This window comes from Ostrea edulis, chromosome 6, assembly GCF_947568905.1.
Source record: "Ostrea edulis chromosome 6, xbOstEdul1.1, whole genome shotgun sequence".
Lineage (NCBI taxonomy): Eukaryota > Metazoa > Mollusca > Bivalvia > Ostreida > Ostreidae > Ostrea > Ostrea edulis.
Window position 1 is genome coordinate 83,971,618 of NC_079169.1, and position 72,089 is coordinate 84,043,706.

Consider the following 72,089-nt stretch of genomic DNA (forward strand, 5'->3'; position numbering starts at 1 on the left):
TAACGAATTAGAACATAAAACGCTTTGTAAAAGCGTATACCAACGTTTAAATGAAAGGTAACCTAATCAATTCATGGAGCAAAATTTTAAGATAAAATTGTTTTATTGCTTGTAAACAAATTATTTAAAAAAATTATTTTAATCATAATTAAGCACATTTCCCGATTTTCCTTTGTGTGTTATCTTAGTTACATTAATCATTCTAATTCTTACATTCTGTTCTGATTTCCGTTCCGCGTTTTAGCAATACCCGTTTACAAACAAGATTTTGGAAACCGGAATTTAGGTACATGTAACTAAAAATGTACCCAGCGTAAAAATACTTTAATACACTCATTTCAAACACGATCTTTATTTCTATAATAGAACACTGCTAATTTAATCCATCCTCGGAATCATATATATAGCTAATATATATATATACTACTCAAAATTTGATAAGGATCACTAGGTTATATGTGTGTAATTTTCTACTAACATAACAAAAGACATAAATTTGACTCAGAAACGTGTTTACTCAGGTTATGAATGAAAATTCATGAACGGCATGAACTTTTATCAATACGGAATGCTTGAAATCTGATAACAACACCAAAAGGCATTTCATTACAAAAAGTTAACAGCAAACCAGATAAAGAATTACACAGTTTTTGGGGATAGTCCATCATTACACTTAGTCGATGAAGTGTCAATACCGGGTATGGCCTCCCCTTGCATCAATGACGGCTTGACAACGTCGAACCATGCTGTCAATAAGCACCCGGATGTTTCCAATGGGAAGGCTGTTCCACCCTTCCACGAGGGCGTTTCCGAGCTCTGCCAAAGTCGTGGGTTGTGCTCTACGGCGTGAAAGTACAACCTGCAGCATGTTCCATACATGCTCAATCGGGTTCAAGTCCGGCGAGCGCGCTGGCCAGTCCATACGGACAATTGTCTCCTGCTGAAGGTACTGCTCCACCACCCTGGCTCGATGAGGACGGGCGTTATCATCCATCAGGATGAACTCAGGGCCAACAGCACCAGCGTAGGGTCTGACGTAAACATCGAGGATCTCATCCCGGTACCGCATCCCCGTCATTGTTTTTCTCTCCAGGACATGAAGATCTGTTCTTCCATCCCTGCTGATTCCATCCCAGACCATGATGGAACCACCACCATAACGGTCATGTTCACTGATGTTGACATCATGGAAACGTTCACGTTGTCGTCGCCACACTCGGTGCCTCCTGTCTGTAAAGTCCAAACAATACCTGGACTCATCGGTGAACAGAGCTTGAACCCAATCCTTCCATGTCCAAGTGACATGATCTTCAGCCCAGTCCAATCGCTCCCGCCGGTGTCGAACAGTCAGAGGGACTCGAACACATGCCCTCCTCGAGTTGAGACCTGCATTGTGAAGCCGATTCCGTATCGTCTGAGTGGACACATTCACCCCCGAGGCATTCAGGAGGTCGTTACGTAGGCTGGTTGCTGTCCAGAAGGGATGGCGTAATGCCTGAAGAGCCACGAAATGGTTTTGGCGTTGGGTTGTCGACCTCTGACGACCACCCCCATGTCGGTGTGCTGCTGTACCAAAAGTTTGCTGTCGGTTCCAGGCCCTGTTTACAACGCTCTGGCTGACGTTTAGTGCATTTGCAACGTCACGTTGTGAATAGCCAGCGTCAAGCATTCCAATACATCTGCCCAGTTGTTCTGTCGTCAGGCGACGCCTTACACGTCGAGGGGGCATTGTGTTGATAAACGTAGTGTAAACACTCAAGTGAGATTGAAATTTTAAAAAAAATCAGACACCGATGCCTGAGTGAAAATCGTGCAATGGTAGCAAAAGCATAAACTGTGATGAGAAACGCATTTCCCATGGCATGAAATGCACGTGCAAGTTTGTTGAAGACGTTTTTGATTTCACTTGGACACAATATTGCCAGTTATGCAGTTATTAATTTTTTAAACAGAAAAATATCTATGATCCTTATCAAAGTTTGAGTAGTATATATATAATGTAATAGGAGTGACACCTATAAATCCTGAATTGAAAAGTCGCCAATTCCTGTATTATATCAACTATCCTTATTTGACCTTTTGCGCAAGGAAACTTATGATAATGACTCTCTATAACTTAAACGATCAATATCAAAAATAGGATCCAAAGGTCAATGGTAAATATCATAAATCCTTTTTTCTATCTTTCTGTTCTTAAGCGGGTGGGCTAAATTGTCTGAATTGTTTCTTAACAATGCTGAAAAAATATTTTAGCTACCTACATGTAAAAATCTACAAACGAATTAATGTCCTGAAATTCGGTTTAAGTTTACTGTATGACTTATTGTTAAATAACAAGCTAGGATTGCCTTATTTGCAATTTAATAATTACAAATTAGATATAATTATTTGATTTTCTGACAAAAGCCTATGTGATGATAATGTACATGCACCTTTTGACTAAACGCTGTTGTGGGAGAATATCATTTTATTACCAAAATTGTTCAGAAAACATTTCAACTTCAATATTCTAAAATTTTAGTTACTCACAGGATTTTGCAAGAAGATGCCAACCAGAAATTTTGTTTGGATAATAAAGATAGAAACATTAAATTTTGATTGTTTGATTGTTTTTGTTCTGTCGAGGACTTTTCACTCAAATTGAGACACATAGAAACATTTTAAAATGTTTGCTGGAGCTCTTCAATTGAAATTATATCAACTTCACCATTCCATTGCCTGACGACAAATTACTACATATATATCAGATCTGACTAACATATTCAGTGACTTTTTTGTGCAGAAAATTACACGAATTCACAGCTCCATTACATGTGACAATCACAATCCACTTGTTGACCCACCAGCACTCGGCAATGAAACTAAGTTTAGCCATTTCCAACATGTTACTGTGGATGAGGTTACAGAGTTGATTAGGTCATCTGTCAAAAAGAGCTGTGAACTGGACCCTATTCCTACATCCCTTGTGAAGCAAGAAGTCACAGCTCTTGCTCCCATCATCACTTTTATTATAAATTAGTCACTTGAGAGTGGTTCCTTCCCAACATCTTTCAAAAGAGCTATTGTGACACCACTTCTAAAAAAGGCTTCACTGGACCCTGATATACCAAAGAACCACCGGCTAGTGTCCAACCTTGCATATCTATCCAAGTTGATTGCGAAGGTTGTAGCAGCACAGATTCAAACCTACCTCAGTGAGAACAATCTACTGGAACCATTCCAAAGTGCTTACCGTCAAGGACATAAGACTGAGACGGCACTTCTGCGAGTTCACAACGATGTGGTGTGTGCCGTTAGAGAGCAGAAGACTGTCTTGCTAGTGCAATTGGACCTATCGGCTGCCTTCGACACTGTAGATCATTCACACTTGCTGCAAATAATCAAGGACCTTGGAATTAAGGACACTATGCTCATGTGGTTCGCGTCCTTTATTACCAATCGGACCCATATTGTCAAAGTGAATGGAGCGAAATCTCGTGCCACTGAGTTGGGCTGCGGTGTACCCCAGGGATCGGTCGTCGGGCCCGTTCTGTTCAACATCTACACAGCATCCCTGGGTGCCCTTCTCAGAAAGAACAATGTCTTGTACCACATGTATGCTGACAATAATGAACTGTATATCAGCTTTAACGTTCAAAATACCACTCTTGTAGTCAGTCAGATGGAGTCTTGCTTCAGGGCAGTTCAAACCTGGATGGTTCAAAATCACTTCAATATCAACACAGACAAGACTGAGGTGTTAGTGATATCCTCCAAACAAATGGCCTCTAAGCTGCACATACCATCACTGCAAGTAGGAGACGACTCTATCACTCCTGTTACTAAGGCCAATGGCGCTGGTGGAACCATTGACTGTCACATGACCATGGAGGCATATATATTATCAGTGTGCAGTGTCCTTAAGAACCTAAGCCAGCTGATGAGATATCTGGACAGGAAAGTGCTGGAATGTGTTGTCCATGCCTTCATAACAACAAAGCTGGACTACTGCAACTCTCTCTACTACGGCTTACTATCAAAGCAGATCCAGCAGCTCCAATCCATCCAAAACGCTGCAACCAGAATAATCTCAGGCATCAGCAAATATGACAGCATTACACCAGTACTACGCTCCCTCTATTGGCTGCCAGTTCAGCAAAGAGTCATCTTCAAGACATTGGTGTGCAAAACAGTCAATATCATGACTCCATCCTATCTGCAGAAACTCATAATACCATATGCTCCCTCCAGAACTCTGCAGTCCAGTGATCAGAGCCTACTACAAGTGCCATTTACCACCTCATCTGTGATTCAAACTCGAGCTTTTAGTGTGGCTGGCCCTAAACTGTGGAATGCTCTACCATATGATATCAGAACTGCTGCTAGTCGCTGTATCTTTAAATCTAAACTAAAGACTCATCTGTTTACAATTTATTACAACTAGTCTGTGCAGATGAAATCTAAGTCAAGATTACTATGTTGTACAATCATAACGGGCTCCTTATCTTCACCTACTAGTGATTTGTTCTTATACAACTTATTTTGCTTATTTTATTGTTATTTAAATAGCGTTTAGAGCAATATGGATTTTATGCTTTACAAAATAAATTTATTATTATCATTATTATTCAATGATTGCCCACAGTAATTAAGTTATTGTCAGCCTCAATTTAGCAAAGAGATATAGTATAACTTTAATTCAACGTTCAGAATTTAAGATATCGCCAATTTTAAAACCTATCTTAAAATGAATTATTGTGCACTTTTAATAAATGAAATATATTTTCAAATAATCAGTATCTTCATTTTTGTTATAGTTCGTGTTATTTTGACGTTCCATAGATTCCCTCATGTCTACCGACAAAATACATTAGACAAGCAGGTGCCCAGTAGAGGAGTCATTTCCTTTTCACCCAAGTAATCTAAAGAACTTTTAAATCTACCACCCATCGTAAACGGCCACTTCCTTTATAAAGGCAACATCTATTTAGCATAAATGACAATGAACAAACATGAATAAACACAGCTGCCTGTTGCATGACAATTACACAATATGTAAACATACAATTATTTATTCAGGCAAACACTGCCAGTAATAAAAACGATTGTCTTAGTTAGGTGAATGGTGTACATATACAACAAGTTTATTTAAAGTTTTATAGCTATAATCACTTCGGAAAAACATGTCAAGGATGAATACGTTGCAACCTGTAATATTTTGTTTTACTTTAAGAACGTATGCTACACCATAGAGGCTATGTACAACAAAATTCTGAAATTGAAAACTTTCCAATCTTTATTTAGTGTGAAAAAACCAGTTTTAATTAAAAGTAATTTGAAAAAAACATTTAAAACTCTGCTGGACTCGAATCCGCGATCTACAGTTCAGCAGTCGATGTGCCAACCACCTGAGCTACTCAGCTAGGTGATAACTTTTTTAATGAATAGTTAAATATTGCTGATATTCATATTTTCATCCATGTTTTAAAAGGAAGTCAGTCATTGCGACGATGTAGAGCACCTCCTTAATGATGAATATACCCCCATTAGCATTTTTTCTGCTCGAATTCTGCGATGCATAGAGTTCGTCACACGATTTATTCATGCCTCGGGAACGTTCTGCCACTCTTTCACAAGTGTCTGATACAAAGTGGATAGAGCCTCTAATAGAATTTGGTGCGTTCAAATTAGTCGATCAAACACGTTCACAGACGGGCTACATTGGCGAAAGTTCGACAAGAATGGATGTCAAAGTAACGTGATTTTGTTTTTCCTTTGATTGCTTTTTTTTTTTTGTTCGAGATAGTCCATTGCACACCTTGTCGCATGAAACCTGTCATTGTCTTGTTGGACAATTAAATTGTGCTGACAAACAAACGACACGACGACATGTTGCATAATAATGCAGTGTATCGTTTACCTTTCAATTTGCCTTCAATAATGACCAAGCGGGCTGTGTGGCCACTACAGATCCCGCTCCACACCACTAAACCTGTTACATTACATGACACAGTTATCGGTATGACGTTCACGGCGATGTCGAAAAACACGCTGACGTCCGTCTGATTTTGCAAAGGAAACACATTTTGGATGGTGTCGTTGCAACCAGTCTGTTGTATAATGTATATGAAATATGTTTTTCATGTTATTTCATGGCTTTTAACAAACAAAACAACAACAATGAAAACACAGACTAGAACATTGAATGCACTTAAGTGGGACAGATGTTACTTTCTTATCTCCGGTACACAAATGTGTATATACCTGTATTTAAACATTATGTAGAACGGTGTATTTCATCAATTATGACTTCAAAATGTTTATATACAAAAAATCAACATTATTAAACTTCATCATCTGACACGTGGTTAGTCAAGGTTCTTCACACAGATTGGTACGTAGGTTCTCAACCAAAAATACATACATTTCAGACAGTTATCACTATATATTATATGAAAGTGAGTTACTGTGTTAGGGAAGTATTTTAAAAAGAATCCGCCGATCCATTTCTCACTTTCTGTCAAATTATTAAAAACGTATATAATCCGGAATCAACAAAATCAGACTTTGTAACGGACACGAAAACTCCAATCTACTTAAAATTAGATGTTAGATCCACTCACACACTCGCTGTAGCGAGTATGTGAGCGGATCTAACATCTAGTTTTAAGTAGATTGCGAAAACACAAGTTTCAAATCCAGACCCCAATCCTCCAAATAATAATTTATATGTTCCATGTGTTGGCAAAGATTTTTAAGTGCCCTCCAAGTTGACTCTATCGTATTTGTGTGAGCACCGGAATTTGAATTTACAAAATTAATGCTGTGGTTCAGTTAAATGATTAAATTCTTCTTCACTGAGGGAAATATGTGATCTCCAACAATCGCTTATAATAGTGGTGTCTGTCTTTATGTGTTTCTTAATTATAGTCACCAGGGTATCTACAGTCCTGTCTTCTACACTGACCAAAAACATTTTTGGCGCCAACTAGTCATCCTTTGTGATATTTTCTTTTCCCAAATTTGGATTCATCAATTTCAACATTTTTTCCTGCAACACCCCCCCCCCCCCCGATGATGTTACTGCCGTATTTTTCCAAATAAATTTCACACACTTTTCGTCCAATATCATACCAATCTATTTAGTTTTTGAGAAATATCCAGTTCATAAATTACAGGATCTTGAGCACACTTATAAACCCAAAGTACATGATAAGAATGATTTTTTCCAATATCATATTGTGATTTTCGAACCAAGATAACTTTCTAATCGATACTTTCCTGTTGCATTTTTTTGTTGCAACGTCTCCAAAAGTCGTCATCGTTACTGTAAGAGGCTAGGACTACTTTCGCAATCCAAACACTCCAAAACCTCAAGATTTACAAATACAGTCACGAAGATTCAGAATAAGACCTACTTGTATCAACCAATGAATTATGCTCTCCAAAGAATCACATATTTTCACAAGATTTTTTTTAATTCCATTGGTATATTTATTTACATTGATCAGATGTTGAACTGTCAAAGTCGTAAATATTCGCTCTGCGCAGAATCGGCGCTTGCAAAATTTATAACGGATGCTATTTTTAAGAACCCTGAAAAAATCCCACTTATTTTTCAAACGTGGTAATCGCTAACACGATCGCATATTATAAAGAAGACGGCTTCGACGTACTATGTTTTAGTGCGTTTTTATGGGGACCGGCAAAGTACATTCGTTCCGAAAATAAATATCGATCTGGACGGAACCCGAAGTTCACTGTGTGCGATGAAGTGCAACTTTTGAGGATATTGAAAAATAACAGACGAGGGACATTGGATGATATTACCAATGAAATCAATGAAGCAAAGGAATTTGCTTTTTGTTCCAAGACTGTAAGAAGAAAATTATTTCAAATGGGTTACAATAGACGGGTACAGAAGAAGATGGTCGTCAGAGTGTGTAACAGAAAAAACGCGAGTTTCCTGGTGTAAAGAAAGAAAAAACTGGACAGTTGATAATCAGTGGAGAAACTAGATATTTAGTAATGAGTGTCAGGTAGATATTGGTAGCAATAACCGAGTGTACATCTGGCGAACGTCCGACAAAGTTGACAACCCCCATCTTGTGTGCGCGCCATCGAAGAGCCAACTGTCTGTTATGATATGGTGATGTATTTGCTACGAAGGTGTTGGAACATTAACGGTAATATCAACTCTTAAAAATATATTAAAATATTAGAAAACAATTTATGGCCCGTTATTGTGAGACATTTTCCACATGAAAATTATGTTTTTCAAGATGACAATGCCCCGTCCATATATCACGATTTCTCAGTACCTATATGAATGAAAATTATACAAACACTACATCACTTGTATGCGCAGTTCATCAAAAAACTCAATCAATTTACGAGATCAGCTGATCACAAAAGTAACACGTTTTTGGCAAAACCTACCGGTAAATCATATGCTATAATTCCACCACGGCTACAAGAAAGTATTAGAATGAAAGGTCATCTCACTAAATATTAAGGTAAGACAAACAATATAATCATTAGGAGAGTAGTTTTATTGAGTAGTTAATGTAAACAAACCGTCGCCGTTTTGACGTCAGCGGCGATGACTGGAGATCATACGCTGATAGATTTCTAAGATTTATCTCTCGGTGTCATTTGTCTTTTTGTACGTATCCATGGGTGTTACATGTAAGTTTCTTTTATTTAAAAAAAAAACCTTTCTGGCCCGACATGACCTTCATTGATGTTTCGATTTGATTATAACGCCTCAGCATGTAGGCGGTATTACATGTCGTTAACACTCATATCGCATTACTGTATCGTATTCTTAAAAACTACCAGGAATTAAGAATTACCAAGGGGACGAGGAATGCAGAATTCGAGTGTTTTAAAATATTTGAATTTCCCAAAATGTGTAACACGTGCCTAGATTAAAATTCTCTGACTGCATGTAAAAACCATGTGTTTGTTCCAAATGTAGATCTGACGACAACATTTTATTTCTTTCATCTATTGTGACGTTATGTCAGTATTCATGTGACATAGTCTATGGATTAGCCTGATATTTTGAGTATATGATCACTATGTGATTTATCATTTCACAATGCGAAACAGGAATTCATCATATATACCATCGGTCATATTTGAAGTTTCTTTCTCATAGCCTGAGGCACGGCATTGTCTTTGCATGTTTTAGTAAGTTCCACAGTACAGTTATGATTTTGCAAATTTCAAGCCCGATCACTAAAGCTTACGGCAATCAATGGATGTGGTTTTAGTATGTTTTAAACTGTGTTTCAAAAACCACCATGTAATATTTCTTGAAATGGTAATTTAGTAATGTAAATGATGAATTAAACATGTTTGCATGGATAGGAATTTTAGACACCGTTTTCCAATATGCATTTTTTCAAGGATTTTAACATAGGGCTCTTATATTGTTCGCTAACCCGTTTACTTTTTATGTCAAATGATTGCTGGAGTGTAAAGGTAAAACATATCAAAATGTTTCAAAACTTGGTAGGTTTTTTAAAAGTCACAATTTCCCGGATATGATATGCTATGAAGTCAAAATTTGGACTACTATACTTGCATTTTCCTCACTTTGAAACCAACAGCATGGTTCAGAAGATGAAAAAGTATTGAAAACAGTAACATTCAATGCAAAATATGTAATATATATTTCCATTGTTTAAATAAAGACAATGCCTTAGAACCTGTATATTAACACTGCCTGTTTTAAAGTGATTTGTTCTATTTTTAGAAGCGGCTGTACCTTCAGCGATTTTGCCGGAAATTAAGAAATCGACATGATCAACGGCAGAAACCTGTCACAATCAGCCGTGTTGAGAAGATGCAGATAGATCAGGCCTTTGTACTGAAACAAGTACGAGAAGAAAACTTAATGGCTAGCAGTCCCTTGTCTATGTGTAACAGTGTGTTGATTGCGAATTAGTAAGGTGAAGATAACGAACAGTGATCAATCTCATAACTCCTATAAGCAATACAAAATAGATAGTTGGACAAACACGGACCCCTGGACACACCAGAGGTGGGATCAGGTGTCTAGGAGGAGTAAACATCCCCTGTCGACCGGTCACAACCGCCGTGAGCCTTATGTCCTAATCAGGTAAACGGAGTTATCTGCAGTCAAAATCAGTGTGCCAAGAACGGCTTAATCGGTATGAAACACATCAGACAGCATTTGACCCAATGACAGGTTGTATTGACGAACTAGATCGTTATAACGACCATAGAATTTGCGAAATGCTGACTTCAATCGAGACTGTTGAAACCCCTGTACTATCAACTTGTTTGTCAGTAGCTTACCTCGATTTAAAAACTTACTATACATGTACATAAGGATGACCAACTCCTGTTGAGGATCTGAACAAGGCGTTTATTCAGCAAAGTATATATTTAAGGTTGTTTATAAAGTTGCTTGAAAAGAAAATCCTGTAACAATTATATAACAATAATCAAACATATGTATAAATCATAAAATACAATATTACTTTTACAGTCTAACTGATATACAATTAATGCTAGCAATATTTACATAATTCAAGGGATATAACGTTGTCTTATACAAAGTGCTATACATGTAACATTAAATACACAAATGCATCTCCCAATATTTACTCTTGCCTATAGATAAAATCTTTACTGTGCACTTATGCTTATCATAATATAAACATCACAGTTATTACTTTGATATCAAATACCCACTATGAGAAATATTTAAGTCAGTAACTCAAAATACTCAAACATACCATTCTATGGGAATAGGCCAATATATACAATGGTGAACTGCCAATGTGATCAATGAATGTCACCATATAAAGTTCAAATCTGCAAGTTAATCAAATAACTTACAACTTGCTGCTCATGCAATTATCATAAAAATATGGCCATTAATTAAGATACATCATAGTGAGACAATTGAACTACATGTATTTACACTTTATAGTTAAAATAAACGATTCTCTCTCACTATATACTTTTATTCAGGATGAAGTGCATAGGAAATTAATCTTAATGCAAAATTATAGGATTTACCATTTTAGATATATCGATGACGTTTTGTCTATTAACAATGATAGCTTTCATTCATATGTCAATTTGATATATCCCTATGAGCTGGAAATAAAGGTAACCACAGAGTCGTCCACTTCTGCTTCATACTTAGATATTTTATTGAAAGTAGACATTAACGGCAAACTAACAACTCAACTGTATGACAAACGGGATGATTTCAGCTTCTCCATCGTCAACTTCCCACATTTATGTAGCAATATTCCATTATCACCTGCATATGGTGTTTATATATCTCAACTGATTCGATATGCAAGAGCTTGTTCTGGGTATAGTCAGTTTTTAAATCGAGGTAAGCTACTGACAAACAAGTTGATGGTACAAGGATTTCAACAGTCTCGATTGAAGTCAGCATTTCGCAAATTCTATGGTCGTTATAACGATCTAGTTCGTCAATACAATCTCGCATTGGGTCAAATGCTGTCTGACGTGTTTCATACCGATTGTTAAGCCGTTCTTGGCACACTGATTTTGACTGCGGATAACTCCGTTTACCTGATCAGGATATAGGGCTCACGGCGGGTGTGACCGGTCAACAGGGGATGCTTACTCCTCCTAGGCACCTGATCCCACCTCTGGTGTGTCCAGGGGTCCGTGTTTGCCCAACTATCTATTTTGTATTGCTTGTAGGAGTTATGAGATTGATCACTGTTCGTTATCTTCACCTTGCATTAGAAGTATATTATCATTAGTAATAAACTTGGTAACCTACCGATTGAGAGGAAAAGTCAGTCTCAGGTAGTACTATAAGGTCTATGTAAAGTCAAAACTAATGTACTGATCTATGGACTGGTCACTTCAAATTTCAGACCAAGAATGAACTGACACAAAGAACTTTTGGAGGGAAAAAAAATCCCAAAACCAATAAAACGCAAGACACAAAACTAAAACACCAATGAAATTAAAAGAATTATGGACAACTTGGCCAAGACATGATTAGGCACCTCAGGCACTCTATACCAAAGAACCCACTAAAGTGGTATGCTTGACCGGATATTGAATTGCAGATCCATTAAAGGATTATATAATTCAATACACATAATATTGATGTTAAGTTGAAATAAAATAAAAGAATAACAATTCATACATGCATATGTGAATGCATTATATGCATATTAGATAAGAAATTACTTTGCCACATATGGATAGTAAAATAGCAACACTTTCACCTTTTCTGGATAACAAAGGACTTCTTTGAGTAGGAGGGCGGAGTAACAAAGCTACTGGTATACTATCTGCAAAGGAAATAAACACAATCATCCTTCCTAAAAACAGCCATGATTCCTTACTTTTGATTCGTCATGTTCACGATCAAGTAAAACATCAAGGAAGACTATTTACAGAAGGGGCTCTTCGCACTGAAGGTTATAGGGTAATTGGAGCTAAACGCATGATTGCTTCTATAGGCTTCTATAGGCCAATCCGAAAACATGAGTTATTTTTCCTTGATCCGGAACGTAGTGCGCTTGCGTAACAGTAGTGTAAGACTTCCGGGGTGTATATTCGGAAAGCGTCATTATCAACAGTGCAGAAGGCCGCAAAGATATTGCTGTATAATTTTACAGCAATCACGCCAACAAATATTGTTAATGTTAATAAAAAATGACAATACATAGGTTTCCTTCATACAAGTGAAAATAACCAACTTTGCATGTAAAAATAATAGAAAATCAATGTTGTAAATAGAGGTGGAACCCCCCCCCCCCCTCCGATACAATGTTCTATCGTTAAAGTGATGTAATTTCCTACGGAGGGCCTGTCCCGAGACACAGTTAGATTATTCTAACTAACCCATGATTTCACGTGTTTTATGACTGAAATTAGTATATATCATATATTGCATAAATTTCCCCAGGGTCTTTACTCTGAACCCCAAGTTTTAACACAGTCAGATTTATAATAAAGTGTCAGAGGTTGCTTGTTCAATATCAATGTAGTACATTCAGCGACAAAAGTTCTGAAACGATGTACGTCTAGGTATCACTGGATTCTGAAAATGTCCATCTCATTCGATTGGCGAGTAAAATTTAACCCAGCCTGTACTTGTAAATGAGAGGCCAATGACAGATTTCCCGCTGTCTACTCACAAATACAGTTTCAAATACATATACAACCATAAAGAAATTTATCAGCACATACCATCTTTAAACTGACATTTACACATGCAATGTTTTGAGAATAAAATAGTTGTAATTGAACCCCCTGAATTTATAGTAATACATTAGATAAGTCGGCAAGAGTATGTACCTGTAAATACAGCCATTTTGGGTAAAATATTCACATCATTTTGTATATTTGTGGCGAAAGGAGGGGGGTGTCCCCCTGAATCTCTCAGTGCAAATTCTGTTATGGCACGATACACGTATGTGCCTATACGTGCCTACATAATCAAACATCTCAAAGTGGCTAAAAGGAACAAAAGAGGGAAGATACAAAGACGTCAAAAGCATTCTATCACTCGATCAAGAAATTCTTTTTGTTTCCATGAACATTTTCTTACCCTCTCGTAGAAATGATTTCAACTGTTTTCGATTTTTAACAGCATGCATCCATTCCATACTCAACATAACACTTCAAATATTGTGCAGTCTGATTGTCTTACTATCCGGAAATTGTCATATTCACACTAAATGTTAGAATACAAGTAGAGATAACACGTTTGTGGACAGGCCTAAGATACACAAGTGTGTCACTTGTCGCAAACTTCGACACAGTCTCGAATCACTGAAGATGGCGGATGTTCCCATTGACAGAGTTACTCCTAGACCCTTGCTTACATCCGTGGGGATTGATGTTTTTGTACCCTGGGATGTTTCCACACGTAAAACTCGTGGAGGGACAGCAAACGGTAAAAGATGGGGCTTATTGTTCACCTGTCTATTAGTCAGAGCAGTACATATCGAGGTTCTCGAACAAATGACAAGTTCTTCTTTCATATGTGTTTTACGTAGTTCATGGCAGTCCGTGGCCCTGCGAAGTTTATACGATCAGACCGTGACTCAAATTTTATTGGAGCAACAGAGGAAATGAAAGTCAATACGGTAAAGGTGGAAGAGGAACCAGTACAGCAGTTTCTGAACAAATCTGGGATTATTTGGATTTTCAACGTACCTCATTCCTCACACATCGGTGGTATATGGGATCGAATGATAGGAATGACTCGGAAAATCCTTGACTCCATACTTTTTTAATCGAGTAGCAAACATCTTATTCATGAAACGTTGGTGACATTCTTATGTGAAGTTTCTGCTATCATAAAATAGCGTCCACTTACTCCCATATCCAGATCCAGATGAACCTTTGATTCTGACACCATTGATGCTTCTCACTTGGAAAGTAGAATTCTTACCCGTCGTGTCGGACTCACTTAGACCACAAGATGTTTACTGTTCTCCGTGGAAACATGTTCAAATTCTTACTGATATATTCTGGCAGCAATGGCGTAAACAATATTTGAACATTTTACAGAATAGAAGAAAATGGAATAGTGAACAGAGAAACCTCAAAGTGGACGATGTTGTGTTGTTGAGAGATCCTGCAGAACATAGAAATCGTTGGCCAATTGGTGTTATTGATCGTGTGTTTCACAATGATGATGACCTTGTGCGGAAAGTAGTCGTGCGAATCATTCGAGGAGACAAACCAACTTTTTATATCCGTCCTGTACATGAACTGGTGCTCCTGCTCGAGTCTCAGTGATATTTAGAGACTGTGTGTTGAGTCTCAGTGATATTTAGAGACTTTGTGTTAAGTCTCGGTGATATTTAAATACTTTGTGTTGAGTCTCAGTGATATTTAGAGACTGTGTGTTGAATCTCAGTGATATTTAGAGACTGTGTGTTGAATCTCAGTGATATTTAGAGACTTTGTGTTGAATCTCAGTGATATTTAGAGACTTTGTGTTGAGTCTCAGTGATATTTAGAGACTTTGTGTTGAGTCTCAGTGATATTTAGAGACTGTGTGTTGAGTCTCAGTGATATTTAGAGACCGTATGTTAAGTCTCAGTGATATTTAGAGACTGTGTATTAAGTCTCAATGATATTTAGAGACTATGTGTTGAATCTCAGTGATATTTAGAGACTGTTTGTTGAGTCTCAGTGATATTTAGAGACTGTGTATTAAGTCTCAGTGATATTTAGAGACTGTGTGTTAAGTCTCAGTGATATTTAGAGACTTTGTGTTGAGTCTCAGTGATATTTAGAGACTGTGTGTTGAATCTCAGTGATATTTAGAGACTTTGTGTTGAATCTCAGTGATATTTAGAGACTATGTGTTGAGTCTCAGTGATATTTAGAGACCGTGTGTTGAATCTCAGTGATATTTAGAGACTATGTGTTGAGTGTCAGTGATATTTAGAGACCGTGTGTTGAATCTCATTGATATTTAGAGACTGTGTGTTGAATCTCGGTGACATTATCTCTGCGACACTTAAAGACTGCTGCTTTGTCAAACAAACCTTTATTAGAGATATACATGTATGTATGAACATGTGTATTTGACAATTTTTCATACTACACTTTACGTTTGCTATATTGTTTTGTATTTTTTCAAACATGTAAGTAGTGGTATTTACTGATGGCAGGCGGGGAGTGTGGTGGAATGTAAGAGTTATCCATCTTTTAACATATTTTTATTAGAGTTATTTGCTCTTGTCTTGGAACTCTTTGGAAGTTATTATTATGCCCATTGCTCCAACGTAACAATGTGATCCCGCCACACGCCAGTGTACATTTTTAGCTACAGTCATCGTCTCCCTGTCCTTGCAAAATGTAAGTTGTTTTTCCTGCATTTATATATATATTATAGAATGTAGAAGTGTATTTTGCGTGGTGTTATTCGTGCCCATGTTTATTTCATCCTGTAAATTGTTATCCAGGCTGGTCTATGTTAGACGCCATTTTTTTCTTGTTTACGTTCTAAGTTGTAAATTCTCGAGTGTTTTCCTTTACATTTGCATACAGCGAAATGGCAATATTGCAACACTTCATTCATATTAAATTTATTTCTCACTACATGTTTCACACCTCAAACAGAAATTTTTTGCGTCTACCAAATAACTTTGTACACCCCAAGTCCAAGCGTCATTGTTGGGTAGCCGTGCCTTTGTATTTCTAATCATTAGACCAATGATTATCAATGATTTGTAACAATCAAGGAAGGGAATCGCACTTTCTGAATACGATATGTCAGTTACCAAATTTGGTAGGGAGCAATGAATATTAAAACAAAAAACACAAAAAGGGTGGCTAGGGCGACAACAGAAACAAGAAAACAGACACGCTCTATTTAAGATATTCTCTCTCTCTCTTTTTTTTTCTCTCTCTCTCTCTCTATCTATCTATCTCGTATCTGTTATGCCCCATCACTAACACTTTATGAAAATAGCATAAGGTGTGTACTCACCATATTGTGTTCGGGCTTCGGTTACAAAGCGATACATCCAGCAATCTATCATTTGAAACAAGTCTATAAGTTAAGAGACACGGGGATAGTTTTATATCACTCTATCAGCATATCTGATTCGTTTTAGTTGATCACCTAAATAGTTTGTTTTCAAGATCATTTTCATAAATTATATCTATGAATTGCATAGAAGTATTTTCTGCCGTGCCCGAAAATGTCCAAAACAATAGTTTTAGTAAGTTCTTAGCTTAAATCCATTTGAAAAGATATGGCAGACACTCTTGAAACATGGATGAAGATATATTGAATATGTACGAAAAACTTAATAATACTTGAAAACTATTCACTGTGCACCCTCACTTAGCTGCTGAATACAGGTAAACTTCCCTTGAGGGCACACATTAGCAAATCCAGCCACCACAAATTTGCACCAATTAAGATAAATGCTGATGATCTTGATTAAAGGATAAAAAATACGGAAGGGTTTTAAAGTAATAACACCCTCCTGTGATGTCATCAGATTTTGCAAAATCAATGATTTATTTACATCTATGCATGATAGGAACATAAATTTTGTTGGAGTCTTTTCCTATAGTTTTTGTACAAAATCTTGTTAAAAATAAAATATTATAAAATAGATGAATAATCAATGATACGTTTCAAAATATTGAAACCAAGGGCAATGATTCTGTTTCTATTGATTTCGTTATCAAGTCTATAATGCGATAGATTTCCTTTATTTTTTACAGACATTTTGTATATTTTTATGAAGATACAGTTTCATGAAATTGTTATGAATACTACTATATCGTAATAACCAGTTTGTATGGAATTTTGATAACGCTCTTTAAGGAAAATTGCAATTTTATGACGGTGATGTATGATTCTGTTTATGTACGTCTCACATCTTAAAAAGTGTGATGACCTATGTATTTTATTTGATAATTTGTTAGTATTTCAAACTCTAATGAATGGAGATAAATACACGTTTTAAACTTGTATCAGATAAAAGTGCTAGTATGGAGGTACCTGAACAAATTAAATAGAGACCACAAAGAGTTTTCATTTCTGTTGTGAAACGTGTACTAAGTATGTTGTTAAACTTTTCTCTTGTCACGCAATTTGGCACCAGCTCTCTTGGTACTTGAGAAAAGTTTACCAACATATACTTATTGTTTAAATATTGAATATATACACCTGCTAATTATAAATTGATATCTAGGACGAAATGCAGCATTATTTACATTTTTCATTATCCTTCTAAGTAATGTTTATTTTCTGTAATTTATGATTATTCATTTACTGATATTTTGCTTTGTGGAACTGTAGAAATTGATTTGTTATATATTGTATGTCAGCTCTTTACCACACATTCACACGTTCTGAATAAATGGCTTCGTCTATAAACATCAGATCGTGTCTGATTATACTTACTGGCATCCAGCCAGTACAAGTCCTCTTGGTATCGCGTTTTGATGTTTGCCTAAGCATACTTTACGTAATATAAAAACGAATTCTAATACCCCATACAGTGTAATTCTTACCATAGGTATGGGATGCATGAAATGTTATCTTATGTATTCGTGGAGGTGTTATTCAGGGTAGGTATCGATGGCTCACGGACACAATCTACCGTGAATGGCCTGGAAATGTGTATATCACGCAATTCACAATTTCTCTAGCATTGAATCATTTTAAAATAGGAAAAATATTGCCATTTTATTTGAGTTGGGTTTGTTTTTCGTGTCAGTATATGTGAGACATATGTATAGTGTATATGAAACATGTTTTTCATATTGTTTTATAAATTCAAAGCGAAACAACAATTACGAAAACGAAGGAAAATGGACACGTTTATGTCGGACATATATTAAATTATTATCTCCAGTGTACATACACACCTCTCGTATGCCCATGGGTCCACGTTTACTCAACTCTTAATTTTGTATTCCTTATAGGAGTTATTAGATTGATGACTGTTCGATATCTTCACTTTTTCATGTATTTAAACAATTTTTATCCAGCACGATGTATTTCATAAATTATTACTTCAAATTATTTCGTGCGAATGAAACTTACAAAGTAGATATTGATTTCTTTTGCAGCGCGTGATACATGTAAGATGGAAGCAAGGTAATATCAAAACTAGATCATTACTGTACATGAACAGATTGCAAATAATCACGTGCACATTCAATCGGTTTCTATTTCAGCAAATGAAATAAAAAGTAGGAGGTAAAATTACTTTTGATGTTTTCATTCAAAATTGAAAGTTTTTATAGAATGACGCACTTGGGTGAAAGTTGTACTTCTCAGGATGCCAAAGCATCGTTCCGACCTTAAAATGTTGTTAAGTGTATAATACCGACAAATGATATCAACAAATTTTGCTTTTCGACTTATAGTGACAACCCAAAATTAAATTCGAAACTAGTATGTCTACCATTGTAGTACAATGGATAAAAACATGCTATATGGTTAGATAAGATTTATTTTCATTTGGAATGAATAAGTAGCTCCCTTTTGCTATATATTGATTGATTGTATATTGTTTAACGCTCTTTGCGACAATCTTTAACTCAAATAGAGACGTCACCATTGCCAGTGAACTTGAAATAAAACACACCACAGAGTGTTCAACATTTCCTTCATACTTGGATATATTATTGAACGTAGACGTCAACGGCAAACTAACAATTCAGCTTTATGACAAACGGGATAACTTCAGCGTCTCCATCATTAATTTTCCGTATTTATGTCACAATATCCCATGACCACCTGCATCTGATGTTTATCTCCCAACTGATTCGGTTTTCGAGAAAGTGTTCTTCGTACGATATTTTTTTATATCGAGGGAGGTTATCAATAAATAAGGCAATGTTACAGGTGTTTTAAAGCATTATTCAAATTCTATGGTTGTTATAATGCTATAACTTGTCGTTGGATCTAATACGGTCTAATTTCATACCAATTGTTAGACCATTCTTTATATACCGATTTTGACTACGAATTATTTGCACCTGATCCTACCTTTGGTGTTTCTATGGCTCCATGCTTCTCCTATTCTCCATTTTTATTCTTTATAGGTTTTATGATATTGGTAACCGTTCTCATTATCTTCACTTTTCACTCATATTTGATCACCACACCAGATTTTGTGTGTTGCAGGGTTTGTGAGGCAGTCCTTAATAAACATCCTGACCAACAGCCCCATGTTCAGTAAAATAAATGAAATAAAAGAAAATAAATTTTCGCCTTTCTCTCAAAAATATCGTGCACATGTATACATTCGTGCAAATTCTAGAAAGGCACTGTTTATTCCATTCCATTTGCTAAAGTATTTGCATATAAATTGTAACATATTCAGTTTTTTAAATATCTGTTTATCAAAAGGCTTTGAGACTGTATAAGGATCAGTGTAAAGGTGGTCTCAAGTAAAGTAGTTTCAGTCGATTGAGCGAGGGGAAAAACATCAGATTTTTGTAATGATTATCCACTTTACCCAAATCATCATTTTCTTATTCATTACCATATGTAACCTTTTCTACTTGTTAGAATGCACTCAATTATTTATTTATTTTAGTTATATCACTTCCTTTTCTTATATATAGACATATCCATGTTTCTTCAATTCATTCAATACGTTATGGTATGAAATTTCTTATTATATGCTGATTGTGGAAAATGTTACTTTTGTCGGAGAACAAAACGAACTTCGTACGGCTGAGGCTGTAAAACGATACCAGGAAGCATTTCTCTCTGTCGAAGATCCGGTAACGATTTTCCATCGGGCTCGAAAATCGTTGTCTGTTGCATTAAAGTTGACAGAAATAGAAATATGCGCGATTTCGCATACACTTCACCAATACAATTTCTCTTCCCTGTTCCAAAAGCAAGAAACCTGAAAATACAAAACAAATTTACGCATTCATATGAATGCATGGTACGTGGGAACAGTTATAGGTACTTCAGCAAAATAATGATACTTTTTCCTGATGGGACCATTGGCTGGCAATAAAAATCCATCCGCGTCTAAGAAGCGCTCCGGCTTAAAAGTAAATGGTTCATCCCACTCTTTCTCGCTAAGATGCATTGTCCACACGTTTGGTATGATCTTGAATCAGAAACTCCAAAATAGATACCACAAAGTCATGAATCGAAAACAAATTGATAGATGTAAAGTTAGCTTACTATTGTATTCTTCTCTATAGTGTAACCAGCGATTGTGGTTTCCTGGGACGTTACATGAAAGACGGACAGTGGAAGGTGTGAAATGTAACGAAGTGTTTCTAGAATGACGGCATCGGTAAGCGGGCATTTATGCCTGTCAGAGAGGCAAGGTTCTCTGTCAAATCCTATCACATCATCCACTTCTCTTTGTAAGGCTTTCTGAAGTTCTGGTCTTTTAGCAAGGATTTGTATCATAGACATCACTGTCCCTCGTGTTGTCAGGTAACCTGTTAAAGCAAAAGGGAACTTTTTGAAAAGTTGTTTTTCAATAATCTAGTATCCTGGTTCTCGAAATTATGCTAAAATTGATCCAAGATAAAAAAAAATTCAATTTAATTCGGAAAGTAATGAACACTTATCAATATGTTTATATTAATTAATCTAAAAGCACAGATGTACATTCTGGAAACCAAATGGTTTGATAGATAAATTCATAAAAGTACCTATAGGTGTGTCTGATTGTACATATTATAATGTGTGTCTGTATGTTTGTATATATGTGTGTGTTTCTGTGTGTATATGTACGTGTATGTCTGGCCTCATCCTCTTCATTCGGTATCCTCCCCCCCCCCCCTTGTTCCCATTTCATTCTTCTTTTATTTGACTTGATCTTTTTGGTTCTTTTGTTTATCTTTCTTTTATCTCATTAACCCCCGCCTTTCAGAATTTTTCTTTTTTCAATTTCTGTTATGTTAGTTTATTATGTATTGGAATAATTTATGCCCTATATAATTATTTTCATTGCAGTTTAAATGATATATATTCTCTTTTTACATCAAACATATTGAGATATTATAAATTATCATATACGTTGTAATCTCTCACGTTTATCACAATGTGGACATTACAAGTACCTTATATAGGCTGCCTAATCCTATTATGTTATACATAGTGAAATACTGTTTAAATTAATTATCTTAAAAGATGAATTTCATTTCATTTCATTCAGGAATAAAATATCACAGAATTTCATGATTATAAATTTAAAATAGCAAATTAAAATTTGACATTTACAAACTTTTAAAAATCCATCAACTTTAATTACATGGTATTATAAAAATGGCCAATTGTTATATGAGATGTAAAGTGAAAATCAATGATTGTCTAAGACATTTTTGTTCTATACAATGTGAATTGAGAAGTAAGACAAACAATATTTTCAACTAAAATAAAAATGAATATACCACTATAGTTTGTTAATAATTGCTCAGCACTTTTATTTGCTCGTTTACATGTGATTAAAGACGCGCATGATTGGAATATACATGTGTATTGTTATATTAAGGACAAGTAATGGGCAATGTTTCAAAAATAAGCAACGAAGATTAGTTGTTTGTTTTTTTTAATTCATGCGGCGAAATCCAAACTTCATGTCTGGTGAGCTGCGGATGTTGCTATATGACGTATAAGAGAATAGGACTTTATTCTCTAGACGTCTCACTAACATCGTAACAAACGCCGCTAAAAAGAGAGAATGGAGGATAAACGCTGTCAACGACACAGAAAATGTTAGGACGGTGAACGAACTCAGATACTAGTATCATTAACATATCTTTTGTGACAATCTTAAGATCACCCTAAGACATGTTGCTCGACGTCCTAAGATTGAATCCGATCTTAGCACCAATCCTAACGTAGGACACAATCGAAAACATATCTTGTGATGTAAGCATGTCCGAAGACCATTCTAAGACAAGTCTCATTCCTAAGACACTTTCGAAAATCAGGGCCCAGTTTTTTTACTGCCTAAATTAAGTGCATTCAGAGATATGACGAGTTTATTTTTACAACATTAAAATGACTACCGTCTGACAAACATAAAGTTAAATGTAAAAGGGACATTGAGACCGTGTCTGCATTTATTATATACAGCAAAAAGTAAAAATAAAACTGAAAACAGGTGGTTCTTAAGTCATCACATCAACCTAATTGTCGATGTTGTGAGATTATAGATAATATATACCACCGGCTACTACATTCACTAAGAGATTCGACAGATTTTCTTTTGTAAACCACTGATTGCCGTGTTCATCCCTTTGTCTCATAACGTCTTTCAGTGTGTGATAGAGAGGTTATTCTGCATATGATTAGTTTTCAAAGCGAAGCAGGCTATTAACAAATAATTATTAGCAAATATAACCTGTCATTAAAACGAATGCTGTCTTGACATGTTTCATATCAGATGTTAGGCCGTTCTTTATATGCCAATTTTGACTACGGTTTACTCCGTTCTCCTGATCAAGATAAAAGGTTCAAGGCGAGTCTGACCGGTCAACAGATTATGCTTACTTTTCCTAGGTACTTGGTCCCACATATGGTGTTTCAAGGGGTTGGTGTTTGCCCTACTCTAAATTTTGTATTTATTGATATTGTCAGATTGTTTTATTCTTACTTTTATCAATCTAGCATTTCCTAACAATTCGTGATAAAATGAAACGTGATAAATTGACAGAAGAATTACTTTACCGACAAAGTTTCCAGATAGTCCATCATAATTTCTTTTGTCTTACGAAACTCATTCATCTTCAAGGACATCGGGAGAGGAAGAAATCGTAGAAACGGAAAGAACCCATACAAAATATCATATCCAGGATTGGTAGTTATGTTGAGAAGGTGGTCAAGTTTCTTTAAGATGTTTTGCAGTTCTCCCTTTTTGCCAAAGCTTCGTCCTATGGTCTAAAGAAAATTTGGTTATTAAGAATGTATTCATACACACACTATATATATATATATATATATATATATATATATATATATATATGGCAGGCATTTATGAAATTTCAACTTTACCAGAATTTTGTTCATTGGTCCATAAAATATATTTCTGATTATTAGTATTTCATACATAGTAACATAGTTAATAACATGCAGGAATTTCTGAAATTTTAACCTTACCAGAATTTCAACTGTATTAAGTATGAATTCGTCCACAATGCTGCTGGGATCCACATTTTTGTTTTCTTTGGATCGAATGGCGTTTTGCATGAATTGGAGGTTCTCTTTGACTTGGGATTCAATGATAGATAACCCTTCTCCGTAGGCGCGGAGCAATTTGTAAGTAAGTTTTCTGCGTTTTGTCCACAATGGATCTGGGGGTGCAAATGCAACATCTGCATAATTATCAAACTGATACTCTCCTGTAAATGTCGGCGGTTGAAACGAGGTAATGGTTGCATTTGGTTCTTCGTTTTACTTCAGAAGAATTTAGACTGACGAATTTTTTGCCTAGTAATTCGAATTGAAAAATGTCTCCATATTTCTCAGTCCAATCATAAAGTTTTAAATGTAAAGTCGGAAGTTCAGACTCCAAGAAAATCTGGAAGACGGGCCAGCCTTTAGGTCCAGGTGGCGTTTTTCCTTTCTGTCGACCAGTCTTTCGAACGACATACAACAGCGACAAAATAATCAAAATCGCAATGAAAATGAAATTCAACATATCAGACGACACTAAAACATATGACTTGTTATAAAAAAAAAAAAAAAAAAAAACCGGCACTTTGTTTCTCCCAGTAAATGATCAGCTCTACCTGTCTCAAGGAAAGACCTACATTCAAAGTTACCTATACATTGTGCACTTCTGAGGCGTCATAGTATGAATTTATTACCTGCTGCCGTTTGACATCTACGGAAACACTTTAGTGTATTTAGTTGTTGCATAACAGAAAATGACTTGATGAGACGGATTGATATGCATCAGGTAATTTAGTTTTTTGAAGCTGCCAAGTCCAGTGAAATCGCGATGATTTCGGTCGAAATATTCTTTATCGACATCTTGAAGTTACCAATTTGCGATTGGTGCATTATTGTAGCCATATGTATGTACACTTAAGTGTGAATTCCATTTACATCTTAACAGGAGTGATACTCTTTCCAAAATGGCGGCGTGTTCGGAGGAAAAGTAGTGTGAAGATTGCTTTTGTCATACATTTTATATCAGAAATGCACAACATCAATAACATCACAGTGCAAAATATGATTTCGACAAACAATCGTGATTTTTCAAATCGAACTGGAAACATTACACAGCACTTACGATTCCACATGCAGTCAAAATGATAAATTCACCTGAGCTTGTGCAAATTTAACTCTAGTTTTACAAGGGTTATAATCGAATTCACTCTCAAATTTAACCACTTGTAGAACTTGTAGAACTTTCAGAATCATGTCCAATTTTTGTCCAGAAATATATTAATGAAAAGTTAAGATAACGAACAGTGATCAATCTCATAACTCCTTTAAGCAATACAAAATAAAGAGGTAAGCAAACACGGACCCCTGGATATACCAGAGGTGAGATCAGGTGCCTAGGAGGAGAAATCACCCCCTGTCGACCGGTCACACCTGCCGTGGGCCCTTTATCTTGATCAGGTAAACGGAGTTATCCGTCATCAAAATCAGTGTGCCAAGAACGGCCTAACAATATTATGGACACTCTTATTTGTGATAATTGTCTTCAATACACCAGTGCTGAATTCAAAGCGTTTGTTGCTATATATGATATTGAACACATAACTTCTTCACCTTTGTATTCACAATCTAACGGACTTGCGGAAAAGGTTGTAGAGACAGTCAAGAACCTATTCAAGAAATGCAGTGCATCCGGTTATGATGAGTACTTGAGCCTCTAGGATCTTAAGAACACTCCTCGAGACGAACAGATTGAAATAGCCAATGTAGAGAATAATAATCGACGTGCGAAGACTCTACTTTGGAAACCAGTGGTTGTTGAATCTGAAACGGTTTCTTCCAAGTTGATGGAATATCAACAAACAAAAATATTACTATGATCGCAGTGCAATAGAGTGTGATCAATGTCAACCTGGCGACACCAATCGTATTCATACTTCAGAAGGATGGAAACCTGCAGAGTTTGTGAAGGACGCTGATCAACCTCGTCCCCACATTGTCAAAGTAGGGAGTGGCAGATTTTATCGTAGAAACAACATAATGCTTCTCAAGACAAAAGAAGAACCACACGTGATTTTGTCAAGTCAGTGTGCTTTTCCAGTAGTGGTGAATTCAGGGAATCCAGTAATTGTACCCCAAAAGACAGAAACTACTAAAGTATAAGTTTTACATTATGACCCCTGGGTCGAAGCCTCTGCTGGTGTACTCTAAGTCTCCGAGGGTCTCTACAGCCCAATAGCTAAGTAATTCGTTACTAGCTTGAAAATACGGATATATATTTAATTTGCTGTGATAAAATTTAGAAATTCATTTCAAAATTAAGGATTATCTCCCTCATGCATAGCTCTTATCCTTAGACGAATTTGACTCCATTTTTTGTCACTCTGCATTTCCCTAAAATAGCTCTTAAAGTTTATTGTTATTTCGGATTTCAAAAATTTCGGTTGAGCATCACTGAAGAGACATTATTTGTCGAAATGCGCATCTGGTGCATCAAAATTGGTACCACATAAGTTTTACATCACAATAAAATTATCTCCTCCTCCCTCAAATAAATCAGTTCCGAACACTAAACCGTTGTTGGATGATGATTCGACGAAACGCACTAAGTCAGGACGCGAAATACGGAAATCCAACTATCTGGAGAACTATTCCACTGAAGTTGTGTTTACATGTAGTCGGTTAATCTGTATTTTATTTATCTACACATGAATAAAGTTAGATAGGATGTGTAAGTTAAATTTGATTAATGTGTAATTTTCCATTGCAATTTAAGCCTTTAATAAATTATTATCATCAATACAGTTTGCCATTGTTTGTTATTTTCCAGAATTCAATAATCAAACTAGTCTTATGAGAAATTGTATCAATGATTTGATTTGATTTGTCAATGAGCTAACCTTATGATGTTGACAATTTTCTTTTGATTGTTAAAAAAAGAAAGGATGTGGTGTATGTTACTAATATATGTATAAGTTAACTATTATGTTGGAACATTCTAGCTAAGGGAGATAATAAAATTGTAAACTAATGGCTGAGTCCTGTATCTCCTACAAAGTGTAGAATTTAAGTTCAATTATCTTATTCGGAGATGACTGTTGTGTTGATGTTCATCACGTCCATATACTAGGATATCGTCCTTAACATTCTCCACTCCATCTATATTTCCAAAGTGGTTAATCCATTTCTCGTTGAAATACTTCTGCCGCACACTTGAGCCCCATAGGCATGTGCAAATAACGGTAACATCCAAAGGGTGTGTTGAACATACTAAGAAGTGAACTCTTCTTGCAAAATTTGATCTGGAAATAGCCCATGTTTGCGTCTAAAGTTGAAAATATCTTGCTTCCATGAACTCTTGTGACTATATCTTTTATAGTGTTCATAGGAAAATGTTCACAGGTTTGTTGAGATCAGTAGGGTCGAAACAGATTCTAAGGCGTCAGTTTGTCTTGCGTACACATTCCTTGCTGCTTACCCTATTGGCTGACTCTGATACATGTTCAATAATGTTACATTTCACTAGATAGTCAAGTCCTTTTTTCCCATTATCACGCATTGCCACTGGCAACTGCCTCGGTGCATGAATCACAGCTTCCACAGAATCATCTGTCTTGATATCATACTATCCAAACAAGCAACCAATACTGTTTCTGACCACATCAAAAAATTCCTGACTATGACTTATTGGTAAATAACAAGCTAGGATTACCTTATTTGCAACTGAATAATTACAAATTAGATATAATTATTTGATTTTCTGACAAAAGCCTATGTGATAATAATGTACATGCGTCTTTTGACTAAACGCTGTTGTGAATGAAAATCATTTTATCACCAACATCGTTCAGTGACGGAACATCTCGAACATTTCAACTTCAATAAATCTAAAATTTTACTTACTCCGAGGTTTTTTGCAAGAAGATGCCCACCAGAAATTCTATTTGGATAATAAAGATAGAAACATTAATTTTTGATTTATTGATTGTTTGATTGTCTTTGTGCCGACGAGGACTTTTCACTCAAATTGAGACACATAGAAGCAAATTAAAATGTTATCTGGAGCTCTTCAGTTGAATATATCAATAATGAATGCCCACAATAATTACGTTATTGTCAATTTAGCAAAGAGACGTGTGGTAACTAAATATCCGAAAATTAGTTTTAGCATAACTAATTTATTACTTTAGTATTATAATATTTTTGCATAAAGATGAACACTGCAATATGTTTAAAAAAATCAACGAAAACATATGTATCAACATGCAGGCAGACTTCAGCTAACTTCTCATTGTGACGTCACTGTACCATCTTTACGCCTCAATTGAGCAAAAGGATATAGTTTAACTTTCATTCAAAGTTCAGAATTTAAGATATTGCCAATTTTAAAACATATCTTGGAATGAATTATTGTGCACTTTTGATGAATGAAGGATATTTTCAAATAATCAATGATATCTTCATTTTTGTTATAGTTTGTGTTATTTTGGCGCTCCATAGATTCGTTCATGTCTACTGCCAAAATATAATAGAGATGCAGGTGCCCGGTGGATGATTCATTTCTTTTCACCCAAGTAATCTAAGGAATTTTTAAATCCACCATCCATCATAAAAGACCACTTCCTTTATAAAGGCAACATCTATTTAGCATAAATAACAATGAACAAGCATAAATAAAACACAGCTGCCTGGTGCATGACAATTACACAATATGTAAACATAGAATAACACTACCAGTAATAAAAACGATTGTCCTAGTTAGGTGAATTGTGTACATATACAACAAGTTTATTTAAAGTTTTATAGCTATCATCACTTCGGGAAAATATGTCAATGATGAATGCGTTGCAACCTTCAATATCCTTTTACTTTAATAACGAATATACCCCCGTTAGCATTTTTTGCTGCTCGAATTCTGCAATACATAGGGTTTGTCACACGTTTTATTTATGCCTTGGGGGTGCTCTGCCCCTCTTCCACAACTGTCTGATACAAAGCGGATAGGGCCTCTGATAGAATTTGGCGCGTTCAAATTAGTCGATCAAACACGTTCACAGACAGGTTACATTGGCGAAAGTTCGACAAGAATGGATGTCAAAGTAACGTGACATTTTGGTGGGTTTTTTTTTTTTTTTGGTGGAGATAGTCCATTGCACACCTTGTCGCATGAAATCGGTCATTGTCTTGTTGAACAATTAAGTTGTGCTGACAAACAAACGACGCGACAACAGGTAGCGTAATAATGCAGTGTACAGTTTAGCTTTCAATTTGCCTTCAATAACGACCAAGCGGGCTGTGTGGCCTCTACAGATCCTGCTCCACACCATAATACTACCCCAGTAAACCTTTCACATTACATGACACAGTTATCGGTATGACGTTCACGGCGATGTCAAAAAACATTCTGACGTCCATCTAATTTTGCAAAGGAAACACATTTGGATGGTGTCGTTGCAACCAGTCTGTTGTATAATGTATATGAAATATGTTTTTCATGTTATTTCATGGCTTTTAACAAACAAAACAACAACAATGAAAACACAGACTAGAACATTGAATGCACTTAAGTGGGACATATGTTACTTTCTTATCTCCGGTACACAAATGTGTATATACCTGTATTTAAACATTATCTAGTATGGTGTAAAGTGTAAAACTTATACGGTACCAATTTTGATGCACCAGATGCGCATTTCGACAAATAATGTCTCTTCAGTGATGCTCAACCGAAATGTTTGAAATCCGAAATAACTATGAAGTTTTAGAGCTAAATATAGCCAAAAACAGCGTGCCGTGTATTTCATCAATTATGCTACTAGATATTTTGCTACAAATATTTCTAAAGATGTCTATATGCAAAAAATCAACATTAGTAAACTTCATCATCTGACACGTGTATTAGTCAAGATTCTTAATACAGATTGGTACGTAGGTTCTCAACAAAAAATACATACATTTCAGACAGATATCACCTTAAATAGTTTTCGAATTGCTAGGTAAAATTCTGGATAAGGCAATTCCACACACCACGTCAAATAGCGTTTGATGCTTTATTCACGAGTCACAAACGTTATCACACGTTCAACGAACCCGATGACATTTCAATGGTAATGGTTATACACAAAATAAAATGATGATCATGTCAGGGGTCAAATTTGCATTAAAAAAAAAAGCCAATTGCTATAAAGGCGGAAGGGTCATCGGCATCCAATGAGAATCCTTATTATATACGGTATTTGATTACTTATTGAAGATAGCGACCGATGAAGAAATAGAAACGATTAAAACTGCTTCGAAGATATTTGAAAAATGAACAAGAACAGATACTTAAATGTCTTCTTTGTTGAGGTAAACATGAAAATATCCCCTGATATCGCCATAGTTTAAGATTTACACAAAAACACACGATAAAGTAGTCACAATCGTGGGTGTCACCATTTTTGCTCCTCCTTACGCAAACAACTCACGGAATTATGGGATAATACCCTATCGATATGAAGCAGGAAATTTGATTGTCTGTTGTAAATTTGGTTAATTTTTCATGTAAATTTGACCTCTGACGTGACCCTCTATGGCATGTTGTTAGATGTTTGTGTAGCGAGTGTGTGAGCGGATCTAACATCTAATTTTAATTAGATTAGTGTGTTTGTGTCCGTTACTAAGTTTGATTCCGGATTTTAAACGTCTTTAAGGATTTGACAGAAAGTGAGAAATCGATCGGCAAATTCTTTTTAAAATACTTTACGAACACAGTAAGTCACTTTCATATAATACTTTCTGTATTCCGTGTGTTGGCAAAGAATTTTAAGTGCCCTCCAAGTTGATTCTATCGTATTTGTGTGGGCACCGGAATTTGGATTTACAAAATTAATGCTGTGATTCAGGTAAATTATTAACTCCTTCTTTACTGAGGGAACTATGCGATCTCAAACAATCGCTTATAATAGTGGTGTCCGTCTTTATGTGTTTCTTGATTATAGTCACCAGGGTATTTACAGTCCTGTCTGAATACTGATAAAAAGCAACAATTTTGGCGCTTACACGTCTTCCTTTGTGATATTTCCTTTTCCCAAATTTGGATTCATCAATTACAACAATTTTCCCTGATCCCCCCCCTCCCTCGATGATGTTACTGCCATATTTTTGCAAATAAATTTCTCACACTTCTCGTCCAATATCATTCCAATCTGTTTAGTTTTTGAAATCTATCCAGTTCATGAATTACAAAATCTGAAGCACATTTATAAACCCAAAAATATGTGATAAGAATTATTTTTTTCCAAAACATTGTGACTTTCGAACCAGGATGACTTTCTAATCGATACTTTCCTGTCGCTTTTTTTTTTTTTTTTTTTTTTTTTGCTCCTACATCTTCAAAAGTGGATATCGCTACTGTAAGAGGACTGCTTTCGCAATCCAAATACTCAAACCATACGATTTACAAATACAGACACGAAGATTCAGAATAAGGCCTACTTGTATTAACCAATTAATTATGCTCTCCAAAGAATCACATATTTTCACAATATTATTTAGTTTCATTGGCATATTCATTTACATCAAATATATGTTGAACTGTCAAAGTCGTAAATATTCGCAGAATCGGCGCGTGCAAAATTAACAGCGGGTGCCATTTTGAAGAATCGTGTAAATATCATTGTCTATTGATCGCATTTAGAATTTCAGTTTAAAAAATATCACTTAAAACGAAGGTTTTAACATGAAAAAATGGCTTCGAATTAAAAATGTTGGTCAAAACCCCTGAAAACGCTTATTTTTCAAATGTGGCAATAGTTAACGCGATCGCATATTATAAAGAAGACGCCTTCGGCGTACTACGTTTTAGCGCATTTTCATGGGGACCGGCAAAGTAAATTCGATCCGAAAATAAACATCGATCTGCACAGAAGCCAAAGTTCACTGTTCTCGATAAAGTGCAATTTTTGAGGATATATAAAATTAACAGATGAGGGACATTGGATGATATTACCAATGAAATCAATAAAGGAATCTACTTTTTGTTACAAGACTTTTAGAAGAAAGTTATTTCAAATGGGTTACAATAGACGAGTACAGAAAAAGAAGATGGTCGTCAGAATGTGTAACAGAAAGAAAGCGACTTTCTTGGTGTAAAGAAAGAAAAACTGGACAGTTGATAATCAGTGGAAGAACTGGATATTTAGTGATGAGTGTCAGGTAGAAATTGGTAACAATTAACTCGTGTACATCTGGCGAAAGTCCTTGCGCGCGCGCCATCGAAGAGTAAGCTGTTTGTTATGATATGTGGATGTATTTGCTACATAGGTTTTGGGACATTGACGAGTGTTAACGGTAATATCAACTATCAAATTTATTGAAATATTAGAAAACAATTGATGGCCTGTCATTGTCAGACATTTCCTACATGGAAATTATGTTTTTCAAAATGATAATGCCCCCGTCCAAAGATCAGGATTACTCAGTACCTGTATGAATGAAAATGTTATAAACACTACATCATGGCCAGCTCAGTCCTTTCATATCAGTATCATTAAAAATATTTGGTTACATGTTACAACCTAAAAGATTTTGCACAATTCATCAAAACGAATTCCATCCATACACGAGATCAGCTAATCACAAAAGTTACACGTTTTTGGCACAACCTTCCGGTAGATTATATGCTATGATTCCAACACGGCTACAAGAAAGTATTAGAATGAAAGGTCATCTCACTAAATATTAAGGTAAGACAAACAACATAAACAGTAGTAGAGTAGTTTTTATTGAGTAGTTAATGTAAACAAACCGTCGCCATTTTGACGTCAGCGGCGATTATGTATGTCCAGTGACTGGAGATCATACGCTGATAGATATCTAACATTTATCTCTCGATGTCATTTGTGTTTTTGTAAGTAGCCATGGGTGTTACATGTAAGTTTCTTTTATCTAAAGAAAACTTTTCTGGCCGGACATGACCTTCATTGATGTTTTAGTCGAACCTGTTTGATTAGAACACATCGGCATGTACGTGGTTCTACATGTCGTTAACACTCATTTCGCATGACTGTATTGTATTCTTGAAAACTACCAAGAATTAAAAATTACCATGGGGACGAGGAATGCAGAATTCCGGTATTTTAAAATATGTGTAACATGTGCCTAGGTTAAAATTCTTTGACTGCATGAGCGTTAACAAATGTAAAAATCTAATCTACATAACTTTATGTTTATTCCATCTACGGTACAGATCTGACGACATAATTTTATTTTTTCATCAATTGTGACGTCATGTCAGTATTCATGTGACATAGTCTATGGATTAGTCTGATATTTTGAGTATATGGAAAGTGAATCACTATGTGATTTATTATTTCACAATGTGAAATAGGAATTCATCATATCATCGGTCATATTTGAAGTTTATTTCTCATAGCCTGAGGCACGGCAATTTCTTTGCATGTTTTAGTAAGCTCCACAGTACAGTTATGATTTTCCAAACTTCAAGCCTGATCACTATAACTTACGGCAATCAATGGAAGTAGATATTTAAAGCTTTAATGTTTTAAACTGTGTTTCAAAAACCACCATGTAATATTTCTTGAAATGGTAATTTAGTAATGTAAATGATGAATTAAACATGTTTGTAGGGAAAGGAATTTTAGACACCGTTTTCCAATATGCATTTTTTTTTTCAAGGATTTTAACATAGAGGGGATCATTGGGCTCTCAAATTGCCCGCTACACCATTTACTTTTTATATCAAATTATTGCTAGAGGGTAAAAGTAAAACATATCAAAATGTTTCAAAACTTTGTAGGTTTTAGAAGTCACAATTTTCCGGATATAATATGGTGTGAAGTCAAACTTTGGACCACTATACGTGCATTTTCATCACTGCAACCAACAACCTGGTTCAGTAGATGAAATATTATTGAAAACAGTCAAATTAATACATTTTCTTCAATTTATATAAAAGAAACATATTTCCATTGTTTTAATAAAGACAATGCCTCAAAACCTATGTATATTAACACTGCCTGTTTTAAAGTGATTTGTTCTATTTCTTGAAGCGGGTGTACTCTGGGAAAGGTCGCTAAACATATTTTTTTCATAAATTTGGTTAATATATACATCCTCAACAAAATACATGCAAATTTTGATAGAAATATGTCGGGTTTTCAATATCAAGATGTGGTATGGGAATTACCATATGATATTGTAGACGATTGTCTCTTTAGGCAGGTTTTGAAGTTCATAACTTTATATATATGTAAGACTCCAAAGTGCGATGGGACTCCAAAGTGCGATGGTCACGCCAAACCCCGATGGTGTGACACGCCAAAGTGCGATGACCCACACTCATGCGCCAAAGTGCGATGGTCTGACACGCCAAAGTGCGATGGTGTGACACGCCGAAATCCATTGGTTTGTAAACGACACGGTGTTTTGGTACAGACGGTACCAACCGAGTGATATTTCACTAAAATATCAGTGCAAAATTCATGCATAAAAATAAGAAGTTCAACTTAATTCATTACCATCTAGTTGTCGTGTTATTAAACACAAAATTTTCCAACGCGAAATCGTATGGAATGTTTTGCATTATAGCATATCCCCAGCATTTTATTACGTATACGTCACAAGTAATAAATGATCATGAATTAAAGAATGTTTGAGCAAAGTAGATAGTTCGACAACAAATGTACTTTGCCCTTCTCACTATCCTCAACCTTGTATACCTTGCCGTTGCTGTCGTCCGTGTTGCATTTCTTTGGTTCTATTTTGAAAGACGTTAAGCATGACGTCATAATGACGTGACGTCACAAACGTTACTGAACTCCGCACAATCGGACTTTGGCGTGGCCATCACACTTTGGCGTCCGTAACGTTAACAAACCATTGCACTTTGGAGCAGACCATCGTACTTTGACTTGACCATCGCACTTTGGAGCGACCATCGCACTTTAGAGTCTTACATATTAATATATATATATATGATTATATATATATATATATATATATATATATATATATATATATATATATATATATGATTATTACTTTTTAATCATTTTCTGCTTCAAGCTTCAATATGAACATTTCAATTCAACTTTATTTTTTTCATCATCATATTTTGTAATCATTGGTCATGTTTTAGTAGAACTGAAGTTATTTTCCTCGAATACCAAAACGAACTTCATAGGGCTGCGGCTGTAGAACGATGCCAGGAATCATGCGTCTCGGTAGAAGATCCGGTAAAGATTTTCCATCGGGTTCGAAAATCATTGTCTGCTGCATTAAAGTCGACAGAAATAGAAATATGCGTGATTTTGCAAACACTTCGCCGATACAGTTTCTTTTCCCTGATCCGAAAGCAAACACCCTGTAAATACAAAGGTATATCTTTGTCTAGAAGTTTAATGCCTAGATACGATAGGAACAGTTTGAAATAATGAAGCAAAATAATAGCACTTTTTCCTGACGGGGTCATTGGCAGGCAATAAAAGGCCATCAGCGTCTAAAAAGCGTTCTGGTTTAAAAGTAAATGGTTCTTCCCACTCTTTTTGGCTGAGATGAATTGTCCACACGTTTGGTACAATCTAGAACCAGAAGTAGCATATCATATACAAAGTACACTACCACCTAGTCTAGAATCAGAAGTAAGTTTAGAAATGTCACGTTATCTTACTACTGTGTTCTTCTCTATAGTGTAACCAGCTATTGTGGTTTCTTTTGAGGTCGCATGGAAGATGGCCAAAGGAACATGTGAAATGTAGCGTAGAGTTTCTATGACCACAGCCTCGGCAAGCGGACATTTCTCTCTGTCAGAGAGGCAAGGTTCTCTGTCAGATCCTATCACATCGTCCACTTCTTTTTGTAAAGCTTTCTGAAGCTCTGGTCTTTTAGCAAGAATTTGTATCAAGGCCATTATTGTTCCTCGTGTTGTCAAGTAAGCTGTTAAAACGAGATACAGCTTTGTAAAAATTGTTCATCACCAATCCAGCTTTATATCTGTCGGTAGAGAGATGAATATCATATATCAAATGTATGTTGGGTCATTAGCAACATTTAAATGACACGATAATCATACATTCGATTGTGATTATGAAAGGGGCATCAAGGATAGCATTTCATAATTTCTGTTGCAGTTAAATGTAGAAAGATATAATTTTAGTTTTTAAATCAAGACAAGCTACTGACAAACAAATTGATGGTAATGGGATTTCAACAGTCTCGTTTAAAGTCAGCATTTCGCAAATTCTATGGTCGTTATAACGATCAAGTTTGCCAATACAACCTATCATTGGGTCAAATGCTATCTGACGTGTTTCACACTGATTGTTAGACCATTCATGGCACACTGATTTTGGCTACGGATGACTCCGTTTACCTGATCAAGATTTAGGGCTCACGGCAGGTGTGGCCGGTCAACGGGGGATACTTGCTCCTTCTGGGCACCTGGTCCCACTTTGGTGTGTCCAGGGGTCCGTGTTTGCCCAACTCTATTTTGTGTTGCTTATGGGATTTATGAGATCGATCACTGTTCGTTATCTTCACTTTTCATGAAAGAGTGATGCTAAAATCCCTATATCGACTTAGAAGTCAGTGTAGTGGGATTAGATTATATATACCTGCAGCGACTAGATTCATTAGGAGAGCCGTGGCGTTTTCTTTTGTAAACCACTGATTGCCGTGTTCATCCCTTTCATCCATAACGTCTTTTAGGGTGTGAAAGATTCCTTTTTCCACGGTTTCCTCTTTCTGGAAAAGTAATAAAGGATTACAAACTGTATATTAATACATCTGCATACATATGGTTTTTATGACCCAATTTGAGGTTGTATTTGTCTTGGATATAAAAAAGAAAAGGTGAAGATAATGAACAGTGATCAATATCATACAAGTAAATAAAGAATACAAATTTAGAGTAGAGCAAACACGGACCTCTGGAAACACCAGAGGTAGGATCAGGTGCGTAGGTGGAGTAAGTATTCCCAGATTACCAGTGACACTCGCCTTGAGTCCTTCATTTTGATCAGGTAAACAGTAATCCATGTAAAGAAACTCTCTAACAATGACACACGCGAGACAGTATCAAACTTAATGACAGTTTATATCAGCAAATAAGATCGTTATAACGACCATATAATTTGCGAAATACTGATGTCCAACGTGACTGATAAAACTCCTGTAAAATCAACTTATTTCCCAAAAGCCTGCCTCTGTTTGAATAATCTCTACCGCCAATTCAAAGATCGTGGCTCCCTGACCACTGACCCTTTAAATGGGGGATTTCAGGTCGTCATTCTCAACTATATCTGCATCACAAGTAATGACATGTATATTCTCACTATGATTTAAAGAAGAGAAAGAACACGTATGCAAATTTCCTTTACGATCACCGTAAAACTTTTTTGTAATTAAAAGGTTAATTCAATTATACAAGGAAATTTTGTAGGAAATACAGAATGAGTGTAGACTTGAACTTGAAATATGATCGAATATAAGACTAAACTTTATCAAAAAGAATGTTACTTATATAAACAACATTCTTCGTCGTGAAAACGTTCAGTCTATATTCCAACATAAGTTTACAGCTTAAACCTACAGATATACTTCAACTACATATATTACATCCAAGCATTTTAATTACAAACAAACGTTTTAATTATAAACAAACTTTGACGATCTTATATACGTGTTCTTGTTCTTTATCTTCTTTCAACTATAGTCCAGCTGGACTTGTCGTTACTGGTGATGTGGATATAGTTGAAAATGAGAACCTGAAATCACTTCATTTAAACTCAGAGAACTTCGGTCTTCCAATTGGCGACCGATCTTCATCTCTGTTATGAATTCTGTCGAAGATTATACCAAACAATGGGCTAAATATGAAAAAGAAGAATGGATTAAAAGTATAAGAGGAATATCAAAATCCCGCATTAGACATATCAAAACAAAAGTACGTACCATCTACCTTTATGTGCTTAGTAAACAAGAAGTGTAAAAGAATTAGATAGGTTACATGAGGAATATGTTTTGGTTCCAGCTGACAAAGCTTGTAACAGCATTGTCTTTGTTTGTAAGGCTCATTATTACAACTGTATTTTAAACCAACTTGGCATTAACTCACTTTTGGTAATCGTACTTATACTCCAACTGCCCTTTCAAAAGATGAAATTCTTCAAAACCATATCCATGCTTCGGTTTTAGGCACAATTGGTATCCCAGTCGGCGGGTCGAATGAATATGAGTTACTGTACCTATACTGGATTCCTAAACTACATAAAAACCCTTACACACAAAGATACATCGCTGGATCCAGTAAGTGCTCTACCAAGCGCCTATCTTTGTTCCTCACGAAAATATTAACAGCTGTGAAGGAGAAATTTCAAACTTACTGTGCGACTACATATGTCAGAAGTGGTGTAAATCAATGTGGATTCTAAAACATTCTAAAGAACTTTTAGTAAACTTGAAATCGCAAAACTTTTCTCAGATCAACAACATCAAACGTATATATAGTGATCATTCATCCAAAACAATTACTTTTTTAAACACCACTCTAATTCCACGCACAAGTATTATAAAGTTAAATAAAAATGCTTCAGTTCCTCATTCACAATATCTTCGTGGTCTTTGGTGATCAGGTTTTCCAACAGTCTGTTGGAATTCCCATGGGCACGAATTGTGCTTCTTCGTTAGCTGGTGTGTTTTTATATTCGTATGAAGCAGATTTTATTCAGAAACTTCAACGTGAGAAAAAAAAAATCTTGCTGTGGCATTCCATTCGACATTTAGATATATCGACGACGTTTTATCTATTAGCAATATTAACTTTCATTCATATGTCGATTCGATATATCCCTGCGATCTGGAAATAAAAGACACCACAGAGTAGTCCATTTCTGCTTCATACTTAGATATTTTATTGAAAGTAGATATTAACGGCAAACTAACAACTCAACTTTATGACAAACGGGATGATTTCAGCTTCTCCATTGTCAACTTCCCATATTAACGTAGCAATATTCCATTATCATCTGCATATGGTGTTTATATATCTCAACTGATTCGATACGCAAGAGCATGTTCTGCGTATGGTCAGTTTTTAAATCGAGTCAAGCTACTGACAAACAAATTGATGGTAATGGGGTTTCAACAGTCTCGTTTAAAGTCAGCATTTCGCAAATTCTATGGTCGTTACAACGATCTAGTTTGCCAATACAACCTATCATTGGATCAAATGCTGACGTGTTTCATACCGATTGTTAGACCGTTCGTGGCACACTGATTTTTACTACGGATAACTCCGTTTATCTGATCAAAATATAGGGCTCACGGCGGGTGTGACCGGTCGACAGGGGATGTTTACTCCTCCTGGGCACCTGATCCCATCCCTGGTGTGCCCAGCGGTCCGTGTTTGCCCAACTCTATATTTTGTATTGCTTATGGGATTTATGAGATTGATCACTGTTCGTTATTTTCACTTTTCATCCTAATGAATACTCCCAGATGCGCTCCCGCTGTATACCATGGGGAGCCTATAATGGACACCATCATAGGCTCCACAGGGTGTAAACGTTTTATATACCTTCACATAACCAACTATTGATCGAGCGACAAATAACATTGGGACAGAGTACCCACCACCAGAGATGCATGTCCAATGGTTATATGGAAAAAAAGGTGAAGATAATAAACAGTGATGCACGGAAATGATTTTTCCTAATTTGAAATTAACTCTTGCGATACCGGTGTATCGTTGTGTTTGATATCTATTTTATTGGACTGTTTCTGTTGTTGACACATTGTATGATAAGGTAAGTAAAAAATATGTGTGACTGGGAATTCTAAATAATTATTTGGGGTAGACTGTGTCATGATAAGGCGACTAAATGGGGCGATCCTTCGGGTGAGACCGCAAAAACCGAGGCCACGTGTCATAGCAGGTATAGCGCGATAAAGATTCCTTCCCGCTCAAAGGCATTAAGCGCCGAGCATGAACCTAATTTTACCGCCCTTTTTCGATGTTGTAGAGTGAGCCTTCCCCCATAATGAGACCCTCCCCCGGAAGCCTGGCTCTAGAGTGAGCCTTCCCCCGAAAGCCTGGCTCTAGAGTGAGCCTTCCCCCTGGGGGAAGGCTCACTCTAGAGTAGGAGAACCCCCGGGGAAGTCTCACTCTAGAGCCAGACTTCCCCGTGGGTAGACCTACTCTATCACTAGTTGTAGAGTCAGACACCCCCCCCCCCCCCCCCCCCCATAGCAGGATTTCCCCCTCCATTTATTCCTGGTAAACTAATATCACTTTATAAAGATTGTTTAGATACCAAGACCTTTTTTAGTAGGGCATTAAATGATTTTGCTTAAGTCGTTCATCAAACTCAAGAGAATAATACGTTGAATAAAACACATTGGAATTGATAAGCCATTTTGTTTGACCCATAGACCTTGAACTTTGACCCGCCAAATACCTATGCCTTGGTTAGTTTTAGAAGTTTGAAAAATGAAATGAGGAAATTTCGAATTTATGTTTCTTCTCATCTGCGTACAAATATCGGTTATGCTTTTAAATTTGTACAACTTCAGGTAGAGAGGTAGGTAAATTGGTAGGTAGAGTACTTTTGAAATAAGACAATAATAGCTCAGAAAGTTCTTTGTACCAACCACATCTTTTACATCAATAAAGTATTTGAATGTTTCATTCTGCAAAACTAAGTCATTCAAGGTCTTAATGCCTCTGTCAACCCAATTTGTATTAAAATTCCATTTTTTAATATCAACTAAGTTTCTTATATCTAAATTCAAATAATCTGTAGCAGAAAGAGAGCTTTCTTTAACCCTTGATAGAGCTTTAAACACATCTTTCCAAAACACCTTGTCAATATGATTTACAAATTCATTAAGTTTTTCTTTGGATAGGTGAAAATGAAATCCACATTTCTAAGATTTAAAATACTATACAACATATGTTGCCATATACCCTCATTATCAGCAAGGTACCTTTTGATCCATTTCAGCTTAATATAACATATAAAAGATGCCAAATGTACCATATTTAGTCCCCCCTTCATCATAATTACCCACAATTGTATTTCTTTTCAACTTTTCTACCTTGTATCCCCAAATGAATTTTAAAAATATTTTATTCAACTCTTCCAGGCAATGCTGCAAATAAGTGTATGAGCTTTGGGAGTGCTAAAGTTTTGATAATTGTTATTTTACCTATTGGAGTTAAATCCCGTTTAGTCCACAAACCTAGCAATTTTTTAATGGCATTGATTTTAGATTGATAATTACATTAAGTCATGTCTTTCAGATTTTTTGTAAATACTATTCCGAGGAGCTTAAAATTGTTATTTCCCCATTTCATTTTCAGATCATTACACAAAGTTTCCGTCGAGCCTGATTTGCTCCCCAACCAAATTGCTTGTGATTTTGAAATATTTAAACGTAGCCCAGAAATCATTCTAAACATATCAATAACTCTCATAGATTCTCTAAGTGATTTTTCACTGCCATCTAACATTAATAAAGAGTCGTCCGCATACTGGCCTAATTTGTTTTCTTTTCCAGCCACAGTTACACCCTTAATATTTCGATTTTCTTGAAGTGCTTTTGCCAACAATTCTACTGTAATAATAAAGATATATGGTGTCAATTGATCTCCTTGTCTACAGCCTCGTTCAAGACTGAAGAATTTATACAAGTTTCCATTGTTAATTATACACTGGTACTAGAGTTGTATAGAGTAAGAAACCATTTTACAATAGATTCCCCAAAATTGAAGGACCTGAGTGCCTTTACAATAAAATCCCATTCCAATGAATCAAATGCTTTTCCAAAATCCAATAATGATAACAATCCTGGCTAAGTTTGGTGTTTTAGATAGTCAATCAAATCATACAAAAAAAACCGAGTGTTTTCACCAATAAACCGTCCCTTTATAAAAACCCTTCTGAGAGTCACTTATGATACTTATTAGTACTTTCTTTAAACGATTTGCTATGGCACTAGAACCAATTTTGTAATCAACATTTAATAATGATATTGGTCGCCAATTTTTTTTATATAGCTTCTATCTTTTTCTTCTTTGGGAATGCAAGTTATCACACCTTGGGATTGAAAATAAAAGACAAATTGTTGATTTTAAAAACAATCCAAAGTACATCATGGATTGTTGAGTCCAAATCAGTGTATTGTACAGAAAATGAACTCTAGTTCTTATGTTAAATTTTTATATCAAGTTTTGAAGGAAAAGGAGCCCCACAACTCAAAAGAGAGAAGTGGGAAACTTATCTCAGTGAAACTATTTCAGAAAAATGTTGGAAATTTCATTATATGAATGCATCATTATGCACAAAAGAAACAATAATAATTTATCTTCAATACCGTATTCTTATGTGTTATATAGCTACAAACTCCTTCCTTCGCAAACTTAAACTTGTAGATAATGACTTGTGTTCATTTTGCAAAAGTGAGAGAGAAACAGTCACTCATATTTTTATGACTGTGTGTATGTATCTGCCTTCTGGAGAGATTTTGTGAAATGGTACAATGCATTTGTCAAAGGTTATAAAATCACAAAAAGAAGTGTGTTACTTGGCAATATTAATGGAAGTTGTTTGGAAAATTTTCTTCTTTTGTTAGCACAAAAAGCACATTTATTACTCCAGATCACAGGGCTCAAAACCCAAATTGTCAGATGCAATACGCCAGTTTCGAGATACGAACTCTTCTGTATAGGAGGTGCATTTAGTGGAACTTTGAATGCCTAAGTGGGACAGAGTGGATATACAGGCAACGAGGAAGACGATGAAATGTATTAAAAGCGGCTTCTCTTTAAATGTGTAAATGTGGGAAATACTAAATACTATCGAAAGAAATATTTTACCGAAGTGGAAACATACAAACAATGTCATATTTGCAAGAAATATCTTGGATATGGTACTTATGACCAGCAAAATAACGTGATAGGATAAGAAATCTATGTATTTAATTACTTTCTAAATACTTATCACTTTCTTAGTTTGTGTATCAATCGAATTCGGGTTATTAAACAGCGTATGAGAAACTTACTGAGTACATTCACTTACGCTGTGATGAATATCTGTCCCACTCCCGCGTATAAACAAATTCTTTCGCGCCTTACTATGTACGAGAGTTCTACAAAGGGAAATAACTCGGACATATCTCGAAACTGGCGTATTAATTTGTTTAAATACTATAGAAATTTAGAAACATATTGTCAAAATGTATTTCATAGCAAATCCGAAACGCTTGTATTGGTAAATGGGCATTGTATGATAATATAATGGACAAGTAGTTTGTTGAAAATCATAATACATTTATATGAAAAATAAAATAATTACCTTTATTTTTGAATGTGTATATATGTATGTTTATGTATGTATATATATTTCTGTGTGTGTATGTATATATTATACATGTATATATCATATATACAATTCACTGTTATTATTGATACAGAAGGTGCACAGAGTAATTGCAAGTGTGAATGAGCGAGTGTAGATTACAGTTTGAATGTTTGCATGTATAAATGTGTTGAAAATACAAAAATAAAACATTTTTTTAAAAGTAGATGGGTAGGTAGAGAGGTAGGTAGGTAAGTAATTCCCTGTCCGATAAACTAAAATTTATTTCATATAATACAGATGTAGTTTGCATAGGAGGGGATGGAAGCGGGGGTGTCCCTCTAGAGGGAGACTTCAAGAGGGTGTTATGGCTCTAGAGTGAGTCTTCCCCCTAGGGTTAAGGTTTATTCTACAGCAAGTCTGCTGGGGGAGGCTCACTCTAGAGTGAGATTATCGGGGAGAAGGCTCACTCTAGAGCCAGACTTCTGGGGGGAAGGCTCACTCTAGAGCCAGACTTCCGCGGGGGGAAGGCTGGCTCTGGGGGAAAGTCTGGCTCTAGAGTGAGCCTTCCCCCCTGGCTCTATAAAACCTGCAATGGTGATATCTTCATATAATTGAACGATTCTCGAGCGGCATGTTAAACAGTATACAACCAACCGATTACGCAAGATATGATATAACACAAATACCAACATATCAAATAAAATATTACATGCTTTTTATCATCATTTCTTTTCAGCTGATTTGTGATTCTATTTTTATATTTGATGGTTGGTGTTATATTCATCATTCTCCTCAACAAAACTTTTTAACAAGAAATAAAAGCGCCTTCCTGATTGTTTATTGCATAGTATAAGTATGCTGAGAACCATTAAACACCAGACGAATTGTACATGTCTTTCTTGTAAATATACTGTGTGCACTGTCTAAATTATTATAATTTTTGTAAGAGAATTTTTGGTACATTGTATGAGAACTTGTGATCATATGTACAGTTGTTATGATATTGTTGGTGTGTCATCAGAAAGTCGTGAGTACTCGTAATGAATTAGACAATGAAATTATTTTTATTTTATGATTTTGTTATGAAAATATGGTGTAATGGTAAGCAAGAGTTGTCTTTCCTTAGTTAGGCTCAGTTGTGGGATTATGCTATTATGAACGATACATGCGATAGATAGAACTTTATTGAAATATTGATATACACTAGCAAAATATGTACTTTATTAGCATTTAGTGTGTAGCATTGGTCATTAATATTATCTATTAATGCCATTTGACATAACGAATTACTCCTGTACGTAATAATCTTTATTATTACGACAATGTTATGAATCTTATTGCATAATGGCCATATATTGAAAAGGGTTGACGATTCTAGAAATTATCGTCTATGTAAATATTGCACTTGACGACAAATCCCATATTCCTATGCGCCCATCAACTCTGAAATAACAAAAAAGTTTTACCATCCTTCACCTAGTGTTTTTAAGCTTGTCAAATTACTAATTATTCACCATTTAGGTAATTATTTATAGAATACCACCAGAGTTACAAAATATTCATCAAATGACAGTTCATGACATTCATAAAAAGGTGAAGATAACTAACAGTGATGAATTATATATAATTCCTATAAAGAAAACAGAATTACAAGTACGGCAAACGAATCCCTGGTCATATAAATGGAGTTTGATACCTAGTAGAAGTATGCATTCCCAGTTGACCGGTCCTACCCGCCATAAATAATATATCTTGATCAGGTAAATAGAGTAGGAATAGAAATCAATATGTAAAGAACGATCTGACAATTGGTATGAAACACGTCAGACAGCATTCGACCTAATGACAGGTCATATTTGTGAATTAGGTCGTTATAACGACCATAGAATTTGCGAAACGCTGACTTTAAAACAAGAGTGTAACCCCTGTATGTGATTACATTTCCTATTAATTCAACTAACACTTGTTATTTAATTAGTCTGGACGCCATTGCGTATTATGAGAACAATCAGACATTTAAAACTTATGTTCACATTAGATTTATATTTGCTTTATAAACTTGACATTGTACTATCCTTTTTTGACAGAGCTCTCCGTGGTGGTTAGTCAAGATGGAACAGTGTGTTTTCCGAGCGGTTACTTCCCAAATTAACATAGAATTATGCAATGTCATTAAGAGGTCCGTAAAATTATTGAAAGTAGTCATACTGCAGATTAATGATAAAACAAAAAGTGGGGAAGGAAAGAATGAGCATATTACCGACAAAGCTTCAAGGTGGTCCATCATGTGTTTTTTGGTCCTGTGAAGCTCATTTATCTCTAAGGAGATGGGAAGGGGAAGAAATCGTAGAAACGGTAAGAACCCATACAAAGTGTCATATCCGGGGTTGACTGTTGTATTGATAAGGTGGTCAAGTTTCCTGAAGATCTTTTGCAGCTCCCCCTTTCCACCAGAACTTCGTCCAATGGTCTATACGAAATATGGTTATTTTGAATTAATACATTATAACAATCATATTCGACACTATGACAGGTATTTCTGAAATTTTAACTTTACCAGAACTTCAACTGTATTAAGTATGAACTCTTCCACAATGCTACTGGGGTCCACATTTTTTCTGTCCAAAGATCGAATATCTTTCGTGATGGATCGGAGGCTCTGTTTGATCTGGGACTCAATGCACGATAATCCATCTCCGTATGAGCGTATCAATTGATAAGTAAGTTTCCTGCGTTTGGTCCAAGTTGGATCCGGAGATGAAAATGCAAGATCAGAATAATTATCAAGTTGATACTCTCCGAAAAATGTTGGTGCTCGAGCGGCGGTAATTGTCGCATTTGGTTCTTTGTTAAATGTCTCTCTCAGAAGGTCTGAGGAATTCAAACTGACGAATTTCTTGCCCAGCAATTCGAACTGAAAAATGTCTCCATAATTTTCAGTCCAATCGTAGAGTTTTAAATGTAAAGTTGGCAGGTCAAACTCAAAAAGTATCCCAATGATGGGCCAGCTCTTCGGTCCTGGTGGTGATTTCCCCGTCGGACGACTTAGCTTTTGAACGATATAGAATATGCATAGTGATACCACAGTGACAATCAAAATGACGTAAACCATGTTGAAAAACACTGAATGGAATGGATTTTAAATCCTTGAATGGATAGACATTGCGTTTCTCACTATGGCTGGTAATACTTTTATCTTTTCTTAACTGACACCAAGATTAAATATCCACTGCAGTTGTACCTCATGACCAAATGAACTTTGATAAAGTAATGTGAGATACTGGACAACTGACCTTCACAGTTTATCAGGTGGTCATATAGGGCAGTTATGGCAATAATTGTACAACGATTATGTCTGTATAAAGTAACATGACAGAGTTTGTCCACGGAGTCATAAAACACGCAATATGGTAATTCATCATAATGTATGGACAGATAACAGCTTTTGTATATGTTCTATTATTTGAGTTTTATTTATGCATTTAGTCGAAAATGGCTCTTAAGAGCTAATGTTTCTATTTATCAAATGAGACTTTAAATAAATTTTATCTTTTATCTTAGGCAAGCTACTGACAAACAAGTTGATGGTACAGGGGTTTCAACAGTCTCGATTGAAGTAAGCATTTCGCAAATTCTATGGTCGTTGTAACGATCTAGTTCGTCAATACAACCTATCATTGGGTCAAATGCTGTCTGACGTGTTTCATACCGATTGTTAGGCCGTTCTTGACACACTGATTTTGAAACGGGATGTTTACTCCTACCAAGCACCTGATCCCACCTCTGATGTGTTCAGGGGTCCGTGTTTGTCCAACTATCTATTTTGTATTGCTTATAGGAGTTATGAGATTGATCACTGTTCGTTATCTTCACCTTTCTATGATACCAAAACATGTTTATGACGAACATGAAGCATGATTGATTTATGGATAAAAAAAATAAAGATATCGAGCAGTGATCAATCTCATTATTCCTATAAAGAATAAAACACGGATCCCTGGACACACTAAAGGTGGAATCAGTAAGCATTCCCTGTTGAAAGGTCACACCAATCTTGAACCTTATATCTTGATCAGGTAAACGAAGTGATTTGTAGTCAAAATCAGCATGTAAAGAAGGGCTTAACAATTTGTAAGAAATACATCAGACAGAATTCGACTTTATGACAGCTTGTAATTGTAAATAAGATCATTATAACGACCATAGAATTTGCGAAATGTTGACTTATTAAAAAAAAATATCAGCAGTATATGATCTCACGTATCGAATCGAGAGACACAAATAGCATATACAAGTAATAATGGAACGATACGCGAGAGTCTGTTTTGTATGTGATCATTTTTATTGAGGCGACAGAGGTACAGAGGTTTCAACAGTATCGAAAATTCTATAGTTGTGACAATATAATTTGCAAATACAACCTGTCTATAAGGTCGAATACTTTCTGACGAGTTTTAAATTAATTGTTACATCGTCCTTTACATACTGATTTTGACTAGGGAATGTGCCAGTGTTAAGATAAGAGTTATTCTGTTTCAGAGGTGCAGTTAGTGAAACTTTGAATGCCTAAGTAGGACAGAGTGGACCTAAAGTCATTGAGGAAGACAATAAATGTATTAAAAGCGGCTTCTCTATAAATATGCAAATGTAGAATATACAAAATACTATCAAAAGAAGTGTTTGACTAAAGATTAAACATAAAAACAATGTCATATTTGCAAGTAATATCCTGGATATGATACGTACGAACAACGAAATAACGTGATATGCTCTGGTATATCTAGGGGTCCGTGTTTGCCCAACTCTCTAATTTGTATTGCTTATAGGAGTTATGAGATTGATCACTGTTCTTTATCTTCACCTTTCATGGTATGTTATTTCGATATATCCTTGTGAACTCGAAATAAAAGGCACCACAAAGTCGTCCTCTTCTGCTTCACACTTAGATATTTTATTGAAAATAGATTGATTGATGTTTCCGCCACACTCAACAATTTTTCAGTTATCTGGTGACGCCCAGTTTTTTTATTGGTGGAAGAGAGAACCCAGATACAATGTACCTGGGAAGAGACCACCGACCTTCCGAAACTAAACTGGTAAACTTTCTCACTTACCGGCGCGAGCGGAATTCGAACCCGCACCGACAGAGGTGAGAGGCCGTGTGACTTTGAACTCGATGCTCTAACCACTCGGCCACGGAGGCCCTTTTGAAAATAGATATTAACGGCAAACTAACAAATCAACTTTATGACAAACTTCCCATATTCATGTAGCAATATTCCATCATCACCTGCAAATGGCATTTATATATCTCAACTGATTCGATACGCAAGAGCTTGTTCTCCGTACGGTCAGTTTTTAAATCCAGGCAGGCTTCTGACAATCAAGTTTCAACAGTCTCATTTCAAGTCAGCATTTCTCAAATTATATGGTCGTTATATCAATCTAGTTTGCCAATACAACCTATCATAAGGTCAAATGCTGTCTTAAGTGTGTCATACCGACTGTTAGGCCGTTCTTGGGCACAGATTTTGACTACGGATAACTCTGTTTACCTTATCAAGATCTAGGGCTCACGGCGGGTGTGACCTGTCGACAGGAGATGCTTACGCCTCGGCACCTGATCCCACCTCTGGTATATCCAGGGGTCCGTGTTTGTCCAACTCTCTATTTTGTAATGCTTATAGGAGTTATGAGATTAATCACTGTTCGTCATCTTCACCTTTCATTGATCACTGTTCGATATCTTCGCCTTTGAGAAAGTGTAATGTCATCGAATTACGAAAGCGTCGCAAAAGTAGACTGCTCATTCTAAGGCATTTGCAGCTTAAAACGCACGTTCTTAGATTTACTAACTCAGAATTCCTCCTGTCAGTCAACAAATTGGAACAGCGTAGATATTTTCTTCGGTGTATTTGGTCATAATGGTATTGTGATGTCATGGATATTTCTCTTCTTCTTATTGGTCAGATTGATATTGTGATATGTCATGGAGTTAATGTTATAAGGGTACTGTAGTTGGTTGGTTGTATATTGTTTAACGTCCCGCTCGAGAATGAACACTTCACCATGCCAGTGAAGGACTGCAAAATTTAGATCTATGCGAAGGGGTAATGAAGACCTATTGTAACCCGGATCCCCACGGGACCAGGTGCGCTGTGAAGTCAATTTGAGTTGTTGTCAAATGAAATAAACATGTTTGCAAATCGTTCCAGAATCATGTTGGAAAGTAAATAACACATATAAAAAAAATCATTTCTTTATCTACTGGAACTACAAACGTCCTCATGAAATTTTATACAATTCAATAAACGGTTTTTTTCCTATGGAATTTTTTATCTTCCTACGAGACTTACTTACTCTGAGGGTTTTTTATTTCCATTAATGTCCTATATGGATGATCGGCAAATCTGCGTACATCCTGACAGTATAAACATTGATAAACTAGTGTGCAGTGTACTGTGCCCTTTAGAGTCTATAACACCTTTTCTGTAGTTTCCAAGACGATTTCTATCGAACTTGGTACAAATCTCTCTTCAGCATTTCCAAGATTCTAATAAATCATATTTTAAACTATTGCAATGAAGCAATCATTTCCATTCCCCTTATCAAGCTATCATCACAAATGTAAAGAAAGTTTGGCTCCCTCCGACTCCTCTCGAGATTTATGTCATTGCCATGTTAGATTTTCACCTCGCTACTATGCTAACAAACATGGTTCTCTTATGAACGGAGAGAGAGAAAGAGAGAGCATTAACGAAAGCCAGAATGGTATGCATGTACCAAACTGATACTGTCAAAACTGCAGGTCAACAAAGAATCGTATTTTCTTACCAAATTATGAGTGCAGCAAGATGTTTCCGCTTAGTTCCTCAAAAGAATTTAACAATTTCAAAAAAAAAAATCCGCTGTATTTCGTAATGCAATTTTAATTCAAGTGATCATAAGTTTTAAATTATCGGATGAAACTCAAGTGATAACAGATGCAATAAAAAATATCAACACCAATATGAACATTCTTCGAAAGAAACAATTCATTCCATGTGCTTTGGACTGAACAGTCAATGCCTGCGCGTTCCTCAGCTGTCGCTGAATCACATACACCACGACAGATGTTTAACAAGCTTTAAAAGTTTACATTTGCCGTAGAATACAAGTAAAGCCCAAGACAGTTGCCTTTTGTTTGGGGTAATAACATCCTGTGACGCTTTCACGGTAGAAAGCTGTATAATTGAACGTAAATGATCGACACTCTCCCGACTTGTTCAGTCTTATCTTGGTCTTTTTGTTCGATCTCTTTTTGTTTCCTTTCTTTCTTCGAAGAGACAAACAAAATGGCGTTGAGTTTTTATCGTTCTTATTCTTGCCACAATGTTTTAAGGTGGCGTTTAAAATATATTTCGGATAACGAGAATCGTCAAAGGAATACCAATAGTTCCACGGGCAGCTGGACAGATCTCTTAAATATTTGAAATAATTTTTCCGAAGAAGTTTACTCCGAGGATGACATTTCGATCCGGGTGGTTCCGAAGGTTGTTCGACGGAATGGCTGAAGATCGGAATATCCTCTCGTGTTTCCCTCATCGTTAAGTTGTTAAATTCTTTGAATGTGGTTTCCAAATCTTCCTCCTTAATGCAAGATTCCAATAATGCACTTCCAAAGACGAACTGCAAAATAAGTTAGGAATTTGTTAGGCGGTGCATTTTGATTACGTATTGCATAAACAAGGCGGTGATTTTCTTATTTCATGAAGAAAAAGTGATCTATACATCGTACTTTCACGTCACCGTGATAATGAAGGTGAGATTAAAACACTGCGTTTATAACTCATGAATGAGCAATAATTTACTCCTGTTTCATATTTTCCTACTCTGACTAGTACTATTTTCTGGTTTACATGTGAATACAAAACTGAGGCCAAAATGATCGTTCTAAAAGAATTACCATTTGGAAAGAAATAATTTGTATATGTGATTTGAGTTTGACTTTGCATCAAAGCATGATAGAGAGATGAATTGTTCAGTAGCAATCAAAGATATTTTTACAACTTACAATTCGTCCCTCGTTGATTTTTTTTTTTTTACGTTGGTTTTCTTTGGGATACGGTTTTTTAATTATTTGTTTTTACATCTGCTTTCACTCAGTCTTAAATTCATGTCGTTATCGCTAGTTATCATGTCTAGGTTATATTCATTACAGTTTCAAAACATACATGTATATCCTGAAGAATAGCAAAAATCAAACAAGCCTTTCCTAGCAAAAAAGACCCTTATCTTATCCATCAATGTTTTTCAAAAAACGTCATAATGAAGAAAAACGTAATGTCATATTTTGCATATTTGGAAAGAAAAAGGTCATGATTACCAATCACGAGTTGGTTGTCATCTTTGATTGACTGTAATATTTTAACGACAATCAACATTGCTCTAATATTTTGAGGATGTTCTCTATAGTTCACACTTTAGAACTAAGATACTTAAGGGCCCTTTTTGCTAGGAACGGCTCAAACTACAGTGAAAATAAATATATATACTTTGTATATTTCCACGGAAAAAAAACAACTTCTGGATATGAATATGATATAACAGTCGTATCATATGGGATAGAATTTCAAGACAATTTCAGCACTATATGGCATTCTAGAAATGCCATTTGAATATTCAACATCGATGAAATAAGAAACAAGACAGTGGTCACATCTTAGGTAATCTATAAACAACTATTCTCGATTCCATATGATATTTTTATCCGGTTTTGACGTTCGTGAACTCACGTCATTCTGAAGTAAACTGGTAATTGTGAAACTTTCTACTCAAAGCTATCTCACAAAGTTTGAAAATATCTCGTGACAAATCAAATGAAAAATATTTTCATAACTCGTATCTCTATCTCAGGTAAAACTATAGAGTGCTGATATTATATACGTAAGATCGATAAAAATGAAGCACAAACGAAAACGAAATCAACATACCAAAGGAAGGAAGATTAAGATCGGACCCAATGAAATCATCTTCTAACGGTTCAGAAGCCCCGCAAGCGTGTAGTCACCCAATATGAGTTTGATATTCTGCAGAATTACAACTTTATATATCTCAAGTAACCAGGTGGGTAACAAAAGAGTTTTGATTGTGGTTTTAAGAAACACGTATAAGGACTCGGAAATGGATTCCGAGTAACTCCTACAGTACCTAACACATATATGAGTCAAATGCCCTGATTTTTTGGAGGATGGGTGGCTTACGTTATGCAGTATATGTTATACGGTCCACTAAAAGTACAAAAGGGAATTAAAGTCGATGACACATTATTCTTATCAAGATATTGTTTATCAAGGTGATATTAATTTTGATTTGCAGAACAGTCTAAGTTTTGCTTAACTTCGTGTTAATTATTGATAAGACAGATTATTTAAAGATGGTGGCAAATAGTAGTCATCACTGTAAAATATGTTTAAGTTTTTCTAGTCATTTGTTTCTGGTCAAAATCGTATTTAAAGTAATTTAGTCCAAAGAAACTATTTTGTGCACTACTCCTTTCATAATGAAAAAAGTGAAGATAACAAACTGTGATCAATCTCATAAAAAATCCTATAGAGAATACAAAATTAATAATAGGGCAAATGCAAATAATATATCACTATTCATATAACGATCAAGAACTTCTCTCAAACACTTAGATAAATCTTAACCATATGTCTTCCCTAATTTAAGTAGAATGTACTCCATCACATGTAGATGTATATAGCTTTGAAATAAAAAAAAAAATAAAAATAAAAAGGGAAAGGAAAGACACAAGATAGTAGAAAGTGTCTTTCAAAAACATTTTCGGTGAATGGAAAATCAGTACTATTACCAGTTTAATATATTTAAAGACCAATGCTTTAGTGACGAGAGACTCGGTACAAGAGAATGATCGGCAGTAATCTGTAGAGATGTGGGTCGTCCGATATTTTCTTGATCAGTAGTAATCTGTAGAGATGTGGGTCGTCCGATATTTTCTTTGCTGAATCATGGGAAGCCCCATGTTAGAGTATGGAACGTTAGAAATCTTGTAAATCAAAGACGCTTTCTTAGAAGAAAAGTGACATCATCTTGTCTTTATCACTGCTTACAATTCCTAATTCAACGTGTTGGACGTTATCGGTCTTCATTCTAATACAAAGGATTTTGTGTTTCACCACGTAGATTTCTAGTTGGTCAAGAAGTTTAGATCAACGGTATGAATTCATTGCGATTTTTTTTATATCGTAAAGACTTAATCTAATCGAAAACTCAACATTGCTAAAGATGCTGAAACGACCCCTCCCAGTACTGCTGATTAGAATTTCCATTCAAACACCTCTCCATGTGCAGAAAGTTGGATTCTTTTACTAAAGTGACACATTACATCCTTTCCGTACTCGTTATGCACTGTTCAAAAAGCGATAATTATATTGTCATATTGTAAATTTTAAAACCCATAATTTACAATATGACAATATTAGCAATAATTATATTTTATTTCCAATCTTCTTTTCTGCTTTTTTGTTTTTGTTTGTTTGGTTGGTTTTGTTTTGTTTTGTTGTTTTTTTTGGTGGTTTTTTTTTTTTTTTTTTTTTTTTTTTTTGGTTGTTGTTGGGTTTTTTTTCCCTTTGAAATCTTTACGAATTGTAATGATCGTCATTTTATCGTGAATGTGATGCAGTTGTGAATAATCAGCGTATGAATCTTGAAATAGTGCGTCTATTTTAGCAATTCCGGGGAAATGGAAGTAAAATGTAAATATAAAAAATAAATTTCAGTTTTGAAATGCATAATGGTGTGAACTGCAGTGCTTCGCGCCATCATACTTTTCATGAAGCGCTTCCGTGAAGTGAGCTGGCGTGAAGCATTGCAGTTCGTCCCCCTCATGAGTGTTCAAAGATGAAATTTATATTTCTTAATTGAATATTTTACATATGTAATTGAAACATCTTTAATTTCAATTTAAATGTTTATAGCGTAAACAAGAATTTTAAAACTTCACATCTCCTCCCTGACCACTTAAAAGTCTACATCCTTTCCCTGACCTTTTATATGGACTAGGACGTTACCTTCAAAACTGCAGCCATTTGTCTGTAAAACAAACTGTTATCTGTAGCATAACTGGGCCCGTTTGTTGCTTAATCTATCTGTTTGTCAGTAAAACGAAATGAAATATACCAAGGTATTCCATGTATAATGAAAGGATAATGAGCAATTTTGAAGAATTTAGATCAACATAAAAGTTTATTGTTAAATAATGATGAAAGTGAAGCAGATGAAATTCACATGACTGGTAAATGATTAGAGGCTGACCTTTTTGCACCTAAGACTTTTTGGAAGAGTTGTCTGCCCCTTGTAAAAATAAGAAAAATCTAATTTTCTAAAAATGTGTGTGGTCAATGGTTAATTTTATTTCACATTTTCATAAAAAGAAAGTGTATGTAACTTTCTACCAAGAGATTAGTATGAAAATATAATTTGTTTTTAAAATATTGTAATAAAACATGCTTTTCCCATATACTTCAATGTTAAATTCTAGGTGAAATAAATCAAGCAGTAAACAAAATTTTTGAAAATTCCTATGGTGGATTGTTATTATTTGATGAACCCTTCAAAATGATATCATGATTACAAATATTCCACCATCCATTTATTAGATATATGTTCATTATACATCGAATGCCTCTGCGACTGAAAGTTTGTGGTGAAAGGTCAAGGTCAGGTCACATGTTTCTGAGTAATATTTTGAATACTATTTGAGATTTGACGATGAAGATCCACTTGAAAGTCTATACTAACAGGAAAATCTCTATGATTTGGGGGATTATAAAGTCGAAGTTAGGTCTTTACCCCCATTGTATGACAAATTGTTTCTGGGTGATATCTCATTATATTGCAATGAAAGATCACAAGAATTAGCCTTTGTTAAATAATTCTCATTTTCACAAAGCATAAATCAAATACTGTTACTCCAGTAAATGAACGCCAATTTGCAAAACTCAAAAGAAATTGCAAGAAAATATTTTGCACAGTATTTATATGAAATATAAAATGGTTAATTCAGCGAGGAATGATTGCCAATTGTATATCAAAGGGATAGAGTTTTAATGGATCTTAAATTCTGGGCAGTGTGGTCATAAAGCATGAAAAATCACGCACATGCAATATATGAACATCCACAAATCACGCACATGTAATATAAGAACATCCACAAACAACGCACATGCAATATATGAAAATCCACAAGTAATGCACATACAATATATGATAATCAACAAATCACGCACATGTAATATATGGACATCCACAAATCACGCATATGTAATGTATAGATATCCACAAATCACGCACATGTAATGTATAGACATTCACAAATCACGCACATGTAATGTATAGACATCCACAAACCAAGCACATGCAATGTATGAAGATTCGTATTTTTGATAAAGAGGAAAAACGATTAAATAAAATATGAATCAGTTTTGTTATTGAACAGACAAGATTTAAAATTTAAGAAAACTACATTATTATACATGTAATTAATATTAGATAGGATAAATGATATCTTTACCTGTTTTAATTGGTAACGAATGGGTATTGTTAATTATTCTATGACTATCGGATTGAGGCCGCCACAGAGAACGAGTGTTTGATGGTATAATAAATCCATAAAACAATCAATATAATTGGGTGTACATTACAGTTCAGTTCAACTGGCTGTAATTGTCAAAATTCAATTTAATAAAATGGTTTCCGATCCTACGATGTGCCTCAGCTGATTATGCATTTAGCATGCATTGAATCATTACAAAAAAATCTCGATGCATTTTGATTCCAGGCCTATGTGCTCATATTAGCTTATGTTAGCGGAGGGGTATTAAATCAACATGGACAGTTCTGATTGATAATTTATCGTTGTGTATGTAATTTACTAACCAGGTATTCCGTACCTAGTCATTAAATGACTATGTAACTAATATTGCCCACCGATAATAACATACAGGTATATTCTAAGGTTTTTGTAATTCAAATTGATGACAGGTTCATACAAGGGTTGTTTGTTGTTGGTAGTGTTTGTTTGTTTGTTTGTGTTTGTTTGGGTTTTTTGCATCACAACGATAACTCGTGACGTCATAATCCAGTCTGTTAATCAGAGTTTCATCTAAAAGAAAAAAACTATCAGAGGTGGGGTGAATTTACCTTTCACTCCATATCATGTCCAATTTGTCCTTTTCTGTTTAGGAATCGGGGGATGAAATCTTCTTTGTATACCATTCAATTATATTTAAAGAAGTGTTGCGCGGTACTCGGATGACCATAAGGCCAATAAGTTCCTCATATAAATCAGTATAAGATTTTGTGATTAATTCTTATTTCTTTTACATTACATACTTACTCTAGTACCTTGATGCAATATACCTTGTTACTGCTGGTATATTTTAATAGAAGAGACATGCTTAAAATATTGCTATATTTCACACTGTGCAGGGATTTCTATTGTGGGTATTTTAATAAATGCTCTTAAACAACATATTAACTTGAATTACTCTTATCCTTTGGCTAAAAAACAAAGCAGAGAAGACTTGATCACAGTTTGTGTTGTAAACTGTCTGAGGTGATAGTATAATGTTGAAGTAAGAGTTAAATAAAACTAGGTAGAGAAATCGAGCAATAACCTTTCCTCTGCTTTCTTTTCTCTGACACCAGGTGTGATATGCAGCCCTGTTTTCTACACCTGGGACTCATCACTTTACATAGCCTTCATTAATGCATATCCAATATACCATGCAATATGGTTTACATAAAAAAAAAAAAATGCTTAAAGCATCTTTCACAGCCTACTAAATATTGAGGAATATCATACAATGATTGACTTTTTATTTTAGGTATATTCGAGGCCGTATACCGAGGTCATTCAATCCGTGACCAGGTCCGCATAGTCTTAATAATATTTTGCTTTATTCCTTCAACGTTTGAAAGCACGTGCTTTATAACAATATTTCAATATTCAAAAGAATCAAAACATAGAAACTGTGACAGTAATGAAATGTATTTTTTAAAGTGAGTTGATAACAATTATTAATGTATTTGACTTGCCGTTACATGCTGTTAAAGGCGCAATTTAATTGAATGATAAAACGAAGGATATGACCTAAGCTAACTTCACCCTAGGTGTGAACTCCGTGTCACGTAAGCTAACTTCACCCTAGGTGTGAACTCCGTGTCACGTAAGCTAACTTCACCCTAGGTGTGAACTCCGTGTCACGTAAGCTAACTTCACCCTAGGTGTGAACTCCGTGTCATATCATCCGTATGTTACGTAGTACGCAGTTGCTCTAACAACTCCTAGTTTCAGAATTCACACCCGCATTGGAGGAGGACAATAAGTAAATGGAGTAAACCGTAGTTAAAATCAGTGTGTTAAGAACGGCCTCAATTGGTATGAATCATGTCAAACAGTATTTTACCAAATGACAGGTTGAATTGGTAAATTAGATTGGCTTTTAGTAGCCTCTCTCGATTTAAAAACTGATCATACGCAGAACAAGCCATGGCGTATCAAATCAGTTGAACAGTTGAGAGAAATAAACACCATACACCATAGGCATACTTCCATATACAGATGATAACGGAAATGGAATAAATTCTTTGTTTAAAATTTAAGTTGCCGTTTTTATTGAATGGTACAATCTCCATTACATTCTCTCCATCCCACCTCTGGTATATCCAATGACTTACATGTAATCAGTAATAATCAGTAGAGGATATATATAGTAATTTCATATTATCCAATGATTTAATCAGTAATAATCAGTAGAGGATATATAGAGTAATTTCATATTATCCAATGATTTAATCAGTAATAATCAGTAGAGGATATATAGAGTAATTTCATATTATCCGATGATTTAATCAGTAATAATCAATAGAGGATATATAGAGTAATTTCATATTATCCAATGATTTAGTCAGTAATAATCAATAGAGGATATAAAGAGTAATTTTATATTATCCAATTATTTAGTCAGTAATAATCAGTAAAGGGTTTATAGGGTAATTTTATATCATTCAATGATTTAATCAGTAAAAATCGATAGAGAATATATAAGGTAATTTTCAGAAATAATCGGTAAGGAATTGCTCGAAATATTTTGGCTATCATAATCAGTCAATAATTGTTTAGAGTATTCTTATAATCAGTCAATAATTGTTTAGAGTATTCTTATCAAAATCAGTCAGTTGTTGGTTCGTTAGTTGTTTGTTTGTTTGTTTGTTTGTACGTCCCGTCGAGAATTTTTCAATCATATTGAGACGTCACCAGTTGCAGGAGAAGCACCACAAAGACCTATGCCTAAAGCGGAAGCAGTGAGTGTTCTTTAACGTATCGACGTCCGTCGCGACACGGGACCTCCGTTTTTAAAATCATATCCGAAAGACCCTTCTAAGGCCTTCTTAGTGCCGAGTTTTTGGCAAAGGATGAATCACTACCTATGCTTACGTCTTACGTTTGACGAGGTCATGGCACGAGCGGGGCTCGAACTCACAACCTCCCGGTTACGAAGATAATCGGTCGGTAGTTGTTTTGCCTATTCCGATCAAAATCAGTCAATATTGTCAAAATTGAGTGTTCTCTTAGTTGTGATCAGTCGAGAAGTGTTTAGAATATCCTGGCTATTATAATCAGAGAAACATTCTGTAGAATATCCAGGCTATTATAATCAGAGAAGAATTCTGTAGAATATCCTGGCTATTATAATCAGAGAAGAATTCTGTAGAATATCCAGGCTATTATAATCAGAGAAGAATTCTGTAGAATATCCAGGCTATTATAATCAGAGAAGAATTCTGTAGAATATCCAGGCTATTATAATCAGAGAAGAATTCTGTAGAATATCCAGGCTATTATAATCAGAGAAGAATTCTGTAGAATATCCAGGCTATTATAATCAGAGAAGAATTCTGTAGAATATCCAGGCTATTATAATCAGAGAAGAATTCTGTAGAATATCCTGGTTATTTTATATAACGTGGAAGACTCTGGTTATCGCAATCAAACAGAGACTCTCTAGAATATTCTTATCATTATATTCAGTCAGCAATTGATTAAATAAAGAGCTAGAGCACTGTATACAAAACTTGCAAATTTGTTGGAAATGAGTACAATAGTCGCACGGGCGATTCTCGACCAGAAGAGCGGACAATGGACCACTGACTACATGTACCAGTATACTGTAAACAGGAAATGAGTACAATAGTCGCACGGGCGATTCTCGACCAGAAGAGCGGACAATGGACCACTGACTACATGTACCAGTATACTGTAAACAGGAAATGAGTACAATAGTCGCACGGGCGATTCTCGGCCAGAAGAGCGGACAATGGACCACTGACTACATGTACCAGTATACTGTAAACAGGAAATGAGTACAATAGTCGCACGGGCGATTCTCGGCCAGAAGAGCGGACAATGGACCACTGACTACATGTACCAGTATACTGTAAACAGGAAATGAGTACAATAGTCGCACGGGCGATTCTCGGTCAGAAGAGCGGACAATGGACCACTGACTACCAGTATACTGTTAACAAGGCTACAGAAGGACTTGCATTACTAAAATCAAATTTATTGCTGCTCTCAAAAAAATCTAAGGAGTAACTTCGGTGTTGCAATACGTTTTTCCGTGTATATTTTTTTCTAACATTATTTTACGAAGAATACATTGTAGATATACCATGATGGGGAAGAGTTATACCCCCTCTTTGAGTTTTTTTTTTCGGGGGTGGGGGTTATAATGCTTAAAGTAATACAAGCAGTTACGAACGGTATTTTTTCAACTATCCAACAAATAACACCTATGAATATAACAAACATAATCCCAAAGATCTGAAGAAACATTCAGCGGAATAAACGAGGGAATATTTTATGAGAGCATACCTAGAATGACCGTTTCGTATAAACCGCCATTGCGTCGTATACACGGACGTGGGAACGAGGATTGCCGAACATAATCGGGTTGGTGAGACCGAGGTCGTATGTACAAAGACGGAAACTGAGGTGAGGAACTACACGTTTCGTTTGTTTAAAATGTTACATCGTTTCACGAATGACAATAAGTACCATAAGTGTAAGAAAGTAATAATCACGCAAATATGCCACTCAAATGAAATTTTGATAGTGAATTTCTATAAAATTGGCATGTTAAATTGTTTACAAATCTGACACGTGTTTAGTGCCTCTCGCTCGCTTTTTTCCGAAATGGTGACCTTTGAGGTCAATGCACATCGGAGATTACGAGCAGGAATTACTGACAGGATAACAATAATTCATGAATCGACATTTTCTGCTTATTTGAGGGGTTTATTGCTTCAGATTCACTCTGATTCTATTAAGTTATATATATTCAATCACATATGTTAACTATTTGTTATTTTATTTTTCAATTTATTTACCGTCAGTTACAACTTGTATTGCGTTTTTAAGTCTCATTCGAGACGTTTTCACTCGCATACAAATGTCGCGAACTGTAGGTGTAGTGCCACAAATTTTGACCAATGCATGATGCGTAGGATTGTAGTAGTTAAGGTTCTTTATCGTGCCAATGCATACAGTATCACGATATCTTGTGTTTAAGGATATACCAGAAAGACCCGTGACTTTCATCACGATTAAGACTTGGAGACATAGACTAAACAGATGATTTACGAAGTTATCTTGCCGTTTTCCCCTTCTTCTAACTATGATGCTATTGATCTAAACACCCACTTATAGATAGCAACGTTGATCATTTGAATTTTATTATCGGATACTTAGAAATCAGCTATGAGAAATGTTTCAATGAGAAGCAAGTGATTATTTTGCATTACGTACAACGAAAGGTCATTATTTTGGATTTCGTAGAATGAAGGGAGAGGATCTCAAGAACTATCTCGAAAATGCGATAAACATTCTTTTTCCTCGAATACAGTTCTTGGTTATTGCATGTTCTTCTATGCACTACAATACTGTGTTTAGAACATACATAATCATAAATATTCCGTGGGCATCAAGGCTGCAATTGATATGCTGTTATTTTGCACAACTTCCGGCCAAACATTTAGGAACACTTATTCCTGTTGGATTGTTCCAAACCAATTTACGTGAGTTTGTAAGTTACATTTTGACATTATCCTAATGACTATTACCTTTTAAAAAAAACTACCATGCTTACTGATCTGATAGTACGCCGATAAAGGCGCCATCCTAGTCTCGTCGAGATTCAGTGTTGGCGAGATGTGAAATTTAACTGTCGCCTACACCGAATCTCGGAATAGTTCCTAATAATACTATACTTAAAACTATTTGATACAGTGTCCCTTCAGCCCTTGCTGTGGATGTATCATGCCGTTGATATCATGCTTCCCAAGCCATCAATTCATGATTCATGAAACCAGCCTGAGTTGATGTGCTACATGGCTTGATTTATCAACATTTGATGTCTTAGGACATATCATCAGGTGATAATGAATAAAAGAAAATTTCGTACGATTTACCAATAGTCCACGCCCACAGTGCAACGAAACAGGAGACGAAGGGACTTCGCCTCACGTTTGGTAAGCATCCACGATTACGTACCTCGGATTAAAGGGTTTTGTTTTATACTGTTTAACGTCCTCTCGAGAATTTTTTACTCGTATGGAGACGTCACCATTGCCAGTGATTAGGGTCTGCAAAATTAACGGCCTTTAAGCAGGTAGGGATCTTTATCGTGCCACACCTGTTTTGACTCGGGGCCTTGGTTTTTATGGTCTCGGCCGAAAGACCGTCCCATTTAGTTGCCTCTTACGACAAGGAAGGGGTATTGAGGACCTTTTCTAACCCGGATCCCCACGGGATACCTTGGATTAGAGGATTCGCTGAAGATCATGATATAAAGTACAGAGAATTATGCACAGAAGTTCAAGAGTAGACTGAGTTACGCCTACAAGGAGCCAGGAGCACCATTAGGAGAATTTCAGGCGGATGTATAAACAGAATTTTAACCAGAGAGTATGATTAGATAAATTGGATGTTGATGTTCAAGTTCTGGTGAGAACTTACGTGTCACTGTTGTCAGGTTGTCATATACATTTTAAGTATAGAAGACGAATCGACAGGTTAATTTTGGATTTGTAAGGTTAGGACTTTGCAAAAAGATATTTTGTTGCCAGTTTTGTGCGTATTGCACAGTCTTCTATTTGTGCAGATGACAGACAAAATAATGACTACAGGTCAAATACAGAGATTTCGGAATCATCAGATAATGAATTGGAGTCGAGTGAAGAAGGAGCAATCATTAGATATAGGGGAGGTGAAATAACTGTAATATTTCAGATAAGTTTGCAACCAACAACGGCTTTGACTGATACTTGAGTACCCCTCGGCAGATTTCCATGACAGAGTCATCTCGTTTGAGACAGACATCAGATCACTATTTACTCAGGACCCAACTAACTGCAGAATTGTAGCTCTCGGGGGGGAAATTGGGATATATTCATATCAGACTGCTGAGAACTAGAGGGAAATATGTTGGATTTTTTTAAAGATTAAAATTGTAAGACAGTGATTCAAGGATACAGCGATATAAGACCTCAATCTTGCGCAGATAAAAACAAATGTACTATATATTGAAGGCTTTATAAGGGGTGGATTTGTGGTTCTTGGATATGTACCAATATTTTTTTCCCAGAGAGATATACTTCTGAAGCTAGGACTCAACAAGCTTCAACTGTGATACCCACAATAACTTTCTTTTTATGCATAAACTACTTAATTCCTTTAGGTCCGTATGCAGTGTTGAAAACTCGAAGTTAGGCTGTGTGTGGTACAAACAACTCCCTAGAAATGTCTCGAAAGTCACAGTGCCTCAAGTCTTTCCCTCCGATAGCCTGATTCCCGGCGTGCACCGTGTCGTCACCCTGCTCTCGCAGATGGTGGTGCCTTAAAACCAGCAGAACGGCCTCCATCTATGAGTAAACATTTGACCGAGGTTGCTTTAAAGCCGCTTAAGAAAAGGAGAACTCCGATTCCAAACCCGAGCATGTGTAGACCATGAACGTAGAAACGCGATCGTCCAATAGAAGGAGACCCAACAGAAAACTCCTGATCCTCCAGGTTGGGTTTGGATCTGAAATAACACCCCATTTACGAAAACATAATTGTTACATATCATTCCTACTGCATTTATTCATTGTCTCTTACAGCTTTGGTGTAGAACTTTTCTTTGTCTGTCTCCTTTGTTGCATCATGGGAAGGTATGGAGTGGAAGAGATGAATGTCAGTGGTAAGAGAATATGCAAGTTTGCCAGCATAGATAGGATGGCAATCATGGGAACCATATTCCCGCACTAAGAGATCCACAACATTACATGGTCATCAACAGATGGGAGAACAGAGAACCAAATATAGCATGTGCTGGTATCAGGACAGATTATGTCTTCACTGCTGGACACTAGAGCGATGAAGAAAGATGGTGTAGGTTGTGAAGATCAAAAAGAGAAACCAACCATTGATAGGAAGGAGGCTTAGAAGAAAGGAGAAGCACGAGGAATGATATGGGAAACTAGATAGGACGAGGTCAGGGAAAGTGAAGGAGTGACTGAGGCAAGAGTACCCGAGAAGAGAAGGTGGACGGAGGATTTTGCAGAGAAAGAGTAACGGTTAACGAAGGAGCTGTACGACATAACTAGGCTTCTGACAGGAAGGAGGAGGGGACAGTCATTAGGAGTGAAGGATACAAATGGCTGAGGAAAGAGAAATCAGGATGGCAAGATGGGTAGAGCATTTCAAGGGAGTGCTAAACAGGAAAGAGTCGGAAACTGTGGGCAGTTTAGTCAACAAGAGGTGATAGCAGCGCTGAAAAGGTGACGAAGTTTAAGCACATGAAGTAGGCAATATGAGTGGAGACCTGCTTAAGGTGAATATGGAAGTAGGAGGCTCACAAAAATGTTCAATATTATATGGCAGGAGGAAAGAGTCCAAGAAAAGTAGAAAAAGGGGCTAATTATAAAGAACTTGAATAAAAGAGACATGAGAGACTGCAACAACGGGAAAGGAGTGACACTGGTGTCAGTGATGAGATAGGTTTTTGGAAGAATTTAGAAAAATAGATTGAATAAAGAAGTGAGTTGAAAAAGCACTAAGGAAGGAACAAACAGGATTTAGACCGACAAGAAAAACAAATGAACAGATATTAATCCTGGGGACTATCATCGAACAGAAATATTAATGAAACACCAGGCTGTATTTGCATTTCGTGGTCTGAGAAAGCGTTTGACTTTACACCGACAGAGCCTATATACATGTAGAATAGTATAGGTGTCAGATGGTTGGAGAGAGTTCTACTATGGGTTCGAGTGTGCGGTGATTGAAGAGGGAGAGCCATCAGATTAGTTTAGATCAAGACATGGATTACTCAGGGCTTCCTATTCCTACTGACTATAGACTACGTGATGAGAAGAGCGGTTGATAACTGGAATCAGGTGGAAGTTTATGACAGTATTAGAAGACTTTGACCATACACAAAGACTACAAGAGTGAAGGAGGGAGTAAAGAGGGTGGGAATGAAACTGAATAGCAAGACAATGAGGATGAGAGACAAAGGTAATGGTAGGAAAAGACGAGGTGAAAAATGTAGAACAGTTTGTTTGCCTGAGAACAATTGTGACAACATCAGGAGGATCACAAGACACAAAGAGTAGGATAAATAAGGCAAGGACAGCGTATGGAAGAATGGATCAGGTATGGAGTGGAGAACGAAGGTCAAGCTCTTTAAGTCGCTAGTGAGGTCAGTGCTGCTATAAGGAAATGAAATGTGGAAGATAACAAAAGAAAGAGGAAAAACTAGGATGTGATTCAGTTCATATGCTTGTAAAATGCACTGGTGATATGATAAAATCATGGAAGTAGCTGACAAAGCGTACGCGAATACAACAAGCGATGAGCTGAGGAGACGGAGATGGAACTGGGGAGGACAGAAGGTGACAACGAATGCGAGACGGCACTAAGGTGGACACCAGAAGGAAAATGAGCATGGGGAGACTGAAAACAGCCTGGAGAAGGACCTTACTGGAGCTCCTCATTGATAATTCGTAATCAGGTCTTCCAACAGTCTGTTGGAATCCCCATGGGCACGAATTATGCTCCTTTGTTAGCTCGCCTGTTTTTATATTCCTATGAAGCAGAATTTATTCAAAAATTTCTACTTGAGAAGAAAAAATCTCTTGCTGTGGCCTTCAATTCGACATTTAGATATATCGACGATGTATTATCTATTAACAATAATAATTTTCATTCATATGTCGATTCAATATATCCCAGTGAACTCGAAATAAAAGACACCAAAGTCGCCCACTTCTGCTTCACTCTTAGATATTCTATTGAAAGTAGATATTAACGGCAAACTAACAACTCAACTTTATGGGAAATGGGATGATTTCAACTTCTCCATCGTAAACTTTTCATATTTACATGTATGTAGCAATATTCTAATATCACCTGCACATGGTGATTACATCTCTCGACTGATTCGATACGCAAGAGCTTGTTCTGTGTATGGTCAGTTTTTAAATCGAAGTAGGCTACTGACAAACAAGTTGATGGTGCAGGGGTTCCAACAGTCTCGTTTAAAACAGCATTTCGCAAATTCTGTGGACCTTATAACGATCTAGTTCGTCAGTACAACCTATCATTGGGTCAAATGCTGTCTGACGTATTTCATATCGATTATTAGGCTGGTTTTGGTTTGTTTGTTGTTGTTGTTGGGTTTTTTTTGGGGGGGGGGGGCACACTGGTTTTGACTACGGATAACTCCGTTTACCTGATCAAGATATAGGGCTCACGACTGGTGTGACCGGTCGACAGGGGATGCTTACTCCTCCTAGGCACCTGATCCCACCTCTGGTATATCCAGGGGTCCGTGTTTGCCCAACTCTCTATTTTGTATTGCTTATAGGAGTTATGAGATTGATCACTGTTCGTTATCTTCGCCTTTCACCATAGAAGCAGAAAGAAGGAGTGCAAGATGGAGAAGCTGGGATGAGGTAAAGATGGTAGTAAGAGACAGGAGGGTGGTTTGGAGAAAGAGTGTGAACGGCCGCATGTGCCATTTGGCGTGGAGAGAACTGAATGCGAAAGAGCAGTCACCACCCATGTTTATTACTTAAGCTTGACGCGGTCATGACACGAACAGGGCTCGAACTCATAACCTCCCAGTTACGAAGCGAACGCTCTAGTGTTTGTACATGTAAACTAGAAGTAACATGTCTATGTCTGTCCACTAAAATCGTACAGAGGTAACGAGTGTAGGGATCGGGCATACCATAGCGTAACAAACAGTGTAAGGATTGGATTATTTGCGATAACAGAAGAAAATACGCTACGAGATCCTGGTGCAGGAATTTTGAAGCAATAAGCCTACACACAAGACAGAAAAAAAATGAATGGAACTGAATTTCACAAGTTGGTACAGGTAAAATTCGATTTTTGGTTTTCAGAAGCACCACATCTGGTTCTGAAGCTGACACAGGAGCCATGCCTAAACTTTTGGTAGAGGCCTTCTTGCTCATGTGCTAAATGTTAGGAGTATAATGATGAAATGATAATTTGTAAAAGCTCGATACAGTTTATTGTGATCATTTTTCTTATACTACACTGCCCTAAAGCCTCAGCTTGTTACCCAGGGGTCACGAATTTTACCATACTGTTCTAGACCTCCAGGATCCGTTTGTCTCTCTATAGGTTCAAAAGCAAAGATTTTTAAAGTTAATGCACTTTCAATATATGATTCTGCAAAATGCATTTTCAGTATGCAATTTCAGTATGATGCTTATAGCCCTTCCCTACCCCCAACTCCCCATCAAACGAGTTCATCCCTCCATATTACGAACTTGAAGCAAGGAGGCCTATCAAAATTACTACAAACACGTTTCCAAGAGCAAAATATAGCATTTAAAATAAAAATCTGTATTATTTTCAATGTTTTAATTTCATACCTATGAAATTATACTTTTTTTGGTCTCCTACCCATCTCCCATTATAGGTTGATACGCGATTCAAGTAGTTTCTGCAAATTCTACAATTCTTAAATGTCAACACAAAATTCACGAACAATGTAGAGTATTGGCGGGTACTGCGATCAGTAGCTCTTCCAGGTAAAACTGCCCTAAAGTTCAGTGATCCTTTTCACAAAATAAAAAAGATTTTAGGAAATTGGTAATTTTTAGAAGTTTTGTCCCACATCTATGGGCTCCCAAGGGTGCAGGAGTCCCAAAAATTAATAACTCATGTCCCCTTTAGCCGTAACATGCTTCACACCAAAATTGCAAAAGAACTGGAATGGCAGTTAACAAGAAGTTATAAATGTTCAGTTGTTAACGGATGACGACGGACGCAGATCAATAGCAATAGATCAGTCACCCATATCACTCAATTGACCTAAAAATCTTATGATTAAGATGAACATTCCAAAACGCTGCATTTCTTTATAAGTTTTCGCTCATATAATTCTGAATGAACAAAACTAGATAGATACATAGTTGATAATTTTGCATTCATACACATTGTGGCACTCACCTGAGTACACGACAACCTAATCTCAGCGAGATTCGTCGAGGCTGAATATTTGGACCCTTCGGAAGAGGCGTCAGTCCAAATATCCAGCCTCGACGAATCTCGCTGAGATTAACGACAAAACTGAGACAGGAAACTTATCCAAGTCATAAGAATTTTTTGTAAAAAGAGATCAATGACCACCACTGATCATTACAGGTACTTGAAAGATTATGTTGACCTAAAAAGAATGGATGATATACCAGTAGAAATTTTACCAGAGAAAATTAACAAAAAAATCAAAGCTTTTTACACATTCCATTTATTAATTACAACACTGACATCTATAACAATACATTGTGTACTAGTTACTGAGCACCAGATAAAGGGTTAAAATGTTGGTTTGGTCCCTTCAATACTTTTAATTCCACTTAGAAGAGAGAAAACAATTGTAGGTCTGGTCTGGTCCCTTCCAAGACTTGTGCAAGATAAATGTATAATAAGTGCTAGACCAGAAGTATTTTCATTAACGAGATTTTAAGAAATTGTAAAAGAAAAGCTCTAGATTAAACAATCCATTGCACTGATGACATAAAATGATAAAAAAAAAACATTTTCTGAGATATGTGGAAACAACTATGCAAAACAAAAGAGAGCTCCGTGAAGAATTCCAAGCATGGCCTGGTCTATGTGAAATACAGATCAATGTATATCGTACTGCAGTTGCTTGTATATGTACTGGGTACAAGCTAAAAGATTCTATATATGTACACAAATCTGACAACAAAATAATTTTCAAAGGCTTCAGAAGTATATGTATACAAATAGTAAATACAACTTGTGCCAAATAAACTGGAACAATGCTTGTAAATTAAAAATTACTTTCTTCAAACAAAATTAAAAATACCTGTATTCAACATAATTTGATATCGTCATTGTATAAAATAAATAAATCTCCTACTTACACACAGCATAAAAATCCTAAACATACTCCTATATCACACAAATCAATGAATGTTCTCGTCTTAAATGGAAGTTTCAAAATGTGTCATTAAAAATTTGTAAACATCCAAAATCCTGTCATCATAAATTCCTTGTATTCAGTGTATCAATTGTAAAACCTTTCTAGTCATGGAGGTCCATTATTACAAAACTTGTGCTTTGTGCAAGTAGGAGACATTATCTAAATGCCTCAAATGACAAGATAACCCAGTGTGGGGTAGAAGTGAACTTATTGAAAAAGGATCATGGAGAAAAAAAATTGTGTCTCTGTACAGGCAATTTTGGCTTGGATATAGGAGAATGTATTTTTTTTCTGTATGATTTTTATTCCTGATGACCATCCTCTCTATACATCTAATCCCTCTACTTCAGTATTATCAGCTCATTTTTCACCAACACTTACAAAATTCGTATTTCCCTACAGGTATATAAAGATTATTTCCTTATCCGATTTATCAGTCCAATATCCAATTCGCTCGACAATAATCTTTCCTGCCTTGTCAATGCCATTTTGCAAAATAAAACCAAATTTCTAATACAGTAGATCATGGTAACAGTGAACATGCTTATAATGAATTCACATTTACAGTGAAGCTATTTTCATTCCCTGTAGTTTCAAAACATTTTATGAACTTATTGAATATAATGAGTTAGGTTTATAACGAATCAAAATTGCCCGTCCCCAGTTCTTTGCTACAAGTGTTTTTTACTGTACCCATCAGAATTTTCTATAAATTTCATTTCAAACCATCCCATTCAATTCTTTCAGTGCCTTATATAAGTAACCCAATTTTATTTCCAATTTATTTTAATTCTCAGAAGCAATCAAAAAGACCAACTCCCTTTAAATTAAGAAACCATGAACTTGTGACAAAATGGGTGTTTCTTCTATCCCCGACATCTAATACCACGCGAGCCTATTCTGATGTTGCTACATAGTATAAACATGCAATATACAAGAATCAAAATTACAACATCTTTGGAGTATAGTAGTCAATAATAAATAACAAAAAAGTGCAGGATGATGCCTCACAACCTATTAAAGATAATAAACAAACGGAAGGATCTGTATCAAGGATAACCAAAATGTGGATAATTAGCATGAAAATTCGTAAAGTGGGACATCCCTTGCAATAGGAGTATGCCAGTGACATTGTCCTTTGACCTTTAATTCAATATGATAATCAATTCATTTGACCTTTAATTAAACTTGAAAAGCAAAAGAAACCAAATCCTTTTATAAAGAAAACATTCCGGAAAAAGTCAGAGAAATCCGATACAAAATGTCCTCAAAATATTGTAGCCAAGGAATTTTATAATTCCACCTTCAGTGACCTTGATCTTTTACACTTAATATTTATGCAAAAGAGCATATCTGCAAGTCTAAAAAGAGGAGTCCCATGGGCCATATCACCTAACCAGCTACACCTTCCCTAGGAAAACTTCAAACCCCGCTACATCAACATCCTAACCTCTGAAAATGAATGTGTATCATTGTTTGTTCATTTACTTCATAAACTCTTCCCTTGGCTCTTGTGAAGATGACTTTTAAAGACTTTTTCAATGTTTAGCTCTTTAAGAATTTCCACTCCTATTCCAGTCCTGAATGTCTGAATAAATTTATACTACATGTACATATGTTACAAAACGATGCAAGCTTATTACTTTGCAAAGTGTACTGTTGAGAAAATTATTTTTCAATTGTGAACTTGCCATTACCCCTTAGAGTGATGGTTTGAACAAACTTGAATCTACATTACATGAGAATGCCTGCATACCAATATTACAAATCATGCCCTTGAAATTCTTGAGAAGACTTCAATCAAATTAAATAATTCTGCTATGCATAGTTTTTAACCCCCTCTCAGCTCAGGTGAGCTAAAACTCATACACAACTTGTATGTGACTTGTATCTTTCATACGAGAGTGAACCATCTCAGGTGAGCTAAAACTCATACACAACTTATATGTGACTTGTATCTTTTAAATGAGAGTGAACCATCTAATGCTCAAACACACAAAAAGAAATAAGTTACAACGTCCCCACAAAATACATGTACAAATCATATAATTTCTACAGAGCACTCATAGTATGCCCTGCTATTACATAGTTCTGCTTATATTAAGTCAAAATACTCAATTTCATATTCCCAAATACACACCATTAATCCATAAAATTAGTCGGAGAGTAAAGAAAAAAAAATTCATGTCAGTTGAATCTGATGATTAGAATTTTTTTTATGTCAGCTGTATCTGATGATGATGAGAAATATGAATTGTGCGAGTCTTTGTTTTTTGTGTGAATACTTTAATCTAAATTGAAAAGTCTGGAATGACAACCATGCACTCATAGAATTTTGCATTACTGACAAACTTGTTCAAAATACAAATTAATTAAAAAATAAATATTCAATATTACAATCATGAAATTTAAAATTAAAATTTTAAAAGTGGATAAATAAAAAGATGACACTTTAAAAGAGACACTTTTCCTTAAAAAAAGATGACATATAATACTTAAAATCATACTTTCAATGAGCCATTGAAAATAAGTAAAATATCTGATAAAACTTAAAGTTAGACTTACTATCAAGATGAGAAATTAAAAATATAGAGGAAAAAAACATCCTTTTTAATCATATAAAATACGCAAGAACTTCTAAAACAAGACGAAGTGTTGGCTATTCACAAAGAAACATGTACAGTGTATACACCCCTAACTTTCACATTTGGCTTTTACATTTATGTTGAATCCCATAACAGACCCAGCATACGACATAAGTCATAAACATGGTATGTTTCACGTACGATAACAAGAGGCAACTCAATATCAACATCAAGAAGTTGTGATTCCTTATTAAAAAAAAAAATGCAACAAACATCTTATCTACATGTACTTGCATCACATTAAAGAGACATATATATCTAGATGTATTTAGTATACAAGTAGATAAAGTACAAATCTGATGATGCCTACGGTACTACATATACATATAGTGAACTCAGATGAAGCTTGATATCAAATATTATTCAGCTCTATGATTGGTCACTTCTGAGAAAAACAAATATGTTCTGATGTAATGCAGGATACCTCCTCTTTCTGGGTGAGGGGTATAAAATATAATCTCTAAGCAAAAGAACCAATGCTTAAACACAAACTCGAGAACCTGACATCAAATTTAAACAAAGACAACACTTTAACTTTGATAAAACACAGTTAATACATTGTAATGCTCTTGGTGTTGAGACGCTCCACCGCCGAGGTCCGTTGTACAAATTCTAGATTCTCCACCACTCACCCAGTGTGCTGTAAAGCTTGTCCAAATCCAAATCCTTTTGGTCCAAAGTGTTTTCCATAACAAGCTACAAGAATATTATGGTATTACTATTTATAGAGTATCCACAACACTGTCATATTCAGTGACCCTGACCACTGACCTAGAAATTATCTCCATATCTATCTGTCTTGGTCCAGAAAACTGGAATAGTACTGCTTTCACGGTGTCCACAACATCGTTACACTCAATCACAGATTGTGACCTTT

At 35.8% G+C, this 72,089-nt stretch overlaps 3 protein-coding genes and 1 long non-coding RNA gene across 7 annotated transcripts in view; all 4 read right to left on the reverse strand.

Moving 5' to 3' along the window:
- Positions 1–11,950: 11,950 nt before the first annotated feature.
- Positions 11,951–16,879, reverse strand: LOC125683409 (uncharacterized). Its single transcript, XR_007372945.2, has 3 exons — positions 13,574–16,879; positions 13,321–13,479; positions 11,951–12,308 (listed from the first exon to the last, which is right to left on the reverse strand). It is a non-coding gene; the product is annotated as an uncharacterized LOC125683409 (long non-coding RNA).
- A 2,842-nt stretch (positions 16,880–19,721) lies between these two features.
- LOC125647398 (cytochrome P450 1A1-like) lies at positions 19,722–46,087 on the reverse strand. The gene is made up of 9 exons (XM_048874078.2): positions 45,533–46,087; positions 45,236–45,445; positions 36,229–36,358; positions 35,286–35,551; positions 35,069–35,196; positions 34,780–34,979; positions 20,669–20,934; positions 20,464–20,591; positions 19,722–20,378 (listed from the first exon to the last, which is right to left on the reverse strand). The coding sequence occupies exons 1-9, from the start codon at positions 46,085–46,087 to the stop codon at positions 20,165–20,167; spliced, it is 2,097 nt and encodes a 698-aa protein (XP_048730035.1). The 3' UTR covers positions 19,722–20,164.
- Positions 46,088–49,124: 3,037 nt separating this feature from the next.
- On the reverse strand, positions 49,125–52,074 carry LOC125683406 (uncharacterized). The gene is made up of 2 exons (XM_048924544.2): positions 51,948–52,074; positions 49,125–50,643 (listed from the first exon to the last, which is right to left on the reverse strand). The coding sequence occupies exons 1-2, from the start codon at positions 51,984–51,986 to the stop codon at positions 50,110–50,112; spliced, it is 573 nt and encodes a 190-aa protein (XP_048780501.2). The 5' UTR covers positions 51,987–52,074; the 3' UTR covers positions 49,125–50,109.
- Positions 52,075–67,846: 15,772 nt separating this feature from the next.
- Positions 67,847–72,089, reverse strand: part of LOC125646077 (muscle LIM protein Mlp84B-like) — a 23,801-nt gene continuing 19,558 nt past the window's right edge. For all 4 annotated transcript variants that reach the window (XM_056141063.1, XM_056141062.1, XM_056141061.1 and 1 more), the window contains one exon: positions 67,847–71,908. In XM_056141063.1, the coding sequence (XP_055997038.1) occupies positions 71,841–71,908 (68 nt within the window). In that variant the 3' untranslated portion in view covers positions 67,847–71,840. The remainder of the gene's footprint in view (positions 71,909–72,089) is intronic.

What these genes read in the sequence shown, in the direction of transcription:
- LOC125647398 (XM_048874078.2), bottom strand. Translation starts at nt 46,087, where the DNA reads ATGGTTTACGTCATTTTGATTGTCACTGTGGTATCACTATGCATATTC. An exon ending in AATGACCCCGTCAGGAAAAA is followed by an intron (nt 34,980 to 35,068) that starts GTGCTATTATTT and finishes TTGTATTTACAG; the next exon opens with GGTGTTTGCTTTCGGATCAG. An exon ending in AATGGTCCCATCAGGAAAAA is followed by an intron (nt 20,379 to 20,463) that starts GTATCATTATTT and finishes TTGTATTTTCAG; the next exon opens with GTTTCTTGCTTTTGGAACAG.
- LOC125683406 (XM_048924544.2), bottom strand. Translation starts at nt 51,986, where the DNA reads ATGATTTCATTGGGTCCGATCTTAATCTTCCTTCCTTTG. An exon ending in TCTTAATCTTCCTTCCTTTG is followed by an intron (nt 50,644 to 51,947) that starts GTATGTTGATTT and finishes CTTATTTTGCAG; the next exon opens with TTCGTCTTTGGAAGTGCATT.